The 59,696-nt window shown below is 48.6% G+C and overlaps 3 protein-coding genes across 4 annotated transcripts in view; all 3 read left to right on the top strand.

Annotated features, from left to right (window-relative positions):
* Positions 1 to 7,631, top strand: part of LOC135974959 (zinc finger protein RFP-like) — a 10,167-nt gene extending 2,536 nt beyond the window's left edge. Inside the window, exons 2-7 of the mRNA XM_065564592.1 lie at positions 237 to 332; positions 925 to 1,155; positions 1,298 to 1,320; positions 2,033 to 2,148; positions 4,397 to 4,477; positions 6,265 to 7,631. Coding sequence (XP_065420664.1) covers positions 237 to 332; positions 925 to 1,155; positions 1,298 to 1,320; positions 2,033 to 2,148; positions 4,397 to 4,477; positions 6,265 to 6,779 — 1,062 coding nt within the window. The 3' untranslated portion in view covers positions 6,780 to 7,631. The remainder of the gene's footprint in view (positions 1 to 236; positions 333 to 924; positions 1,156 to 1,297; positions 1,321 to 2,032; positions 2,149 to 4,396; positions 4,478 to 6,264) is intronic.
* An 11,937-nt stretch (positions 7,632 to 19,568) lies between these two features.
* Positions 19,569 to 32,057, top strand: LOC135974961 (zinc finger protein RFP-like). Its single transcript, XM_065564602.1, has 7 exons — positions 19,569 to 20,023; positions 22,271 to 22,366; positions 22,948 to 23,178; positions 24,628 to 24,650; positions 25,364 to 25,479; positions 27,675 to 27,734; positions 29,515 to 32,057. The coding sequence occupies exons 1-7, from the start codon at positions 19,607 to 19,609 to the stop codon at positions 30,027 to 30,029; spliced, it is 1,458 nt and encodes a 485-aa protein (XP_065420674.1). The 5' UTR covers positions 19,569 to 19,606; the 3' UTR covers positions 30,030 to 32,057.
* Positions 32,058 to 38,110: 6,053 nt separating this feature from the next.
* LOC135974957 (zinc finger protein RFP-like) lies at positions 38,111 to 51,335 on the top strand. Of its 2 annotated transcripts, XM_065564589.1 has the most exons (7): positions 38,113 to 38,793; positions 41,213 to 41,308; positions 41,899 to 42,129; positions 42,272 to 42,294; positions 43,007 to 43,122; positions 45,368 to 45,448; positions 47,214 to 51,335. In XM_065564589.1, the coding sequence occupies exons 1-7, from the start codon at positions 38,377 to 38,379 to the stop codon at positions 47,726 to 47,728; spliced, it is 1,479 nt and encodes a 492-aa protein (XP_065420661.1). In that variant the 5' UTR covers positions 38,113 to 38,376; the 3' UTR covers positions 47,729 to 51,335. The 2 variants fall into 2 exon arrangements, with proteins under 2 accessions (XP_065420662.1, XP_065420661.1); XM_065564590.1 differs by lacking the exon at positions 45,368 to 45,448 and having other exon boundaries at positions 38,111 to 38,793.
* The last annotated feature ends 8,361 nt before the right edge of the window (positions 51,336 to 59,696 follow it).

Genomic DNA, 59,696 nt, shown 5'->3' with positions numbered 1-59,696 from the left:
AAGCTTGCTTATAATTGAGATCTCTAATTACTAAAAAAACTGAACCAGAATTGGTAATGAGTCTGAATGTCACATGCTCCCAGTCTCCATTAATGAGGTTTCATCTCCTTGGTGATCCTGATGTCTCAAAGTGATTAGAACCACAGTCATCTTGGGTTTTGGGTGGGAAAACACCCACTTCCAAATACCTCTCAACTATCCAGATGAAACCTCCCAAATCATTTCTGTTTCTTCAGAAAAGAATCCAGGCCCATTTGAAGACTCTGAGGGAAGAGAGAGAAAACCTGCTGGGATTGAAAGTGACTGGAGAAGGGAATAGCCGGGAGTATCTGGTAGGTGCCTGTTGTTATGAACCAGAAGGGACTGGCAGTGGAAGGTCTGTTTGGAGGCAGACTCCTGTGTGGCCTTGGTGAACATGGGCTTATATGTGTGTTTCTCCATTGGATTGCTGAGTTTGATTTATGTGTAGACAAGCCCTAAGCTTCCCTTTCAATTGGTGAGTCTAGCCCTTGTGGCTTGCTCAAAAATCCTCCCCAAGTGAACTGAATGTCCCCGTGAAGTGCTGTCCGGTGTGTCTAGACATTTTGTGCATTTTTAAAACGTTTGTTTCTTTTAACTCCCCTGGTGTCTCTGTCAGTGTAGTGCTGAGTCCTGCCTCCTGCTGCTCTGGGTCTGAATTTCCAGAGACCATAAATAACAGAATATGCTGACCATGACCGACAGAGAAACATCCCTTTCAGAGGGATACAGGGGCCAAAGGGGAAGGTGTGAGAGAATCCCCTGCCTAGTACCCACAGGTAGAATGAAATGTCAGAAATCTTAGTATTTTCAAAGTAAATCAGCCTCCTGCACACTCAGCTCTCCATGAAAGGACCCCAGGCTCCATCCATGTCCCTGACCAGCCCTTTTCCTATTTTCATACAGAAACAAACACAAACCGAGAGGCAGAAGATTGTGACTGAATTTCAGCAGCTGCGGCAGTTCCTGGTGGAACAAGAGCGACTCCTGCTGGCCCAACTGGAGAAGCTGGACGAGGAGATTGTGAGGATCCAGAATGAAAATGTCAGTAAACTCTCCGAGCAGATTTCCCATCTCAGTGAGCTGATCAGTGAGCTGGAGGGGAAGTGTCAGAAGCCAGTGAGTGAATTTCTGCAGGTGAGACTGAATGAAAAACATTAGCACTGGAGCATAGTAGCTGGGGCAGGGCCTTCCTCCCCCATATTTCCTAAATCCCTTCCCTGGCACCCCCTGTTTGTGTCAGATGGGACTGAGATTCTTTTCTCTCTCTCTCCTCTAGGATGTCAGAAGCACCTTGAGCAGGTACATGGCTCTCTCCCTCCCCCTCACACTTCACAACGCTGGGAAAGAGCTTGGTGGTGATGTTAGCACTGCATCTCCAGAGGGCTCTACAGCCAAATGTGTGGGGAAGGTCACATGTTGGATATAAATCTCTCTGATCAACCTCATCCTGAGGTCCTCACACTTGCACAGAAGACTCTGGAATTCTCCGTTCAGTTGGAAAGAGTGACCTCAAGTATTTCCTAGAGATGTCACATCCCCGGGGGGACGGGCTGACTCAGGATTGTGGGGATGGAATATGGGCCTGTCACTGCTGGAGCCCTGGTCACCATTCAGCCCAGGCCAGCAGCCTGAAGGCTGTTTGGAAACCTGTGTGGAATGAGCTGGGGAGAGGGGAGTTGGTGTCTCAGTCTAGTTCCTAGTGGTCAGATTTCTATAGCACTTCACCCAGGAACTTCCTGTCCCTCAGAGCATGGAGGCCAAGGAGTGAATTGGCCAGGGAGACTCAATTCCCACTTTATCCCCAGAGCTGATCTCTCCAGGCCAGAGTTGAAGAATATTAATGGTCCTTTGAGGGGAACATTTCATGGCCATGGGCTGTGTTGCACCTGTTCTGAGGCTGGGAGAAGTTGAGGAATTCTAACTCCAGGCCCATTAGAGCAGCAACTCACTAGCCAGAATTTATAATGAGTCACTAAATGAAATATAATCACGTGAAATTGTTTCTCTCTAGGTGTGAGAAGAGGAAGTTTGAGCAGCCGGAGGAGATTTCTCCTGAACTGGAAGAGCGAGTCAGTGGTTTCTCCCAGAAAACTATTGTGCTATCGGAGACTCTGGAGAAGTTCAAAGGTACCTAAAATAGATCTAGGAATGGTAATTGGGATGAGCCGCTGAGACTGTGGGAAGAGAATGGTGTTGGTCAATTGGGTCACACTTAGATGTTGCTTCTATTTAATTGTTGGGTGAGAATGCCCTGCACTAGGGGTCCAAGACCATCAGATGGACTAATTCAAACCTTTATTTCTACCAAAAGCCTGCCTTGCCATTACAATTACTGTAAAGTAAGAAATGTCTCAAAGACTTTAAGGCCAGAAGCGACTATCACACTCATCCAGTCTGACCTTCTGTACATTGCAGGCCACAGAATCTTGCCCACCCACTCCTGCAATTGACCCCTAACCTCTGGCCTAGTTCCTGAAGTCCTCAAATCATGATTTAAAGACTTCAAGTGTAACAGGTTGAGCACTCACCGGTGCAGCACCTCCTGCTGGTCATCCTGGGAATTAGCTCTTCAGCTCCGAAGCACCCCCTGCTGGCTAGTGTCTCTCCTGCCTCAGGCCCCCTTGTACCTCCTGGACCCCGATGCCTCTTACTTTGAGGTTCTGCCCACAGCAGTACCCCCACACTCTGGGTCTCTCCTCCTAGGGGAAGCCCAACTCTGTATACCCACCTTGCCTCAGTGGCTACTGCCAGTCATCATCTAGCCCCATTTCTCTGGGGCAGCCTGCAGTCCACAATGTCCACTCATCATTGGCAAAAGGGTTGGACCTGCTGCCTTTCTATCCCAGCTGTCTCCCTGCAGCCCTAGTACAATCCCAGGCCCTTTGCAAGGCATCAGCCTGGGACTTGCCAGGCCAGGCTCCCCAGCTCTGCCTGCCCTTCCCCAGCACTGCTCTGTCTGAGGTACCCTGTGCTCCCGGGGCCAGCTGTGACCTACTTGGGAGTGGCCCCCGCTGTGGCTGCCTCCCCAATCAGCCGACCTCAGCTGCTTTTTACCTTTTAACTCCTTTTATCCCAGGTACAGGGTAACTGCCCCGCTACACAAGTTACACAGAGATTCCACTATTGATACTAGTTTAAATCTGCCACTGACCCATGCCCCACGCTGCAGAGGAAGGCAGAAAAAACCCAAAGGCTCTCTGTCCATCTGACGGGGGGGGGGAAATTCCTTCCCCACCCCAAATATGGTGGTCAGTTGAATATGGAGCATTTTGGCAACACGCAACTGCGAGACACGTGGCAAAGAACTCTCTATAGCTCAGAGCCCTCCCCATCTACTGCCCCATCACCAGCCATGGGGCACATTTCTCAAAGGCAGACCCAGCGCATCACTGAGCTCTGGACCCGTATGCAGCTAGTCTGGGCCAAATGGGCTGCAGGGAAGGAGAAAGCCCCTCCCCCACAGTGAGGGATCCCTCCAGCCCAGGCGCCTCTTGTGCCTTCTCCACAGCTGCAGGCACAAGGCGTGTTCTTGAGAGGGCTGGGAATGGGGTGGGTGGGGGGGTGAGGGCGGGTGGAAGAGGGAGGGGGGGTGGACGAGGGACAGAGGGATGTGGGCCGTGTAAAACTGGGCCTCTGACACTCTGCACACTGGGCAAGACACACGGGGGCCGTTGTCATAGGGATGTAACTCTGGCTGGCTTCAGAACTTCCTCAGCCTGTGCCAAGGTCTGCACCGGCCCCTGCAGCCACTGAACAGCGGAGTCACAAATGGCCCCTCCCCTCTCTCCTTTCGCTGGTACAGGGGTGAATCTGGCCCATTGAGCCAACCTTCCCCCGCCTCAATTTCCACATTTATAAAATGGTTTTATTATTATTTCTATTTCTGCCTATGGAGGACAAGGCCCCGTCGCGCTGCTCTCTGTAGAGACGCTGAGTAAACAGACCCAACAGCTCACAATTAGACCAGGATTTCACAAACTCTCAACATCCCGTTAGTGTCAAAGGGAACCAAGTGGGTAAAGTTACTTTTATGCCAAAGTCTTTGTACGATCTGGATCTAGGTTACAACAAAAGGCCGTAAGTGAACAAGACAAACCAACCAGAGTCTGAAAGGTGGGAGGGGATGATGAGGGAAAAGTAAATCTTTCTTACAAAGTGTCTGTCCTGGGATGGTTGTGAGGCTGCAAGGATGCTGGCTCTAGTGCTGGGAGATGTACAAATCAGAGAGGAAAGAGACAGTTTCAGATCTCTTTATCTTAAATAAATGAGTGTGTTTCTGTGCCTCTGTCATAATTATAAAACAGTTTCAGAGTAGGGATGCTGTTATAAATATGAAAGTCTGAAATCTCACCTCTCTTCTCCGTTCTCCGTCCAGACACTCTGCTGTCTGAATTGAAGAGAAAAATCATTTTTCTTTCAATTGAAGAGGGTGAATCATTTGGAGCACACAGACAGGGTGAGTTTGTGGGTGAAAATGTCTTTAAATTATGAGAAAATTCCAGAGAAAACATCTTCATGAGATCGTAGCTAAAGTTACCAACCAAACTGGCAGCGACCATGACACTCATAGTCCTAAAAATAACACATTAAATGGTAAGGAGATCCAAGGGCTGATGTCCCCCTCCCCTCCCCTCCCCCCACACTTTTAAAAGTGGGATGACTAGGACACTTTTCAACATGGGCATAGTTTGGGGGGAGAGGGCCATGTTGCCCCCACAAACTGCAAGTCTTGGGCAGGTGTGAAGCATCGCAGGTAGTGTCTGTGCTCTTTGGGCAGGGAAGCTGATCAGCTCCTCTCTGTGTAGTCAGCCTGTGCCCGTGGCACCAACTTCTTCCTGGTGCTGGCCTCCCTCAGTGGCTCCACCCCTGCTCCTCTTTCCCTGAGGCCCTGCCCCCTTGCCAGGTCAGAAGCCAGAACCGGGACACCACCCAGGGAGCCCAGGCACACCCCAGGGAGCGGGGACATGGGCCGGGGGCTGCTCTCAGAACCCAAGTCCTATGTCCAGGGCAAGTGGAGTGTCAGGGGGTCTTCCTAGTGGGCAAGTCTCCCAGCCTGGCCAGGGGGCAGGGCCAGGGGGCAGGGCCTCGCTCAGGGCCACGGAGGGGGCGGGGCCACACAAACAGTCCTGACACCACCCTTAGTGCTCAGTTCATGCCCATTCTGATGAACAGAAACACTCTTAACTGATCAGAGGGGTAGCCGTGTTAGTCTGAATCTGTAAAAAGCAACAGAGGGTCCTGTAGCACCTTTAAGACTAACAGAAGTGGGCATTCAACCACAAAAGCTTATGCTCCAATACTTCTGTTAGTCTTAAAGGTGCCACAGGACCCTCTGTTACTCTTAACTGAGTTCCACCCGAACAGAGCTCTGTGCCACATCCCTCTGCTTCACCCGGTGCAGGGAGTCTTCTCTTCACTCTTCTCCAACATCCTGCATTTCCTTTGGGCAGGGCTGGACTCTTCCATTGGAGCTGCTCACAGCTTCCTGGATTGGGGAGATGCTCTTCCTGTGATGCCGGCAGCTCTTCCCTTCTCTCTGGGCTGGGGATGGGGCTACCCCACCCAATGCAACCTCCCGCTCTCTGGTCTTAAGCAGCTCTTCCCCAATGCTGCACCTTCCTCTCTGTTCCCTGGCCTGGGCGTGTAGGCTGCATTAGGGGAGGGAGCTTCCCTCGCGGGGGGGGGGGGTGGTTTAAAGCTGGTATCTGCCTGCCTCTTCTGCTCCCTCCTCGATAAAAGCTTCTAGCACCTTCTCGGCTGTGTCTCTGCCCACTATGAATGGGCCAGCACCAGGAGCAGGATCTGGGAGCTGCTGAAGCCTCTGTGATAAATGAAGCAAAGAGTCCTGTGGCACCTTATAGACTGACAGACGTATTGGAGCATGAGCTTTTTTGGGTGAATACCCACTTCTTGGGATGCATGTGGGGATTCACCCACGAAAGCTCATGCTCCAATACATCTGTTAGTCTATAAGGTGCCACAGGACACTCTGCTGCTTTTACAGATCCAGACTAACACGGCTACCCCTCTGATACTGTGATAAATGAGAAACTAATGAAGTGGGACCCATTACAAAGACTGAGGAGCTGCAGTGACATCTCTGCTCAGTCTACCAGAGGCAGCTCCTTGGGATCCAGGCCTGTCCCAGCCAGAACAGAGCTGCTGGAGAGTATGAGAAATGGTCCCAGCCTCCCCCAGGGCCAAACTCTGCCCGTAACGCTCTGATTCTCTCTCTTCCCCCAGCGAATGTGACTCTGGATCCAGACACGGCTCATCCCCAACTCGTCCTGTCTGAGGATCAGAAAAGTGTGAGACGGGGAGACACATGGCAGCAACTGCCCAACAACCCTGAAAGATTTGACACTGATCCCTGTGTGCTGGGCTGTGAGGGATTCACCTCGGGGAGACATTGCTGGGAGGTGGAGGTGGGGGGTGGGGGAGGCTGGGCTGTGGGGGTGGCCAGAGAGTCTGTGAGGAGGAAGGGAGAGATCCGCCGTAGTCCTGAGAGGGGGATCTGGGCTATGGAGTGGTGGCTGGGTCAGTTCCAGGCTCTCACCTCCCCTGTGACCCCCCTGCCCCTGAGCCGGGCCCCCAGCAGGATCTGGGTTTTTCTCGACTGTGACCGGGGGCAGGTGACATTTATCGATGCTGGTGACAAGGCCCCGATCTTCACTTTCCCGCCAGGCTCCGTCTCTGGGGAGAGAATCCGACCCTGGCTCCAGGTGTGGTACAGATCTCGGCTCAGACTGTGTCCCTGAGACACACAGCAGAGGGGCAAATGGGAAATCAGCCTCTCTAGCCTTATGGACCCCAGTCTCTATGACCTTGGAGGACTCCCATCTACTGAGCCCCTGGCTCCTCATCTCTATGATCCCTGGAAGCTCCTCCCCCTCGCTCTCTTCAGCCCCAGGGATGGGAGGGGGAAGGGGAAGGGAGAACCACCCCTGGGGCTGCAGGAGGAGCAGAGGGGCACTGAGGGGCAGAGGTGGGGACTGGGCAGGGGGCCGAACTTACAGCCAGTCTGGGTCAGGCAGAGGTGTGGGTGGTGAGGACACAGCATGAATCAATCAGGTTTGGGAAGGTGGTGATATTAGCTTTCTCTGAAAGACAAAAATAACATTTTTCTACCCATTTTGGGGTGGCATTTATTATTGCTTAAAATATTCCTTTCTTTTACAAATACCCTTGCTGATTGCAGGCAAAACAAGAGGAATTACCTCCATATTTTCCTGTGTTTTTGTTCTATAGGCAGGCCAGGTTTCCATGGCTTCTATCTTTTAAGAGTTATGGGGAAATTATCCCACTGTTCAGTCATTAAATCTATGACGCTCTAATAAATTTGTTAGTCTCTAAGGTGCCACAAGTACTCCTGTTCTTTTTGCGGATACAGACTAACACGGCTGCTACCCTGAAACCTATGAGGTGGTGTACCTCAGTTTTCCCTTTACAGCAGACCAAGTTTACAATGTCTTTCCTGCTGTGTTAAGCTTTAAGTTTGTTTACAGGTAACAGCTGAAAAGCATCATTACCATAAAGGATTTTTCCAAAAATCATACACACTATACATTGTTACAGGGGTACTTATTAACATTAAATGTATTTTAATTAAAGGTATCTTGTTATACCGTGCCTTTTATTTAGACAATTTGTTTGCTGACCAGGTATGTTCTTTATCTGCAACTTCTTTGTGCTGGCAGATTTCTCAGTTCCTTTATCAGTTAGATCATTTGCATCATCACAGGTTTGGCTTTTGGATTCAAAGCCATCAGCAGAGCTCAGAGACTCTGTCTTAAAAGGAACACAATTAACTTTTACCAGAGTTTTGATTACTTTTAACTCTTGCTTCCAAAACACACAGAGAGCTGAAAAAGAAAACACAGTCTATTGTGGCTCCTTTGGAGCCCTTATAGGATTTTAATTAAGTAGAATGTTTCGTTTGCATTTCTTTTACCCCCTCTATAATATACACTGCACATGTCTGCACATTCCTTCTATACTTTAACTTTTAAAACATTAGCCATATTAATTTTTACATAAGGTGTAACTGTTTCTTTTGTTCTTACAGAGTTTTATGTGCCCTTATCAAAGTGACAGTCTGATTACACAGAGCCATTTTAAGGCTCGGTGTTTCTAACATTGCTTCTTTTTGTTTTGTGCACCTCACACCTACTGTTGCTTCAGAGGGTCACTGTCTTTATTCTTTTACTACAGATTTCATCTGCTATTTTGTTACAAAAACAAACAAACAAAAAATAATCCAGAATCTCTCCCTATTCTTCTGATTTTGACTGCCCTGCTGCAGTCATGACTTGGTCTTTATTTGAAAACATTTAAATTTTGTAAAGAATCAAGTTACCCCTTAAGGGTTAAATACCAAATCTCAACGCCAACCAACACTGATTACCTGTGTCTGGCAAAAAGGTCTGTCAGTTTTGCAACTTTTAATTAAAGAGTCAAATGGATTTTTAGTGGCATTATAAACAAAACAAAACCAATTTATCTTAAACCTACAAAACAGGAGTTTTACAAACCTCACATATTCCCACAGACAGACGGATACATACACATTTTCTTTTCCTTAACATCCCTTTTACTCTGCTTTGTTTTTACATAGCTGTACATAGATTACGTTACCTTTATACATTTGGGGCAGTTAAGTTCCAATAGAACCCCCGCCCATGTTCTTTTAGCAAATTTGACTCAATTGTCCATAGTCAAATGATTTTAATTAGATAGTCTCTTTACCTGGATTATTTACAGACATTCTTTTGGAAAAGGGTCCATTTTTCCTTCAGAATCGCTGCAAAGAAACCAAGAATTCTTTTAACAAGGTCCTTTAAAACATTTTTACAAGGTTTAACTGCTTAATTCTTTTCAGCCTCTGTAGAGTTAACTTTTCACTCTCTTTCCTTAAATCACTTGTTAATTTCCCAAAATGACACCTTTATCAACTCAGATTTCACCATTTTAAGTATTGTTCCAGAGGTTCATGCTTGCACTTACTCCTGACACTATGCCCTTAGGGCTTCCAACCTGTTTTTCAGTTTCTTTATCTGTTGCTTTCCTGCTTGTCTGGGCCTGATCCTGCTTTTTCCAATGAACCGTTTTTGTGAGTGATATTGTGGTCATTTCACAATTTTGAAAGAAATGTTTAAGGAAAGGGACCAGGAAGGGGAGTTGAGGAGCCCACCCTCCTTGCTGAATTGGTAGTGGAACACTAAAGAATCAGTTACTGAGGGGGAACAGAACAAGGGCCTTTTTGTCCTTTTTACAATGAGATGGGAGTATGGAGGGGGTTGGGATCGATCCGGGGTTGTTGGGTTTTTTTCCGGAGAATGGGGTAAAGGGGAGTGCTCGGTCTGGTGGTGGGAGAGGAGTTTTTTAATAAAGCTTTTAACTTATTATTTAATATTTGAGAGAGGCGAGTTTTGATTTTGTCCACCTACGATTTGCCTCTTCCCACCACTGCATGAAACAATTAACCTCTCCTTTTCCAATTTAGTTTTAGATTGGCCGAGTTTGTCTTTTAAGATGTCCACTTGGTCCTTGTTCCAAGGTTTTAATAGTGGCCACTGAGTTTTGGGATCTCCCTGAGTTAGCCTAGACCATTTTTCCAGAAATTTACAGGACTCTGGACCCTTCCTAAAACTGAGCCGGCATTCCTTTAGGGAACTGTCCCAACATAGACGTCTGGTTACCAATACAGGAGGACTTTACACACACCAATCACACAAGAAGGAAATTCAGGTTCGTCAGAGCGATGGCCGGTGCACCACACAAAAGGAGACCACAGGCTACTGCCTCAATCGCCCTTGCTTTCACACCAAGGGTTTTACCCAAGGTGCGGTGCGGCTGCGATTGTGCAGATTTCACTCACTCAGACCACGGGGACAGGAACCCCTTGGTCCGCCGATCCCCGGACGGAGATGGCACCCAGACTCAAACACTCCACAGGAGGACGGATAGACACAGAGACAGGACAGTCCTCAGTCCAGACAAAACACAGAAATAATTACCTGACCAGATTCCTGATGTCAGATCCCGGGATCCCTACCAGAACAAAGTGGGAACCAACAGGTTCGATGGCGTAGACCTCACTGTGGTCGTGCGCCCTTCCATTCAGTAGGAGGACCGCTTGGGCCAAATGCCCAGGTGGCGGCTGCCACGGTCATCCTACAATAATGGTCAGGAATCACACGGCCCCGGTGAAGACGGTTGCCATCTCGGTGGAACCTCCAAATTGTCAAAGTTAGACTCAGGACCCATAGTTTGTCAGACCACTCTGTTTTATTAGCACAGCGCTCTGCTAATACATTCAGATAATGTGAGCCTCCATGCAAGATTCAAACAGTCTTATTTATACAGATAAAAGGGTGCGAACTAAACAAAGGGACAGAGAGAGCAAAATTGTAAAATTTGCATAGGGCACAATATGCATATCCTGCTTTCTTATTAACTCTTATCGATCTAAAGTTAATGCTTCACCAATTGCCCTTAAGTGGGGCAATTTATTAAGCAGTTAATGTCTGCTTTCCTGCCCCGTGGCTTGCAGCATTTCTCATTTCTACTTAAAGGTACATACAGCATTCTTTAATTCATTCTATTTCTTTAATATAATTCATTTCACTTTCACACTTCCCAACCTGGTTGTGTCCCCCCAGCCCCATAGGGAATACCGTGCCCAGGAGGAGAGTTTGGGTTTTACTATGATGTGTCATGATCCAGCCTTTGCTCTTTGAACTGTGCACAGCCATGTCAATCAGGAATTGCTCAGCTGTGCTCTGCGGAGAGGTGAATGGTTGCACAGGGGGCAATCCATGAAGGGACTCGGGTGTTGCAATGCTGAGCATCACAGTGAGTATTTTTTAGACAGCAAGAAAATCACAGGAACAGCAGCACTGTGACCCTCAGAGCTGAGTCAGGGGCGTAAAGTCCCTAGACAATGCATGGGCATCACAGGCACCTTATAGTGCGATTCAGAAAAAACAGCTCACGAGGCAGGGAGCCATCTAAGCTAGACAAGGGGAGATGCTGACAAGGGGAGAGCTGTCCTGAGCCCTTCCCCCCTCACAGACAGGTGCCTAAATCAGGTCTGCAGAGGCACATCTATCTCTGCTTAGGAACCCACAGATGGGAACCCAGAACCTGGAGTTTCTTGCTGGACTGAGGTAGGCACCTGCCTCGCTCCACACAAAATGTGTGTGTGTGGGGGGAGGTGGTTTTCGTGATGTCACCCACCTTATAACTTTTACCCTCTCTGTGGTTAGAGCACTCAGCTGGCATGTGGGACAGGAAAGTTCAGTCCTCCCATCACGCTGTCTAGAGTAGCTCACGAATGTGAGTATCAACCTCAGGGAAAACAGTTACAAACAAAGGCACAAACCCCATGCAGGTTGTGAGTTCTGTATTTAGATTTCATGACCAGGTATCAAATGTGAACCCCTCAATCAGTAGAACAGCCTGAACGTGGCATCACAGACAGTCCCCTTGGGTACTCCTGTCTATCTGGCTGTTTTTCTGCCTCCTCCCCTGCTGCATCTCCCTGCCCCTCCTGGTGGGGCTGCCAGATTCCCAACAGCAGAGTCGGGGAAGCTTCTGCCCACAGTTTCTACGGTTAAAGCCACCAGCTGCTCTATCCCAGCCAAAGAGAACGGTGGAAGATGTGGAACAGGACACAGCCTCTCCCCAGACCAGGAAAAACCATGAATAGAAACCTTCCCACCCCAAGCCAAAGGGAGCAGGAGGTGGGAGCACTTATGGGAGAGCCTCTCCCTCATCCAGAGACAGGAAAGAGCCCCCCTCAGCCCAAGGCAAAGGGATGTGGCAGCCCTGATGGGGAGACCTCTCCATTCATGTCTATTAATTTAATATTTCACACATGTAGAAATAGTCACCAGAACCCACCGGGTCAGAGTTAAGGGTGTTTGGATGCTGGGCACTGAGAAGGTTTCTGTCAGGGCCGGCTCTAGGCACCAGCAAAGCAAGCAGGTGCTTGGGGTGGCACATCTGCAGGAAGGGCCAGCTCTAGGTTTTTGCTGCCCCAAGCAAAAAAAAAATTTGGCTGCCCCCCCTGCTTTTTTTTCGCTTTTACACATGTTTGCACTTTGCCATTTTGTTTTGACTGTTTAAAAAATGAAAACAGAGAATTTGTAGTTAGTGAAATAAAACAATTTCCTACTAGTGCAATTTTAACATTTAATTTTAACAAAAAGGGCTGGTCTACACTGCGGGGGGATCGATCCAAGATACGCAACTTCAGCTGAAGTCGAAGTATCTTGGATCGAATTACCTGGGGTCCACATGGCGCGGGATTGACGGCCGTGGCTCCCCCATAGACTGCGCTACTGCCGCTCGCTCTGCTGGAGTTCCGGAGTCGATGGTGAGCGCGTTCGGGGATTGATATATCTCGTCTTAACGAAACGCGATATATTGATCCCGGATAAATCGATTGCTACCCGCTAATACGGCGGGTAGTGAAGACGTACCCAAACACAGTTACAAACAATTTGAGTTCAACTATACACTGTAATGAAAAACGTTAGTGTCTTCCAGTTTCTCATAAATTAAAAGAATGTATATGAACTGAATTTTTCTGGTTTTTATACCTGCGTAGTCTTTTAATAAGTTAGTGAAATCTTAATTTTTTGCAATAGTACTTTCAATTGAAATTAATGCCAGTCCTGACATATGATTTTGAGACATGGTGGACCTCAAATAATTTTTTAGTAATTTCAGTTTTGAGAAACTGCGCTCACCAGAAGCCACTGATACTGGTAATGTTAAAAGAATGCGTAATGCTATAGCAGTGTTTGGAGTGAAAAAATCATTTCTTGCTATACATTCTAATACTTTTAGAGGAGAAGTTTTAGGACTTATTAGCTCAGATAAAGCTATTAATTCATCATACAATTCTACTGCATCAATGTCAGCAGCGTTATCAATACTGAGCGCTAAATGTAGGTCTTGGCACTGCTTCATGAGGTCTTCTTTGGAAAACTGATTTTTAATATTTCCAATATCGTATAAAAATTCGAAAGTTTCACAATGACCATGCAACTGACAAAATCTTTCTTCAGTGGAAGTTATAGCTACATCCAAAATACAATAGAAACATTCAACTTTAAACCTTTCGTGTGGATCGAGAATAGGATCATCATGAGCCTCATAACAAAACTGTCTTGTTTTTTTCCGAGGACGAATGAATTGTTGAGGTGCAAACGTTGGTTCAAAATCAAGATCCTTTGCTATTGTTGTTGCTTCTTTGACAGTTTCTTCAAATCCTTCATCTAAATGGTATTTTTTTAAATATTCCAGCCTTTTATTCAAAATCGTCTATGCCTCAGATATGTCTATGGTTATGTTCTGCATAACTTTGCTGGTCAAATTAATTTGATTTAGAATATAGTGCCAAATAACCGTGCAACATGAAAATTGAAACTGCATCATTTTCTGAGCCAATGTTTCAGCTTCATGTCGAAATGAAGGATCATACGACAAGTCCTGGCTTATTTCAAATAATACATCGTAAATCTCTCCTGATGAATATTGGAATAGTCTAATAGCTTCTATCCTGCTTTCCCATCTGTGACAATGCAGTTCTGGCGGAACCCAACTGAGAGTGCCAACTCAGGACAAATTGCTCAAACAGGGCAGTTACAGCCCAAGGCTGGGGTTTTTCCACCTCTAAGGCAAACCAAACCAGCCAGACTAAGAGGACTTCGGTCTCACCCCCCGGCTAACCGCAAGTCTCACAAGCAATCTCCTTAGACACTCCAGTTTCCCAGTATCACCACCAGTACCACTCGTTATGGGGACAAATGGTTATGAAAACCAATACCCAAATAAAAGAAAAAAGGTTCTCCTGATCTCAAAGGACCAAGCCCCAGACCCAGGTCAATATACAAATCAGATCTTGCCCACAAATCACGCTGTTGCCAATCCTTTAGAATCTAAAATCTAAAGGTTTATTCATAAAAGGGAAAAGATAGAGATGAGAGATAGAATTGGTTAAATGGAATCAATTACATACAGTAATGGCAAAGTTCTTGGTTCAGGCTTGCAGCAGCGATGGAATAAACTGCAGGTTCAAATCAAGTCTCTGGAATACATCCCCCGCTGGGATGGGTCATTCAGTCCTTTGTTCAGAGCTTCCGTGTAGCAAAGTTCCTCCAGAGGTATGAAGCAGGATTGAAGACAAGATGGAGATGAGGCATCCGCCTTATATAGTCTTTTCCAGGTGTAAGAACCCCTCTTTGTCCTTACTGTGGAAAATTACAGCAAAATGGAGTCTGGAGTCACATGGGCAAGTTCCGGCATACTTTGCTGAGTCTGAAGGCATACTTACCTTCTCTCAATGAGCCCATTGTATAGCTGATGGTCCTTAATGGGCCATCAAGCAGGCTAGGCAGAGCTAATCTCAGCTTGTCTGGGATGTCACCCAGAAGCATAGCATAAATTTGCCATACAGACAGTATAGAGCCAATATTCATAACTTCAACTACAAAACTGATACACACATATAGACAGCATAATCATAACCAGTAAACCATAACCTTGTCTTAGACACCCCATTTGACCCCCTCTATACAAGATTTGGGTGCCACTACAGGACCTTGGTTGCAACAACGATCTATATGATCCCAGTTTATGTCAATAACGTCACACCATCTAGTTTGACTCAGAGGTTTAGGTGTGAGTTTTTGTTCAAGATGCTTCTTCAAGACTGCCCAACGGTGTGTGGAAGCACTAAAAAAGTTGTAAATTGCTTGCACTGTGGTAAAATATGAAACGGCATCTTTAGATGATTTGGCGGCATCACTGACAACCAGATTGAGCGAATGCACATGGCAAGGAATGAAAAAAGCTTGATCGTTTAAATTCAATATTCTTTGCTGTACACCTGCATGTCGTCCTCGCATGTTTGAGCCGTTATCGTACCCTTGGTCGCCCATATTTTCTAAAGGTATTCCATAGTGTTCCAGTCTCTGTAGAATTACATCTGTGAGGGCTTTCCCAGTAGTTTCGTTCACTGGTATAAATTCTAGAAAGTGTTCACAAATTTTGACTTCTGCATTTTCATCAATTTTCAGAAATTGTAAACTATTGACATTTGCTCGGTTTTGCTCAGATCTTGAGTACAATCAACTATAATTGAGTAATATTTGGCATGTTTCAAATTCGATAAAATTTCATTACGCACTTCATTAGAAATTAATTCTATTACCTCATTTGGTGTATTTTTACCCAAATAATGGGTGTGAATCTCTCCATCTTTCACTCTTCGTACATGCTCAGCCATAACATTATCAAATTTTGCCAATAATTCAACCAATTTAAAGAAATTTCCATTGTTATTCTCATATAAAATATCCGAGGATCCACGGAATGCGAGGCACTGTTCGGCTAGGATATTAATGATTGCCAGTAAACGTTCCAACACCACTTGCCAACGTAGAATTTCTGAATTTAGTTGACGTTGCTGTACCGAATCGATTGTTGTACCAGTACGTAATCTGTTTGACAGCTCAATCCAATTTGTCAATGAGTGTAAATGATTTTTTGATGTTTCATGTTCTTTCAAATGCTGAAGCAAATTTCACCAGTCATTAAAACCTGCAGTTGCCAGAAGAATGTCCGAGTTACAGAACAGTTTGCAGCAAAAACAAAAAACTACATCTTTGGTCTGTGAATACACTAACCACGATCTATTAATTTGTTCCCCATTTTTCATTTTTTTCTTCATACTGGATGGCATAAATCGACGATTCGACTGATTAAATGGATATTCAAATGTAGGATCTAGTTTTGAAGGACCTTTTTTCACAATAATAATTCGCATTGTATCAGTAATTATTGTCGGCCATATACTTGGATCCGATCCTATGTCAGTCTCTCCTCCTTCCAATAATTGTTCTTCAGTTTTAGATTTGTATAACAGTTCTTCATTGCTGGACTCTTCAGCTGAAGTAGTAAATCTTTGGATGGATTGTGATTGTTTGTCTTTATCAGTTAGCGAAGATAATCTTTGGTCAGATTGTTGTTCATCTTTATCAGTGGATAAAGGTAATCTTTGGTTCGATCGGTCTTCATCAGTTGATGAATAATCACCTTCAATGCATTGCTTACAGCTTTCTCCTTGATTGTCAACTTTTTAAAAATACTTTTTTGAAGTACGAGATAGTTTTTCTGATCTTTTTTGCCATTTCTCTCTTTGTTGCCGGTAAGCAGCACCAGAAAGTTGTTTTCGTTTTTGTCCCGGCATTTTAGCCCTATAACCACTGGCACCGACACGAAACAGAAATTAGCGTGAATGGCGCCGATAGGGCAGCACAGTACACACACGTAATCGTGATTTGAGTGACTGTGTCACAACGTGACATGATATTTTTCACGTCACACTCCTATTGCACTACTGTACTTGCCGTAGGTAAGGCGCTAGTCATTGGGGTGTGAGAGCTCCCCACGAGCTCGAATACACACTGGACCCAGCCCTGCTGGCGTTTTCCCAGCGCTGAGGCCACCCAGCTGGGAGCCTGAGGGGCATGCAATGGAGAGACCTCTGGGGCTGGAGGAGCCAAGGAAGAGGTGCTGGGCTTGCTGGACAGATGCTGCCCCTCTCTGCCAGGTCGCTCTCCCCCTGCAGGGGGGGGGGAGGCAGAAGGAGACTTCAGGCACCGGCACCCTGAGGCCACCCTGCTGGGAGCCCAAGGGGCATGCAATGGAGAGAGCTCTGGGGCTGGAGGAACCAAGGAAGAGGCGCTGGGCTTGCTGGACAGATGCTGCCCCTCTCTGCCAGGTCGCTCCCCCCCTGCAGGAGGAGAGGCAGAAGGAGACACCAGGCACTGGAGTGCTGTGAGGGGCTGGGGAGGGAGGCAGCATCCTCTGGGGCTCCAGCAGGCAGAAGGTCCCCAGGGGTCCCGGGGACCCTCCCGCATGGCCCGACTCTTACCTTGCTGCAGATCTGGCCCGAAGTGGATTCATCTCCGGTCACCGCCGCTCCCAGGGCCAGGGGTTGCGGCTGCTGTTGGATCCTAGCCCTGCTCATCCTTGGTCTTCGCCTTGGCCCCGGCATGTGCTGTGCTCAGCCCAGGTTGCCACTCTGCTCCCCTCTCCCCTCCCCTGGCAGGAGGTGGAGCAGAGGGGAGGAGGAGGAGGAGGCAGAGGCGGGGACAAGCCGAGGAGGAGCGGACCGCCGGGGCGCCCTGTTCCCTAGGGTTACCATTCGTCTGGATTCCCCCGGACATGTCCGGCTTTTTCGGGTTAAAAATAGCGTCCGGGGGGAATTTGTCAATGTCCGGACTTCCCCTCCCCCACCCCCATGCAGAGCGTGCGCGCGGCTTACAGACCAGCCGGGGCTCCGACAGCCAGAGCCAGAGCCAGAGCCAGAGCCCTTCCTGCAACTTCCCCCCCGACTCTCTCCTGAAACTTGACACCGCTCCCCTCCTCTCCCTCCCTACCCCTCCCTGCACTCACAGATCGCGGGCTGTTCGTCTGGAGCTCCGACCCTGCTGCCCTCCCCCGCTGTCGAGCGTGCTGCTCTGCAGCACAGTAAGGGGGGCGGGGGCCAGAGAAGCGGCAGGGAGGTTCTGGGGGAGGGGGTAATCAAGAGACAGGGAGCAGGGGGGAGGGTTGGAAGGGTCAGGGAGTTCGGGGGGAGTGTCTGGGGGTTGGGGGTGTAAGGTTTTGGGCAGTCAGGGTACAGGTGGGGGGGATCTCAGGAGGGGGCAGTTAGGGGACAAGGCACAGGGAGGCTTAGGTAGGGGGTGGGGTTCTGGAGGGCAGTTAGGAGCAGGGGTCCCAGGAGGGGGCAGTCAGGGGACAGGGAGCAGAGGGGTTTAGATGGGTCAGGAGTTCTGGGGGGGGCTGTCAGGGGGTGGGGGTGTGGATAAGGGTTGGGGTAGTCAGGGGACAGGTAGGGGGGTAGGGTCCTAGGGGGCCAGTTAGGATGTGGGGAAGGTCTCAGGAGGAGGCAGTCAGGGGACAAGAGGCAGGGAGGCTTAGGGAGGGGATGGAGTCCTGGGGGGCAGTCAGGGGACAAGGAGTGGGGGGGAGGGTTGGGGGTTCTGAGGGGGCAGGAAGTGGGAGGGAGTGGAAGGGGCAGGGGCGGGGCTAGGACAGGACTGGGGCGGGGCTGGGGCGGGGCTCCTCCCATCCTCTTTTTTGATTGTTGAAATATGGTAACCCTACTGTTCCCCCGTCCTCTGCAGCCGGGGCAGGGCCGTGCTACCGGCTTCCGCCTGGTGGGAGGGGTGGCCGCTGCCTGCAGGAGAGCGGCGTGAACAAGCCAAGGAGCAGCCCGTCCTCTGCAGCCGGGGCAGGGTTGCGCTGCTGGCTCCCACTGCTCTCCTGCTGTCAGCGGCCACCCCCCAGGCGGAGCTGATAGCGCGGCCCTGCCCCGGCTGCAGAGGATGGGCCGCTCCTCCGCTTGCAGGGGCAGGGACGAACTGAGGAGGAGATGTCTGTCCTCTGCAGCCGGGGCAGGGCCGCGCTACCGGCTCCTGCCTGGGGAGGGGGTGACCGCTGCCTGCGGGAGAGCAGTGGGGACACGCTCCCCACTTAGTCGGCTCCCTGCCTCGCCGCACCCTGCGGCAGAATAACAGGCTGGTTACTGCCCCCCGGGGCGGTCAGGATCCAGCCCAGGACGCTGTTTGAGGTGGGGCCCCAGCGTTTTGCCACCCCATACATTTTGCCACCCTAGGCACCTGCTTGTTTAGTTGGTGCCTAGAGCTGCCCCTGGTGGTGGGGGAGGCATTGGGTTATTGCCCTGGGGGAGCTGCTGGGGGAGGGCGGAGATTTACCTGCTCACAAACAATTTTAACAATTCTAAAGCTTCAACTTTTTGAATATCAGTTTCTAGTGTCATTAAATACACCTCTACCCCGATATAACGCTGTCCTTGGGAGCCAAAAAAATCTTACCACGTTATAGGTGAAACCATGTTATATTGAACTTGCTTTGATCCACTGGAGTGCGCAGCCCTGCCCCCCCCCCTCCGGAGCACTGCTTTACCACGTTATATCCAAATTCGTGTTATAGCCGGTGGCGTTATATCGAGGTAGCAGTGCGGTTCTGGTCTGACCAAAATATTGGCTGATCCCCCATAATTTCTCACAATCGTGAAAATTTTAATTGGAATGAAATGCTTAAAACCCAGATTGTTGTGCAACTGTGAAAGTTTAAATCAATAAATATAAAAATTGCTTAAAATAAACATTGTCAAAATTTTATGTTATAAAAAAAAATTCTGCCAAGCCTGACTATTCCGCCTTAAACACACAACTCCTGCAGGCTCATCCTCACAGGAGGATGCCTCAGTGACCCTCCACACCAGCACAGGGGCTGATTGCAGGCAAGGAGCTCCTTTGGGTTTTAATTACAAGCTAATTTCACTGAAAGTTTCCTGTCACAGGTGTGATTGTACATTTTTTCATTAAAGCCTCCGGGGTGAAATTGGTTGGGTCATTCCTGCTCAGCAAACAGCACGAGTCAGTTTCAGAAAAGGAAACACCCCCTTGCTGCTGCAGGCGGGGCATAGTGTGAATTCAGGAAATTGAAACTAACCCTGTTCCACTGCCCAGAGGGAGCCATGGCTGCAGAGAACCCCATGGAAAGTCTCCAGGAGGAAGCGACATGTCCCGTCTGTCTGGAGTATTTCACAGAACCTGTCACTCTGGAGTGTGGGCACAATTTCTGCCGAGCCTGCATCAGCCAGTGCTGGGAGGGATCCGATACAGCCGCCTCCTGCCCTCAGTGCAGAGAAACTGTGCAACAGGGAAACCTCAGGCCCAACAGGCAGCTGGCAAATGTCATAGAAATCGCCAAGCGGCTGAGTTTACAAGCAGCAAAAGGAGCAGGAGGGGACGGGGTGTGTGAGAGACACCAGGAGGCTCTGAAACTGTTCTGTGAAGAGGATGAAACCCCCATCTGTGTGGTGTGTGACAGATCCCGGGCTCACCGCAATCACATGGTGGTTCCCATAGAGGAGGCTGCCCAGGAGTACAAGGTAGGGAATTGCTGTCAAATGTAATGGGTTAACTTTGGGGTTTTAATTACAGGCTAATTTCACTGAAAGTTGCCTGTCACGGGTGTGACTCATCACTCAGCTCTGTAAAGTCTTCATTGTAAGGGAGATGCTGTAAGAAAATTAATGATCTGGCAGTGTGGCAACAGAGGCAAAATATCAAATCTTGAAAGCAGGATCTACACTCCCCCCAGAAGCCCCGCTCACTCCATACCCCCCCTCCATTGCTTGCTCTCCCCCACCCTCACTCACTTTCACCAGTCTGGGGCAGGAGGTTGGGATTCAGGTGGGGCTGTGGGCTCTGGGCTGGGGCCGAGGGGTTTGCAGTCTGGGAGGGGGCTCTGGGCTGATCTTGGGGCAGGGGGTTGGGGTGCAGGAGGGGGCTCTGGGCTGGGGCAGAGTGTTGGGGTGCAGAAAAGGGCACAGGGTGCTGGCTCTGGGAGGAGGGTCAGGGCTGGGGCAGCGGGTTAGGGTGCAGGAGGGGGTATGGGATGCTGGCTCCAGCTGGGTGGCACTGACTTACCTCGGATGGGTCACGGGCAGCAGTTCAGCAGTGCTAAGACAGGCTCCCTGCCTGTCCCAACCCTTTGCCACTCCTGGAAGGGGCCAATGTGCCCCTGTGGCAGGAATGTGGCTCTGCGCACTGCCCCTCTCTGCAGTAACCATTCCTGCAGCTCCCATTGGTCACAGTTCCCCATTTCCGGCCAATGGGAGCTGGGGGGGTGGTGCTTGCAGGCAGGAGCCACGTGACGAGAACCCTGCCCTCACCCCAGGCTGCGGGGGCATGCCAGCCACTTCTCGGAGTGCTGTACGGCTGGGGCAGGCAGGGAGCCTGCCTTAGCTTGAGCGGGCAATCCTGCTGCGCCGCCGGAGATCGCGATCAACTGGGAGACTCTCCAGGATCGACTAGTAGATCGCAATCGACTGGTAGGTGACCACTGGTCTAGCTAGATAAAAGATGGGAAGTGAAACTGAGGCATAAAACAGGGCAGCGAGTTGCCCATAGTTACCCAGCATGTCAGTGACAGAGCTTAGCATAGGACCCAGATCTCCTCAGACCCAGTCCAAGACCCGAACCACTTTGCCATGCTGACAGCTGAGCATCAGTCCCACCCAGTCATGAAGTGTGTACGTTAGGCCACACAAAATGGCTCCAGACGGCTCAGGTCCATGCCAAGTACCACTGGGATTAGACTGGGTTTTAGTAAAACCAGCCACAGGCTGGAGCTGACCCGTGCCAGTTTGACCTGTTCTGTTGTGTACGTGGGCAAGGACCAGCCAAAGTGGTTCCATTAGTCCCACCAGGCAGCCTTTTGAAATCTCCCACAATGCACTGCTTCTGGGATCTCTACCAGGGAATGGAACCGTGGGGCATCTGCCCAGGGGGCATTACCATGGAAAGGGTTTAGGACAACACTGGGGCAAACCCCAACCCGTTCTTTATACAAATCTGCATCATATCTAATTAGGGTGGTCACTGAGGCATCCCCAGAACATTGGACATGACCACGCCTGCCTGCATGGGCCCGTCCTCACCAGTATCAGCCACCCTGTGTGGGCCCACCACTGCTTTTTTCAGTGTGCCACCCACCTGCATCATTCTGTATGAAGGTGCCACGCCCGCCAGTGTCCTCCTGCATCCTCAGTCGCCTCCTCTCCCTTTTGCAGCAGACAAAGCCATGTCCAGTGCTGGGTCCCTACCGGACAGGGACAGGGCTCCACAACACTGGGACTGCGCAGCTTCAAACAAGACGTATGGCCTCTCAGCATCTCATGGGGTTTGCCCTGGTACTTAGACCAGCTCAGCCCAACCAGTGCAGTCCCTGGGGCTTCAGGGTTGAAATCCCAGCCCATATTGAAACCCTGGTGGCTTCTGGGATTTGTATCACTTTGTTTGTTAAACCTCCTATGAAACAGGGTTATTGATTCACCCCCATGTGACTTTGGTGCCCTGTTATGCGCTGTACCACTAATCAGTTCACAAATACCAGTAAAGCTTGGTTATAATTGAAATCTCTAATTACTAAAAACACTGAACCGGAATTGGTAATGAGTCTGTCTGTGACACGCTCCCAGTCTCCATTAATAAGGTTTCATCTCCTTGGTGGTCCTAATGTCACAAAGTGATTAGAACCACAGTCATCTTGGGTTTTGGGTGGAAAAACACCCACTTTCAAGCACCTCTCAACTATCCAGATGAAACCTCCCAAATCATTTCTGTTTCTCCAGGAAAAAATCCAGGCTCATTTGAAGACTCTGAGGGAAGAGAGAGAAAAGCTGCTGGGATTGAAAGTGACTGGAGAGGGGAATAGCCAGGAGTATCTGGTAGGTGCCTGTTGTTATGAACCAGAAGGGACTGGCAGTGGAAGGTCTGTTTGGAGGCAGACTCCTGTGTGGCCTTGGTGAACATGGGCTTATATGTGTGTTTCTCCATTGGATTGCTGAGTTTGATTCATGTGTAGACAAGCCCTAAGCTTCTCTTTCAATTGGTGAGTCTAGCCCTTGTGGCTTGCTCAAAAATCCTCCCCAAGTGAACTGAATGTCCCTGTGAAGTGCTGTCCACTGTGTCTAGACATTTTGTGCATTTTAAAAACATTTGTTTCTTTTAACACCCCTGGTGTCTTTGTCAGTCCTGCCTCCTGCTGCTCTGGGTCTGAATTTCCAGAGACCATAAATAACAGAATATGCTGACCATGACAGGCATGGAAACATCCCTTTCAGAGGGCTACTGGGGCCAAAGGGGAAGGTATGAGAGAATCTCCTGCCTAGTACACACAGGGTAGAGTCAAATGTCAGAAATCTTAGGATTTTCAAAGATGTTGTCCCTCCTGCATACTGAGGTTTCCATGAAAGGACCCCGGGCTCCATCCATGTTCCTGACCAGCCCTTGCCCTATTTTCATACAGAAACAAACACAAACCGAGAGGCAGAAGATTGTGTCTGAATTTCAGCAACTGCGGGAGTTCCTGGAGGAACAAGAGCAACTCCTGCTGGCCCAGCTGGAGAAGCTGGACAAGGAGATTGTGAGGATCCAGAATGAAAATGACAGTCAACTCTCCGAGCAGATTTCCCATCTCAGTGTGCTGATCAGTGAGATGGAGGGGAAGTGTCAGAAGCCAGCAAGTGAATTCCTGCAGGTGAGACTGAATGAGAAACATAGGTGGGTGCTCCAGGACAGCCAGCTCTCCCCCTCAGTGCCACCCACCATCAGCCTGCCGATCAACTCCTCTCCCTTCTTCCAGCACCATCTGCCTGCTGCAATCAGCTGTTCCGCTGTGTGCAGGAGATACTGGGAGGGAGGGGGAGGAGCGGGAAGGGAGTGTGCTCATGTTAGGACTCCCTCCCCACTTTGAACTCTGGGGTTCAGATATGGGGACCCACATGAAAGACCCTCAATCTTATATTCCACCAGCTTAGGTTAAAAACTTCCCCAAGGCACAAATTCCTTTCCTTGTCCTTGGACTGGTATTGCTGCCACCACCAAGTGATTTAAACAAAAATTCAGGGACGGGTCACTTGGAATCCCTATTCCCCCCAAATATCCCCCCAAGCCCCTTCACCCCCTTTCCTGGGGAGGCTTGAGAATAATTACCAACCAATTGCCTTTAATGTAAGTACAGACCAGACCCTTATCTTTAGGACACTAAAATCAATCAGGGTCTTAAAAGAAGAACTTTATTATAAAGAAAAAAAGTACAAGAATCACACCTGCAAAATCAGGATAGAAGGTAACTTTACAGGGTAATAAAAAGATTTAAAACACAGAGGACTCCCCTCTGGACTCAGCTTCACAGTTACAAAAACAGGAATAAAACTACCTCTTAGCATAGGGAAAATTCACAAGCTAAAACAAAAAAATAACCTAACGTATTTCCTTGCCTTAGTTAGAATTTTTGTAATCTTAGATGGATCATTTCAGGTAGATTTTCAGGAGATGTTGTACCTGCTTGGTCTATCTCTCCGTCAGGAGAGGAACAAACAAACAGAGCCCAAACAAAACCTCCCCCAACCCATCACATTTGAAAGTATCTGCTTTCCTTATTGGTCCTTCTGGTCAGGAGCCAACCAAGTTATTTGAGCTTCTTAACCCCTTACAGATAAAGCGATTCAGTACAGCTGCAAGGAGGTATTTTATGTTACTCTTTCCTTTATATTTATGGCAGCTCACAAGAGGCGGCAAAGAAGAGACAGGGTGGGGGTTGAGTGGGAGCAGGAAGTGTTGGGCTGCGGTGTGGAATGGGGAAGGGGTGCGGTGGGGGTGGGGCATGGGGTTGAGCACTCCCAGGGGCAATTGGAAACCAGCACTCATCATTAGAAACATGCCAGACCCCCACACAGGGAGGAGTGGGCTGCTGAATCATAAGCACTGGAGTCCAGCAGTTGGAGATCTCAGTGTAACTCGGCGTGTGCATTGCTGACATCTGAGTGAGTATTATTCTTTGCAGAGTCACAGAGATATGAAAGATGGAAAAGCCCCATTAGCTCAGGCAATCAATGGCCCTGGGGCCAGGGCAGGGTCTCTTCCCTGGAATCCCCTGTGTGTGTGTTAGAGGGGACTGAAATTATTTTGTCTCTCTCTCCTCTAGGATGTCAGAAGCACCTTGAGCAGGTATGTGGCTCTCTCACACTCCACAATGCTTGGAAAGAGCTTGATGATGAGGGTAGCACCACATCTCCCCAGGGCTCTACAGGAAAATGTGTGGGAAGATCACATGTTGGATACAAATCTCTCTGATCAACTTCATCCTGGGGTGCTTACTCTTGTACAGAAGACTCTGGAATTCTCCATTCAGTGGGAAAGACTAACCTCAAGTATTTTGTAGAGATCTCACATCCCTGGGGGACAGACTGCCTCAGGATTGATAGACTATAGGCCTGTCACTGCTGGGGCAATGGTCACTATTCAGCCCAGGGCAGCAGTTTTCAAGAGTCTTTCCCCATCTGAGGACTGTTTGAAGACCTGTGTGGAATGAGCTGGGGAGGGGATAGTTGGTGTCTCAGTCTAGTTCCTAGAGGCAGATTTCTACAGCACTTCACCTGGGAACCTCCTGTTCCTCAGAGCATGGAGGGCAAGGAGTGACTTTGCCATGGAGACTCAATTCCCGTTTTGTCCCCAGAGCTGATCTCTCCAAACCACCATTGAAGAATATTAATGACCTTTGAAGGGAAGGTTGCATGGCCATGGGCTGTGCTGCACCTGCTCTGAGGCTGGGAGAAGTTGAGGAATTCTAACTCCAGGCCCATTAGAGCAGTGACTCCCTAACCAGAATTTATAATGAGTCACACAGTGAAATATAATCCCGTGAAATTGTTTCTCTGCAGGTGTGAGACGGGGAAGTTCCAGCAGCCAGAGGAGATTTCTCCAAAACTGGAAGAGAGAGTCAGTGGTTTCTCCCAGAAAACTATTGCGCTATTGGAGATTCTGGGGAAGTTCAAAGGTACCTAGAAGGGATCTAGGGATGGAAATTGGGATGAGCCTCTGAGAAGAGAATGGTGCTGATCAATTGGTTCATACTTGGATGAGGCTGTTAAATTAAGAAATGACTCAAAGACTTTAAGGCCAGAAGGGACCATCGTGATCATCCAGTCTCACCTCCTGCACATTGCAGGCCACAGAATCTCACCCACTCCTGCAATTGACCCCAACCTCTGACGAAGTTACTGAAGTCCTTAAATCATGATTTTAAAATTTCAAGTATAACAGGTTGAGCACTCACTGGCGAGGCACGTCCTGCTGGTCAGTCCAGGAATTAGCTCTCCAGCTCCAGAGCGCCCACTGCTGGCCAGTGTTTCTCCTGCCTCAGGCCCCCCATGTCCCTCCTGAACCCAAGTGACCCATACCTTGGGGTTCTGCCCACAGCAGTACCCCCACACTCTGGGTCTCCCCTCCCAGGGGAACCCCAACCCTCTATACGCAGCTTGCCTCAGTAGCTAGTGCCAGTCATCATCTAGCCCCCTTTCTCTGGGGCAGCCTGCAGTCCACAATGTCCACTCATCATTGGCAAGGGGGTTGGACTTGCTGCCTTTCTCGCCCCAGCTGCCTCCCTGCAGCCTGAGTACCGTCCCTGACTCTTCAGAAGGCAGCAGCCTGGGGACTTGCCAGGCCAGAACTCCCCATCTCTGCCTGCCCTGCCCTGCCCTGCCCTGCCCCGCCCTGCCCCAGCGCTGCCTTGTGTAAGGTACTCTGTGCTCCCAGGCAGCCCTGCAGTAAGACTCTTGCCTGCCTACCTTCCAGCCCTTTTATCAGGGCCAGCTGTGGCCTAATTGGGTGTGGCCCCAGCTGTGGCTACCTCCCTAATCAGCTGACCTCAGCTGCTTTTCACCTTTTACCTCCTTTTATCCCAGGAACAGGGTAACTGCCCCGCTACACAAGTTACTGAGAATCCACCATTGACTCTAGTTTAAAAGAAACTGACCTGTGCCCCACGCTGCAGAGGAAGGCAGGGAAAAAAGCCCCAGGCTCTCTGTCAATCTGACTTGGGGGGAAATTCCTTCCCCACCCCAAATATGGTGGTCCGTTGGATACCGAGCATTTTGGCAAGACCCAACAGCCAGACACGTGGCAAAGAACTCTCTATAGCTCAGAGCGTCCCCATCTACTGCCCCATCACCGGCCATGGGGCACATTTCTCAAAGGCGGATCCAGCCCATCACTGTGCTCTGGTCCCATTTCCAGCTAGTCTGGGCCAAATGGGCTGTAGGGAAGGAGAAAGCCCCTCCCCCATGATCAGGGATCCCTCCAGCACAGGAGCCTTGCGTGCCTCCTCCCCAGCAGCTGCAGGCACAAGGCGTGTTCCTGAGAGGGCTGGGAATGGGGTGGGGGTGGTGAGGGCGGGTGGAAGAGGGAGGGGGTGGACGAGGGATAGAGGGACATGGGCCGTGTAAAGCTGGGCCTTGGACACTCTGCACAGTGGCCAAAACACACGGGGGCCGTTGTCATAGGGATGTAACTCTGGCTGGCTTCAGAACTTCCTCAGCCTGTGCCAAGGTCTGCACCGGCCCCTGCAGCCACTGAACAGCAGAGTCACAAATGGCCCCTCCCCTCTCTCCTTTTCCCGGTACAGGGGGGAATCGGACTCATTGAGCCAACCTTCCCCTGCCTCAATTTCCACCTTGATAAAATGGTTTTACTATTATTTCTATTTCTGCCTATAGAAGACAAGGCCCCGTCGTGCTTCTCTCTGTAGAGACGCTGAGTAAACAGACCCAACAGCTCACAGTTAGAGCCACGATTTAGGAAACTCTCAACATCCCGTTAGTGTCAAAGGGACCAAAGTGGGTAAAGTTACTTTTATGCCAAAGTCTTTGTACGATCTGGGTCTAGGTTACGACAAAAGGCAGTAAGTGAACGAGACAAACCAACCAGAGTCTGAAGGGTGGGAGGGGATGGTGAGGGAAAAGTAAATCTCACTTACAGATTGTCCTGGGATGGTTGTGAAGCTGCAAGGCTGCTGGCTCCATTGCTGAGAGATGCCTGATTGAGAGGGGGAATGGGTTTCAGACCTTTTTATATTAAATACGTGAGTGTGTCTCTGGGCCTCTCTGTCATAATTATAAAACAGTTTCAGAGTGGGGACACTGTTATAAATATGAAAGTCTGAAATCTCGCCTCTCTTCTCCTTTCTCCCTCCAGACACTCTGCCCTCTGAATTGGAGAGAAAAAGGGGACAATCATTTGGAGCACACAGACAGGGTGAGTTTGCAGGTGAAGATTGTCTTTAAATTATGAGAAAATTCTAGTGAAAACATCTTCATGAGATTGTAACTAAAGTTACCAACCAAACTGACAGCAACAATGACACTCATAGTCCTAAAAATAACACATTAAATGGTAAGGAGATCCAAGGGCCAATGTTTCCCCCCCTCCCCCCCACTTTTAAAAGTGGGATGACTAGGACACTTTTCAACATGGGCATAGTTTGGGGGGAGAGGGCCATGTTGCCCCACAAACTGCAAGTCTTGGGCAGGTGTGGAGCATCGCAGGTAGTGTCTGTGCTCTTTGGGCAGGGAAGCTGATCAGCTCCTCTCTGCGTAGTGCAGCCTGTGCCTGTGGCACCAACCTCTCCCTGGTGCTGGCCTCCCTCAGTGGCTCCACCCGTGCTCCTCTTTCCCTGAGGCCCTGCCCCCTGGCCAGGTCAGAAGCCAGAACCGGGACACCACCCAGGGAGCCCAGACTGCACTAGGGAGCCCTGGCGCACCTCAGGGAGCGGGGACATGGGCCAGGGGCTGCTCTCAGAACCCCAGACCTATGTCCATGGCAAGTGGAGTGTCAGGGGGTCTTCATAGTGGGCAAGTCTCCCAGCCTGGCCAGGGGGCAGGGCCTCGGGCAGAACCACGGAGGGGGCGTGGCCACACAAACAGTCCTGACACCACCCTTAGTGCTCAGTTCATGCCCATTCTGATGAACAGAAACACTCTCAACTGATCAGAGGGGTAGCCCTTTTAGTTTGAATCTGTAAAAAGCAACAGAGGGTCCTGTGGCACCTTTAAGACTAACAGAAGTGGGCATTCAACCACGAAAGCTTATGCTCCAATACTTCTGGTAGTCTTAAAGGTGCCACAGGACCCTCTGTTACTCTTAACTGAGTTGCACCCGAACAGAGCTCTGTGCCACATCCCTCTGCTTCACCCGGTGCCGGGAGTCTCCTCTTCACTCTTCTCCAACATCCTGCGTTTCCTTTGGGCAGGGTTTGACTCTTCCATTGGAGCTGCTCCCTGCTTCCTGGATTGGGGAGATGCTCTTCCTGTGATGCCGGCAGCTCCTCCCTTCTCTCTGGGCTGGGAATGGGGCTACCCCACCCAATGCAACCTCCTGCTCTCTGGTCTTAAGCAGCTCTTCCCCAACGCTGCACCTTCCTCTCTGATCCCTGGCCTGGGAGTGGAGGTTGCATTAGGGGAGGGAGCTTTCCTCGTGGGGGGGAGGTTAAAGCTGGTATCTGCCTGCCTCTTCTGCTCCCTCCTCGCTAAAAGCTTCTAGCACCTTCTTGGCTGTGTCTCTGCCACTATGAATGGGGCAGCACCAGGAGCAGGATCTGGGAGCTGCTGAGGCCTCTGTGATAAATGAAGCAAAGAGTCCTGTGGCACCTTATAGACTGACAGACGTATTGGAGCATGAGCTTTTGTGGGTGAATACCCACTTCTTGGGATGCATGTGGGGATTCACCCATGAAAGCTCATGCTCCAATACATCTGTTAGTCTATAAGGTGCCACAGGACACTCTGCTGCTTTTACAGATCCAGACTAACACGGCTACCCCTCTGATACTGTGATAAATGAGAAACTAATGAAGTGGGACCCATTACAAAGACTGAGGAGCTGCAGTGACATCTCTGCTCAGTCTACCAGAGGCAGCTCCCTGGGATCCAGGCCTGTCCCAGCCAGAACAGGGCTGCTGGGGAGTGTGAGAAATGGTCCCAGCCTCCCCCGGGGCCAAGCTCTGCCTCTCACGCTCTGATTCTCTCTCTTCCCCCAGTGAATGTGACTCTGGATCCAGACACGGCTCATCCCCAACTTGTCCTGTCTGAGGATGGGAAAAGTGTGAGCTGGGGAGACACACGGCAGCAACTGCCCAGCAACCCTGAGAGATTTAACACTATGCTGTATGTGCTGGGCTGTGAGGGATTCACCTCGGGGAGACATTGCTGGGAGGTGGAGGTGGGGGGTTGGGGAGGCTGGGCTGTGGGGGTGGCCAAAGAGTCTGTGAGGAGGAAGGGACAGATCAGCCGTAGCCCTGAGGGGGGGATCTGGGCTGTGCAGTGGTGCTGGGGGGGTCAGTTCCAGGCTCTCACCTCCCCTGTGACCCCCCTGCCCCTGAGCCGGGTCCCCAGCAGGATCCGGGTTTGTCTGGACTGTGACCGGGGGCAGGTGACATTTATCGATGCTGGTGACGAGGCCCCGATCTTCATTTTCCCGCCGGGCTCCGTCCCTGGGGAGAGAATCCGACCCTGGCTCTGGGTGTGGAGATCCCGGCTCAGCCTGTGTCCCTGAGACACACAGCAGAGGGGGGAACAGGAAATCAGCCTCTCTAGCCTCATGGGCCCCAGTCTCTATGACCTTGGAGGACTCCCATCTACCGAGCCCCTGACTCCTCATCTCTATGATCCCTGGAAGCTCATCCCGCTCCCTCTCTTCAGCCCCAGGGATGGGAGGGAGAACAACCCCTGGGGCTGTAGGAGGGGCAGGGGGCAGAACTTACAGCCGGGCTGGGGACAGGCAGAGGTGTGGGTAGTGAGGACACAGCATGAATCAGTCAGGTTTCGGAAGGTGGTGGCGAAGCAGCAGCAACAGCGTTTTGTACATATCTAAAATAACAAGGAGTACTTGTGGCACCTTAGAGACTAACAAATGTATTTGGGCATAAGCTTTCATGGGCTAAAGCCCACTTCATCAGATGCATCGAATGGAACATATATTTCGACCTTTAAAGTCTGTTACTGAGTGGCCACGGAGGTTGAAGTGTTCTCCGACTGGTTTTTAATGCTATAATTCTTGATGTCTGATTTGTGTCCATTTATTCTTTTGCATAGAGACTGTCCAGTTTGTCCAGTGTACATGGCAGAGGGGCATTGCTGGCACATGATGGCATATATCATATTGGTAGATGTGCAGGTGAATGAGCCCGTGATGGAGTAGCTGATGTGGATAGGTCCTATGATGGTGTCCCTAGAATAGATATGTGGACAGAGTTGGCAATGGGGTTTGTTGCAGGGATAGGTTCCTGAGTTAGTGTTTTTGTCATGTGGTGTGTGCTTGCTGGTGAGTATTTGCTTCAGGTTGGGGGGGCTGTCTGTAAGCGAGGACTGGCCTGTCTCCCAAGGTCTGTGAGAGTGAGGGATCATCCTTCAGGATAGGCTGTAGATCTTTGAAGATGCACTGGAGAGGTTTTAATTGGGGGCTGAAAGTGACAGCTAGTGGCTGTAGACTGCATTTGCTCCACTCCCTCAGACAGAGACAAACACCCGTTGCCAACTCTGTCCACATATCTATTCAAGGGACACCATCATAGGACCTAACCACATCATCCACTCCATCAGGAGCTTATTCACCTGTGTATCTACCATGTACATTGGCCAAACCAGACAGTCTCTAAGCAAAAGTGGCAATTTTTCAACAAAAAAATTCAAAAACAGACTCCAGTGAGAAACTGCAGAACTGGAATTAATTTGCAAACTGGACATCATCAAATTAGGCCTCAATAAAGACTGGGAATGGATGGCTCACTACAAGAACTAAAAAAAACTAATTTCCCCATGCTAATTTGCCCCTACTGTGACTCACACCTTCTTGTTAACTGTTTGAAATGAGCCACCCTCATCACCACTACAAAAGTGATTTTTCATCCTGTTGATAAAAGCCCACTTTAATTGATTTGTCTCAGCCTCCCACTGGGTAAGGCAACTCCCATCTTTTCATGTAATGTTATAGATATATCTTCCTACTGTATTTTCCACTCCACATATCTGATGAAGTGGTTTTAGCCCACGAAAAATTTTGTGGGCATAAGCTGTTAGTCTCTAAGGTGCCACAAGGACTCCTTGTTGTTTTTGCTGATACAGACTAACACGGCTACCACTCTGAAACCTTGTACAGATCTGTGTCCTTCGATCTCATTGGGGTCTCCCAGCCTGGGATCAGCAAGAGGGGAAGGGATAAAATCAGGGAAAGAAGAGAGCAGCTAAGGGGGATGATCTGTGACAGGGAGGAGAGACACAGGAAAATAAACAGGGATGGGAAGTGAGGGCTAGAACAATCATGAATAGAAAAGGACAGTATGGAAGGAAAGGGGATATGAGCGGGACGGAGAGATTCATTACATGTTACTGAAAGTGAGACTATAACTCATGAATTCCTGATATTGATTCCAAGGCATTGGTGCTACTGTAGTGCCATAAAGAAAACTGTTCTCAGTAGCTGAGGAATCTCCTTCGCATACGCTGCGGTTATTAAAGCTCCTTCTCTGCTCCTTTTACTTTCCTGCTTTCCACCTACTTACTGTAAATAAAACATTACAAATAATTCTTGTTTCTTCCACTTTAATGTTCCAGCTGCAGTTGTTGTGGGCAGTGTCATGGGATTTGCTTCCCAATCAGGTTGTGTCCCCCCAGCCCCACAGGGAATACCGTGCCCAGGAGGAGAGTTTGGGTTTTACTGTGCTGTGTCACGATCCAGCCTTTGCTCTTTCTCTGAACTGTACACAGCCATGTCAATCAGGAATTGCTCAGCTGTGCTCTGCGGAGAGGTGACTGGTTGCACAGGGGGCAATCCATGAAGGGACTCGGGTGTTGCAATGCTGAGCATCACAGTAAATATTTTTTAGACAGCAAGAAAATAACAGGAACAGCAGCACTGTGACCCTAAGAGCTGAGTCAGGTGCATAAAGTCCCTAGACAATGCATGGGCATCACAGGCACCTTATAGTGCGATTCAGAAAAAACAGCTCACTAGGCAGGGAGCCATCTGAGCTAGACAAGGGGAGATGCTGACAAGGGGAGGGCTGTCCTGAGCCCTTCCCCCCTCACAGACAGGTGCCTAAATCAGGGCTGCAGAGGCACATCTATCTCTGCTTAGGAACCCACAGACGGGAACCCAACACCTGGAGTTTCTTGCTGGACTGAGGTAGGCACCTGCCTCGCTCCACACAAAATGTGTGTGTGTGGGGGGAGGTGGTTTTCGTGATGTCACCCACCTTATAACTTTTACCCTCTCTGTGGTTAGAGCACTCAGCTGGTATGTGGGACAGGAAACTTCAGTCCTCCCATCACGCTGTCTGGAGTAGCTCACGAATGTGAGTACCAACCTCAGGGCAAACAGTTACAAACCAAGGCACAAACCCCATGCAGGTTGTGAGTTCTGTATTTAGATTTCAATACCAGGTATCAAATGTGAACCCCTCGATCAGTAGAACAGCCTGAACGTGGCGTCACAGACCGTCCCCTTGAGTACTCCTGTCTATCTGGCTGTTTTTCTGCCTCCTCCCCTGCTGCATCTCCCTGCCCCTGCTGGTGGGGCTGCCACATTCCCAGCAGCAGAGTCGGGGAAGCTTCTGCACACAGTTTCTATGGATAAAGCCACCAGCTGCTCTACCCTGGCCAAACAGAACGGTGGAAGACGTGGAACAGGAGACAGCCTCTCCCCATACCCGGAAAAGCCATGAACAGAAACTTTCCCATCCAAAGCCAAAGGAAGCAGGAGGTGGGACCAGTTATGGGAGAGCCTCTCCCTCACCCAGAGACAGGAAAGAACCCCCCTCAGCCCAAGGCAAAGGGATGTGGCAGCTCTGATGGGGAGACCTCTCCATTCATGTCTCTGAATTTAATATTTCACACATGTAGAAATAGTCACCAGAACCCACATGGTCAGAGTTAAGGGTGTTTGGATGCTGGGCACTGAGAAGGTTTCTGTCAGGGCCAGCTCTAGGCACCAGCAAAGCAAGCAGATGTTTGGGGCGGCACATTTGCAGGCAGGGCCGGCTCTAGGTTTTTTGCTGCCCCAGCAAAAAAAAATTTGGCTGCCCCCCCTGCTTTTTTAGGCTTTTACACATGTTTGCGTAATGCTATAGCAGTGTTTGGAGTGAAAAAATCATTTCTTGCTATAAATTCTAATACTTTTAGAGGAGAAGTTTTAGGACTTATTAGCTCAGATAAAGCTATTAATTCATCATACAATTCTACTGCATCAATGTCAGTAGCGTTATCAGTACGGAGCGCTAAATGTAGGTCTTGGCACTGCTTCATGAGGTCTTCTTTGGAAAACTGATTTTTAATATTTCCAATATTGTATAAAAATTCAAAAGTTTCACAGTGACCATGCAACTGACAAAATCTTTCTTCAGTGGAAGTTATAGCTACATCCAAAATAAAATAGAAACATTCAACTTTAAACCTTTCGTGTGGATCGAGAATAGGATCATCATGAGCCTCATAACAAAACTGTCTTGTTTTTTTCCCGAGGACGAATGAATTGTTGAGATGCAAACGTTGGTTCAAAATCAAGATCCTCTGCTATTGTTGTTGCTTCTTTGACAGTTCTTCAAATCCTTCATCTGAACGGTATTTTTTTAAATATTCCAGCGTTTTATTCAAAATCGTCTTTGCCTCAGATATGTCTATGGTTACGTTCTGCATAACTTTGCTGGTCAAATTAATTTGATTTAGAATATTGTGCCAAATAACCGTGTAACATGAAAATTGAAACTGCATCATTTTCTGAGCCAATGTTTCAGCTTCATGTCGAAATGAAGGATCATACGACAAGTCCTGGCTTATTTTGAATAATGCATCGTAAATCTCTCCTGATGAATATCGGAGTGGTCTAATAGCTTCTATCCTTCTTTCCCATCTAGTTTGACTCAGAGGTTTAGGTGTGAGTTTTTGTTCAAGATGCTTCTTCAAGACTGCCCAACGGTGTGTGGAAGCACTAAAAAAGTTGTAAATTGCTTGCACTGTGGTAAAATATGAAATGCATCTTTAGATGATTTGGCGGCATCACTGACAACCAGATTGAGCGAATGCACATGGCAAGGAATGAAAAAAGCTCGATCGTTTAAATTCAATATTCTTTGCTGTACACCTGCATGTCGTCCTCGCATGTTTGAGCCGTTATCGTACCCTTGGTCGCCCATATTTTCTAAAGGTATTCCATAGTGTTCCAATCTTTGTAGAATTACATCTGTGAGGGCTTTCCCAGTAGTTTCGTTCACTGGTATAAATTCTAGAAAGTGTTCACAAATTTTGACTTCTGCATTTTCATCAATTTTCAGAAATCGTAAACTATTGACATTTGCTCGGTTTTGCTCAATTCTTGAGTACTAACAACTATAATTGAGTAATATTTGGCATGTTTCAAATTTGATAAAATTTCATTATGCACTCCATTAGAAATTAATTCTACTATCTCATTTTGTGTATTTTTACCCAAATAATGGGTGTGAATCTCTCCATCTTTCACTCTTTGTACATGCTCAGCCATAACATTGTCAAATTTTGACAATAATTCAACTAATTTAAATAAATTTCCATTTTTATTCTCATATAAAATATCCGAGGATCCACGGAATGCGAGGCACTGTTCGGCTAGGAAATTAATGATTGCCAGTAAACGTTCCAACACCACTTGCCAACGTAGAATTTCTGAATTTAGTTGACATTGCTGTACCGAATCGATTGTTGTACCAGTACTTAATCTGTTTGACAGCTCAATCCAATTTGTCAATGAGCGTAAATGATTTTTTGATGTTTCATGTTCTTTCAAATGCTGAAGCAAATTTCACCAGTCATTAAAACCTGCAGTTGCCAGAAGAATGTCCGAGTTACAGAACAGTTTGCAGCAAAAACAAAAAACTACGTCTTTGGTCTGTGAATACACTAACCACGATCTATTAATTTGTTCCCCATTTTTCATTTTTTTCTTCATACTGGATGGCATAAATTGATGATTCGACTGATTAAGTGGATATTCAAATGTAGGATCTAGTTTTGAAGGACCTTTTTTCACAATAATAATTCGCATTGTATCAGTAATTATTGTCGGCCATATACTTGGATCCGATCCTATGTCAGTCTCTCCTCCTCCCAATAATTGTTCTTCAGTTTTAGATTTGTATAACAGTTCTTCATTGCTGGACTCTTCAGCTGAAGTAGTAAATCTTTGGATGGATTGTGATTGTTCGTCTTTATCAGTTAGCGAAGATAATCTTTGGTCAGATTGTTGTTCATCTTTATCAGTGGTTCGATCGGTCTTCATCAGTTGATGAATAATCACCTTCAATGCGTTGCTTACAGCTTTCTCCTTGATTGTCAACTTTTTTAAAATACTTTTTAGAAGTACGAGATAGTTTTTCTGATCCTTTTTGCCATTTCTCTCTTTGTTGCCGGTAAGCAGCACCCGAAAGTCGTTTTCGTTTTTGTCCCGACATTTTAGCCCTATAACCACTGGCACCGACGTGAAACGGAAATTAGCGTGAATGGCGCCAATAGGGCAGCACAGTACACACACGTAATCGTGATTTGAGTGACTGTGTCACAACGTGACATGATATTTTTCACGTCACATTCCTATTGCACTACTGTACTTGCCGTAGGTAAGGCGCTAGTCATTGGGATGTGAGAGCTCCCCAAGAGCTCGAATACACACTGGACCCAGCCCTGCTGGCGTTTTCCCAGCGCTGAGGCCGCCCAGCTGGGAGCCCGAGGGGCATGCAATGGAGAGAGCTCTGGGGCTGGAGGAGCCAAGGAAGAGGTGCTGGGCTTGCTGGACAGATGTTGCCCCTCTCTGCCAGGTCGCTCTCCCCCTGCAGGGGGGGAGGCAGAAGGAGACTCCAGGCACCGGCACCCTGAGGCCACTCTGCAGGGAGCCCGAGGGGCATGCAATGGAGAGAGTTCTGGGACTGGAGGAACCAAGGAAGAGGCGCTGGGCTTGCTGGACAGATGCTGCCCCTCTCTGCCAGGTCGCTCACCCCCTGCAGGAGGAGAGGCAGAAGGAGACTCCAGGCACTGGAGTGCTGTGAGGGGCTGGGGAGGGAGGAAGCATCCTCTGGGGCTCCAGCAGGCAGAAGCTCCCCAGGGGTCCAGGGGACCCTCCCGCCTGGCCCGACTCTTACCTTGCTGTGGATCTGGCCCGTGGTCGATTCATCTCCGGTCACCGCTGCTCCCAGGACCAAGGGTTGGGGCTGCTGCTGGATCCTAGCCCTGCTCATCCTTGGTCTTCGCCTTGGCCCCGGAACGTGCTGGGCTCAGCCCAGGTTGCACTCTGCTCCCCTCCCCTGGCAGGAGGTGGAGCAGAGGGGAGGAGGAGGAGGAGGCAGAGGTGGGGACAAGCCGAGGAGAAGCGGACCGGCAGAGCGCCTTGTTCCCCCTTCCTCTGCAGCCGGGGCAGGGCCGTGCTACCGGCTTCCGCCTGGGGGGCGTGGCCGCTGCCTGCAGGAGAGCGGCGCGAACAAGGCAAGGAACAGCCCGTCCTCTGCAGCCGGGGCAAGGTTGCGCTACTGGCTCCCACTGCTCTCCTGCTGTCAGCGGGCACCCCGCAGGCGGAGCTCATAGCGCGGCCCTGCCCCGGCTGCAGAGGATGGGCTGCTCCTTGGCTTGTTCGCGCCGCTCTCCCGTGGGCAGCGGCCACCCCTCCCCCCAGGCGGGAGCCGGTAGCACGGCCCTGCCCCAGCTGCAGAGGACGGGCTGCTCCTTGGCTTGCAGGGGCAGGGACGAGCTGAGGAGGAGATGTCTGTCCTCTGCAGCCAGGGCAGGGCCGTGCTACCAGCTCCCGCCTGGGGGGGTGACCGCTGCCTGCGGGAGAGCAGCGGGGACACGCTCCCCTCTTAGTCGGCTCCCTGCCTTGCCGCACCCTGCGGCAGAACAACAGCCTGGTTACCGCCCCCCCGGGCGGTCAGGATCCAGCCCAGGACGCTGCTTGAGGTGGGGCCCCAGCGTTTTGCTGCCTCATACCTTTTGCCACCCTAGGCACCTGCTTGTTTAGCTGGTGCCTAGAGCTGCCCCTGGTGGTGGGGGAGGCATTGGGTTCTTGCCCTGGGGGAGCTGCTGGGGGAGGGAGGAGATTTACCTGCTCACAAACAATTTTAACAATTGTAAAGCTTCAACTTTTTGAATATCAGTGTCTAGTGTCATTAAATACACCTCTACCCCGATATAACGCTGTCCTTGGGAGCCAAAAAATCTTACCGTGTTATAGGTGAAACCGTGTTATATTGAACTTGCTTCGATCCACTGGAGTGCGCAGCCCTGTCCCCCCCCGGAGCACTGCTTTACCGCATTATATCCAAATTCGTGTTATAGCCGGTGGCGTTATATCGAGGTAGCGGTGCAGTTCTGGTCTGACCAAAATATTGGCTGATCCCCCATAATTTCCCACAACCGTGAAAATTTTAATTGGAATGAAATGCTTAAAACCCAGATTGTTGTCCAACTGTGAAAGTTTAAATCAATAAATATAAAAACTGCTTAAAATAAACATTGTCAAAATTATATGTTATAAAAAAAACTTCTGCCAAGACTGACTATTCCGCCTTAAACACTCAGCTCCTGCAGGCTCATCCTCACAGGAGGATGCCTCAGTGACCCTCCACACCAGCACAGGGGCTGATTGCAGGCAAGGAGCTCCTTTAGGTTTTAATTACAAGCTAATTTCACTGAAAGTTACCTGTCACAGGTGTGATTGTACATTTTTTCATTAAAGCCTCCAGGGGTGAAATTGGTTGGGTCATTCCTGCTCAGCAAACAGCACAAGTCAGTTTCAGGAAAGGAAACACCCTCTTGCTGCTGCAGGCGGGGCATAGTGTGAATTCAGGAAATTGAAACTAACCCTGTTCCACTGCCCAGAGGGAGCCATGGCTGCAGAGATCCCCGTGGAAAGTCTCCAGGAGGAAGCTACATGTCCCGTCTGTCTGGAGTATTTCACAGAACCTGTCACTCTGGAGTGTGGGCACAATTTCTGCCGAGCCTGCATCAGCCAGTGCTGGGAGGGATCCGATACAGCCGCCTCCTGCCCTCAGTGCAGAGAAACTGTGCAGCAGAGAAACCTCAGGCCCAACAGGCAGCTGGCAAACGTCATAGAAATCGCCAAGCGCCTGAGTTTACAAGCAGCAAAGGGAGCAGGAGGGGACGGGGTGTGTGAGAGACACCAGGAGCCTCTGAAACTGTTCTGTGAAGAGGATGAAACCCCCATCTGTGTGGTGTGTGACAGATCCCGGGCTCACCGCGCTCACTCGGTGGTTCCCATAGAGGAGGCTGCCCAAGAGTACAAGGTAGGGAATTGCTGTCAAATGTAATGGGTTAACTTTTGGGTTTTAATTACAGGCTAATTTCACTGAAAGTTGCCTGTCACGGGTGTGACTCATCACTCAGCTCTGTAAAGTCTTCATTGTAAGGGAGATGCTGTAAGAAAATTAATGATCTGGCAGTGTGGCAACAGAGGCAAAATATCAAATCTTGAAAGCAGGATCTACACCCCCCCAGAAACCCCGCTCACTCCATACCCCCCCCTCCATTGCTTGCTCTCCCCCACCCTCACTCACTTTCACCAGTCTGGGGCAGGAGGTTGGGATTCAGGTGGGGGTGTGGGCTCTGGTCTGGGGCCGAGGGGTTTGCAGTCTGGGAGGGGGCTCTGGGCTGATCTTCGGGCAGGGGGTTGGGGTGCAGGAGGGGGCTCTGGGCTGGGGCAGAGTGTTGGGGTGCAAAAAAGGGTACAGGGTGCTGGCTCTGGGAGGAGGGTTAGGGCTGGGGCAGTGGGTTAGGGTGCAGGAGGGGTATGGGATGCTGGCTCCAGCTGGGCGGCACTGACTTACCTCGGGCGGGTCACAGGCGGCAGTGCAGCGGTGCTAAGGCAGGCTCCCTCCCTGTCCCAACCCTATGCCACTCCTGGAAGGGGCCAATGAGCCCCTGTGGTGGCCATGTGGCTCTGCGCATTGCCCCTCTCTGCAGGAACCACTCTTGCAGCTCCCACTGGCCACAGTTCCCAATTTCCGGCCAATGGGAGCTGCGGGGGCGGTGCTTGCAGGCAGGAGCAACGTGAAGAGAACCCTGGCCTCACCCCAGGCTGAGGGGGCATGTTGGCCACTTCTGGGAGTGCCATATGGCTGGGGCAGGCAGGGAGCCTCTCTTAGCAGCAGCGGGCAACCCTGCTGCACCGCCGAAGATCGCGATCGACTGGGAGACTCTCCAGGATCGACTAGTAGATCGCAATCAACTGGTAGGTGACCACTGGTCTAGCTAGATAAAAGATGGGAAGGGAAACTAAGGCATAAAACAGGGCAGCAAGTTGCCCACAGTCACCCAGCATGTCAGTGACAGAGCTTAGCATAGAACCCAGATCTCCTCAGACCCAGTCCAAGACCCGAACCACTTTACCATGCTGACAGCTGAGCATCAGTCCCACCCAGTGATGAAGTGTGTCCGTTAGGAGGGAGAGACACCTTTAATCCCAGGCCCAGTAGAGAGAGGAGGTTTGTCGCTGGGATTCTGAACGCTCGTGTCGCTCCATGAGGGATTAAACTCAGATGCTGCCGGCCTGCACTAGAGGAGATCACTGGGCTAAACACTGTGTGGGATCCTGAGCACCTTCAGTACTCACAAAACGGCTCCAGAAAGCTCAGGTCCATGCCAAGTACCACTGGGATTACACTGGGTTGTAGCAAAACCAACCACAGGCTGGAGCTGACCGGTGCCAGTTTGACCTGTTCTGTTGTGTATGTGGGCAAGGACCAGCCAAAGTGGTTCCATTAGTCCCACCAGGCAGCCTTTTGAAATCTCCCAGAATGCATTGCTTCCGGGATCTTTACCAGGGAATGGAACTGTGGGGAATCTGTCCAGGGGGCATTTCCAGAGAAAGGCTTTAGGACAGTAGTAGGGCAAACCCCAACCCGTTCTTTATACAAATCTGAATCATGTCTAATTAGGGTGGTCACTGAGGCATCCCCAGAACATCAGACATGCCCACGCCTGCCTGCATGGGCCCGTCCTCACCAGTATCAGTCACCCTGTGTGGGCCCCATCACTGCTTTTTTCAGTGTGCCACCCACGTGCATCATTCTGTATGAAGTTGTCACCCCCACTCCCACCGGTTTACCCTCCTGCATCTTCAGTCCCCTCCTCTCCCTTTTGCACCAGACAAAGCCACGTCCAGTGCTGGGTCCCTACCGGACAGGGATAGTGCTCCACAACCCAGGGACTGTGCAGCTTCAAACCAGAATTATGGCCTCCAGGCATCTCAGGGGGTTTGCCCTGGTGCTTAGACTAGCTCTGCCCAACCAGTGCAGTCCTCAGGGCTTCAGGGCTGAAATCCCAGCCCATATTGAAACCCTGGTGGCTTCTGGGATTTGTATCACTTTGTTTGTTAAACCTTCTACAAAACAGGTTTATTGATTCACCCCCATGTGACTTTGGTGCCCTGTTATGCTCTTTACCACTAATCAATTTACAAATAAGAGTAAAGCTTGCTTATAATTGAGATCTCTAATTACTAAAAAAACTGAACCAGAATTGGTAATGAGTCTGAATGTCACATGCTCCCAGTCTCCATTAATGAGGTTTCATCTCCTTGGTGATCCTGATGTCTCAAAGTGATTAGAACCACAGTCATCTTGGGTTTTGGGTGGAAAAACACCCACTTCCAAATACCTCTCAACTATCCAGATGAAACCTCCCAAATCATTTTTGTTTCTTCAGGAAAGAATCCGGGCCCATTTGAAGACTCTGAGGGAAGAGAGAGAAAAGCTGCTGGGATTGAAAGTGACTGGAGAAGGGAATAGCCGGGAGTATCTGGTAGGTGCCTGTTGTTATGAACCAGAAAGGACTGGCAGTGGAAGATCTGTTTGGAGGCAGACTCCTGGTGGCCTTGGTGAACATGGGCTTATATGTGTGTTTCTCCATTGGATTGCTGAGTTTGATTCATGTGTAGACAAGCCCTAGGCTTCCCTTTCAATTGGTGAGTCTAGCCCTTGTGGCTTGCTCAAAAATCCTCCCCAAGTGAACTGAATGTCCCCGTGAAGTGCTGTCCACTGTGTCTAGACATTTTGTGCATTTTTTAAAAGTTTGTTTCTTTTAACTCCCCTGGTGTCTCTGTCAGGATAGTGCTGAGTCCTGCCTCCTGCTGCTCTGGGTCTGAATTTCCACAAACCATAAAGAACAATATGCTGACCATGACCGACAGAGAAACATCACTTTCTGAGGGATACAGGGGCCAAAGGGGAAGGTATGAGGGAATCCCCTGCCTAGTACCCACAGGGTAGAATGAAATGTCAGAAATCTTAGTATTTTCAAAGAAAATCAGCCTCCTGCACACTCAACTCTCCATGAAAGGACCCCAGGCTCCATCCACGTCCCTGACCAGCCATTGCCCTATTTTCATACAGAAACAAACACAAACCGAGAGGCAGAAGATTGTGACTGAATTTCAGCAGCTGTGGCAGTTCCTGGTGGAACAAGAGCGACTCCTGCTGGCCCAGCTGGAGAAGCTGGACGAGGAGATTGTGAGGATCCAGAATGAAAATGTCAGTCAACTCTCCGAGCAGATTTCCCATCTCAGTGAGCTGATCAGTGAGCTGGAGGGGAAGTGTCAGAAGCCAGTGAGTGAATTTCTGCAGGTGAGACTGAATGAAAAACATTAGCACTGGAGCATAGTAGCTGGGGCAGGGCCTTCCTCCCCCATGTTTCCTAAATCCCTTCCCTGGCACCCCCTGTTTGTGTCAGATGGGACTGAGATTCTTTTCTCTGTCTCTCCTCTAGGATGTCAGAAGCACCTTGGGCAGGTACATGGCTCTCTCACTCCCCCTCACACTTCACAACGCTGGGAAAGAGCTTGGTGGTGATGTTAGCACTGCATCTCCAGAGGGCTCTACAGCCAAATGTGTGGGGAAGGTCACATGTTGGATAAAAATCTCTCTGATCAACTTCATCCTGCGGTCCTCACACTTGCACAGAAGACTCTGGAATTCTCCGTTCAGTGGGAAAGACTGACCTCAAGTATTTCCTAGAGATGTCACATCCCCGGGGGGACGGGCTGACTCAGGATTGTGGGGATGGAATATGGGCCTGTCACTGCTGGAGCCCTGGTCACCATTCAGCCCAGGCCAGCAGCCTGAAGGCTGTTTGGAAACCTGTGTGGAATGAGCTGGGGAGAGGGGAGTTGGTGTCTCAGTCTAGTTCCTAGTGGTCAGATTTCTATAGCACTTCACCCAGGAACTTCCTGTCCCTCAGAGCATGGAGGCCAAGGAGTGAATTGGCCAGGGAGACTCAATTCCCCCTTAATCCCCAGATTTGATCTCTCGAGGCCAGAGTTGAAGAATATTAATGGTCCTTTGAGGGGAACATTTCATGGCCATGGCCTGTGTTGCACCTGTTCTGAGGCTGGGAGAAGTCGAGGAATTCTAACTCCAGGCCCATTAGAGCAGCAACTCACTAGCCAGAATTTATAATGAGTCACTAAATGAAATAAAATCACATGAAATTGTTTCTCTCCAGGTGGGAGAAGAGGAAGTTTGAGCAGCCAGAGGAGATTTCTCCTGAACTGGAAGAGCGAGTCAGTGGTTTCTCCCAGAAAACTATTGTGCTATCGGAGACTCTGGAGAAGTTCAAAGGTACCTAAAATAGATCTAGGAATGGTAATTGGGATGAGCCGCTGAGACTGTGGGAAGAGAATGGTGTTGGTCAATTGGGTCACACTTAGATGATGCTTCTATTTAATTGTTGGGTGAGAATGCCCTGCACTTGGGGTCCAAGACAATCAGATGGATTAAGTCAAACCTTTATTTCTACCAAAAGCCTGCCTTGCCATTACAATTACTGTAAAGTAAGAAATGTCTCAAAGACTTTAAGGCCAGAAGCGACTATCACACTCATCCAGTCTGACCTTCTGTACATTGCAGGCCACAGAATCTTGCCCACCCACTCCTGCAATTGACCCCTAACCTCTGGCCAAGTTCCTGAAGTCCTCAAATCATGATTTAAAGACTTCAAGTGTAACAGGTTGAGCACTCACCGGTGCAGCACCTCCTGCTGGTCATCCTGGGAATTAGCTCTTCAGCTCCGAAGCACCCCCTGCTAGCTAGTGTCTCTCCTGCCTCAGGCCCCCTTGTACCTCCTGGACCCCGATGCCTCTTACTTTGAGGTTCTGCCCACAGCAGTACCCCCACACTCTGGGTCTCCCCTCCTAGGGGAAGCCCAACCCTGTATACCCACCTTGCCTCAGTGGCTACTGCCAGTCATCATCTAGCCCCATTTCTTTGGGGCAGCCTGCAGTCCACAATGTCCACTCATCATTGGCAAAAGGTTGGACCTGCTGCCTTTCTATCCCAGCTGTCTCCCTGCAGCCCTAGTACAATCCCAGGCCCTTTGCAATGCCTCAGCCTGGGACTTGCCAGGCCAGAGCTCCCCAGCTCTGCCTGCTCTTCCCCAGCACTGCTCTGTCGGAGGTACCCTGTGCTCCCAGGGCCAGCTGTGGCCTACTTGGGAGTGGACCCTGCTGTGGCTACTTCCCCAATCAGCCGACCTCAGCTGCTTTTCACCTTTTAACTCCTTTTATCCCAGGTACAGGGTAACTGCCACGCTACACAAGTTACAGAGATTCCACTGTTGATACTAGTTTAAATCTGCCACTGACCCATGCCCCACGCTGCAGAGAAAGGCAGAAAAAACCCAAAGGCTCTCTGTCCATCGGATGGCAGGTGGGGGAAATTCCTTCCCCACCTCAAATATGGTGGTCAGTTGAATACGGAGCATTTTGGCAACACGCAACACCGAGACACGTGGCAAAGAACTCTCTATAGCTCAGAGCCCTCCCAGTCTACTGCCCCATCACCAGCCATGGGGCACATTTCTCACAGGCAGATCCAGCGCATCACTGAGCTCTGGTCCCGTTTGCAGCTAGTCTGGGCCAAATAGGCTGCAGGGAAGGAGAAAGCTCCTCCACCACGGTGAGGAATCCCTCCAGCCCAGGCGCCTCTTGTGCCTCCTCCACAGCTGCAGGCACAAGGCGTGTTCCTGAGAGGGCTGGGAATGGGGTGGGGCTGGTGAGGGCGGTTGGAAGAGGGAGGGGGGGTGGACGACGTACAGAGGGATGTGGGCAATGTAAAACTGGGCCTCTGACACTCTACACACTGGGCAAGACACACGGGGGCCATTGTCAACGGGATGTAACTCTGTCTGGCTTCAGAACTTCCTCAGCCTGTGCCAAGGTCTGCACTGGCCCCTGCAGCCACTGAGCAGCAGAGTCACAAATGGCCCCTCCCCTCTCTCCTTTCGCCGGTACAGGGGTGAATCTGGCCCATTGAGCCAACCTTCCCCTGACTCAATTTCCACATTTATAAAATGATTTTATTATTATTTCTATTTCTCCCTAAGGAGGACAAGGCCCCGTCGTGCTGCTCTCTGTAGAGACGCTGAGTAAACAAACCCAACAGCTCATAATTAGACCAGGATTTCACAAACTCTAAACATCCCATTAGTGTCAAAGGGAACCAAGTGGGTAAAGTTACTTTTATGCCAAAGTCTTTGTACGATCTCGATCTAGGTTACGACAAAAGGCAGTAAATGAACAAGACAAACCAACCAGAGTCTGAAAGGTGGGAGGGGATGATGAGGGAAAAGTAAATCTTTCTTACAAAGTGTCTGTTCTGGGATGGTTGTGAGGCTGCAAGGATGCTGGCTCTAGTGCTGGGAGATGTACAAATCAGAGAGGAAAGAGAGAGTTTCAGATCTCTTTATATTAAATAAATGAGTGTGTTTCTGTGCCTCTGTCATAATTATAAAACAGTTTCAGAGTAGGGACGCTGTTATAAATATGAAAGTCTGAAATCTCGCCTCTCTTCTCCGTTCTCCCTCCAGACACTCTGCTGTCTGAATTGAAGAGAAAAATCATTTTTCTTTCAATTGAAGAGGGTGAATCATTTGGAGCACACAGACAGGGTGAGTTTGCGGGTGAAAATGTCTTTAAATTATGAGAAAATTCCAGAGAAAACATCTTCATGAGATCGTAGCTAAAGTTACCAACCAAACTGACAGCGACCATGACACTCATAGTCCAGAAATAACACATTAAATGGTAAGGAGATCCAAGGGCCGATGTTCCCCTCCCCTCCCCCCACACACTTTTAAAAGTGGGATGACTAGGACACTTTTCAACATGGGCATAGTTTGGGGGAAGAGGTCTATGTTGCCCCCACAAACTGCAAGTCTTGGGCAGGTGTGAAGCATCGCAGGTAGTGTCTGTGCTCTTTGGGCAGGGAAGCTGATCAGCTCCTCTCTGTGTAGTGCAGCCTGTGCCCGTGGCACCAACCTCTCCCTGGTGCTGGCCTCCCTCAGTGGCTCCACCCCTGCTCCTCTATCCCTGAGGCCCTGCCCCCTGACCAGGTCAGAAGCCAGAACCGGGACACCACCCAGGGAGCCCAGGCACACCCCAGGGAGTGTGGACATGGGCCGGGGGCTGCTCTCAGATCCCCAGACCTATGTCCAGGGCAAGTGGAGTGTCAGGGGGTCTTCATAGTGGGCAAGTCTCCCAGCCTGGCCAGGGGGCAGGGCTTCGGTCAGGGCCACGGAGGGGGCGGGGCCACACAAACAGTCCTGACACCACCCTTACTGCTCAGTTCATACCCATTCTGATGAACAGAAACTCTCTTAACTGATCAGAGGGGTAGCCGTGTTAGTCTGAATCTGTAAAAAGCAACAGAGGGTCCTGTAGCACCTTTAAGACTAACAGAAGTGGGCATTCAACCACAAAAGCTTATGCTCCAATACTTCTGTTAGTCTTAAAGGTGCCACAGGACCCTCTGTTACTCTTAACTGAGTTCCACCCGAACAGAGCTCTGTGCCACATCCCTCTGCTTCACCCGGTGCAGGGAGTCTCCTCTTCACTCTTCTCCAACATCCTGCGTTTCCTTTGGGCAGGGCTGGACTCTTCCATTGGAGCTGCTCACAGGTTCCTGGATTGGGGAGATGCTCTTCCTGTGATGCCGGCAGCTCCTCCCTTCTCTCTGGGCTGGGGATGGGGCTACCCCACCCAATGCAACCTCCCGCTCTCTGGTCTTAAGCAGCTCTTCCCCAACGCTGCACCTTCCTCTCTGTTCCCTGGCCTGGGAGTGGAGGCTGCATTAGGGGAGGGAGCTTCCCACGGGGGGGGGGGGGGCGATTAAAGCTGGTATCTGCCTGCCTCTTCTGCTCCCTCCTCGATAAAAGCTTCTAGCACCTTCTCGGCTGTGTCTCTGCCACTATGAATGGGGCAGCACCAGGAGCGGGATCTGGGAGCTGCTGAAGCCTCTGTGATAAATGAAGCAAAGAGTCCTGTGGCACCTTAGAGACTGACAGACGTATTGGAGCATGAGCTTTCGTGGGTGAATACCCACTTCTTTGGCTGCATGTGGGTATTCACCCATGAAAGCTCATGCTCCAATACATCTGTTAGTCTATAAGATGCCACAGGACGCTTTGCTGCTTTTACAGATCCAGACTAACACGGCTACCCCTTTGATACTGTGATAAATGAGAAACTAAGTGGGACCCATTACAAAGACTGAGGAGCTGCAGTGACATCTCTGCTCAGTCTACCAGAGGCAGCTCCCTAGGATACAGGCCTGTCCCAGCCAGAACAGGGTTGCTGGGGAGTGTGAGAAATGGTCCCAGCCTCCCCCAGGGCTGAGCTCTGCCCTTAACGCTCTGATTCTCTCTCTTCTCCCAGCGAATGTGACTCTGGATCCAGATACGGCTCATCCCCAACTCATCCTGTCTGAGGATCAGAAAAATGTGAGATGGGGAGACACACAGCAGGATCTGCCCGACAACCCTGAGAGATTTGACACTTGGGAATGTGTGTTGGGCTGTGAGGGATTCACCTCGGGGAGACATTGCTGGGAGGTGGAGGTGGGGGGTGCGGAATACTGGGCTGTGGGGGTGGCCAGAGAGTCTTTGGGGAGGAAGGAAGGGATCATCCCTAGCCCTGAGGAGGGGATCTGGGCTGTGGAGCGATGGGGGGATCAGTTCCAGGCTCTCACCTCCCCGGTGACCCCCCTGCCCCTGAGCCGGAACCCCAGCAGGATCCGGGTTTGTCTGGACTGTGACCGGGGGCAGGTGACATTTACCGATGCTGATGGTGAGGCCCCGATCTTCACTTTCCCACCGGGCTCCATCCCTGTGGAGAGAATCCGAACCTGGCTCTGGGTGGGGCTGGGATCCCGGCTCAGACTGTGTCCCTGAGACACGCAGCAGAGGGGGGAATGGGAAATCAGCCTCTCTAGCCTTATGGACCCCAGTCTCTATGATCTTGGAGGACTCCCATCTACCGAGCCCCTGGCTCCTCATCTCTATGATCCCTGGAAACTCCTCCACCTCCCTCTCTTCAGCCCCAGGGATGGGAGGGGGAAGGGGAAGGGAGAACAACCCCTGGGGCTGTAGGAGGGGCAGAGGGGCCCTGAGGGGCAGAGGTGGGGGCAGAACTAACAGCCGGGCTCGGGACAGGCAGAGGTGTGGGTGGCGAGGACACAGCATGAATCAATCAGGTTTGGGAAAGTGGTGGCGAAGCAGCAGCAACAACAGCGTTTTGTACAGATCTAAAACAACAAGGAGTACTTGTGGCAACTTAGAGACTAACAAATGTATTTGGGCATAAGCTTTCATGGGCTAAAGCCCACTTCATCAGATGCATCTAATGGAACATATATTTCGACGTTTAAAGTCTGTTACTGAGTGTCCACGGAGGTTGAAGTGTTCTCCGACTGGTTTTTAATGCTATAATTCTTGAAGTCTGATTTGTGTCCATTTATTCTTTTGCGTAGAGACTGTCCGTTTTGTCCAATGTACATGGCAGAGGGGCATTGCTGGCACATGATGGCATATATCACATTGGTAGATGTGCAGGTGAATGAGCCCCTGATGTAGTGGCAGATAGGGATAGGTCCTATGATGGTGTCCCTTGAATAGATATGTGGACAGAGTTGGCAATGGGGTTGTTGCAGGGATAGGTTCCTGGGTTAGTGTTTTTGTTGTGTGATGTGTAGTTGCTGGTGAGTATTTGCTTCAGGTTGGGGGGGCTGTCTGTAAGCGAGGACTGGCCTGTCTCCCAAGGTCTGTGAGAGTGAGGGATCAACCTTCAGGATAGGTTGTAGAATTCTGAAGATGCACGGGAGAGGTTTGAATTGGGGGCTGAAAGTGACAGCTAGTGGCTGTAGACTGCATTTGCTCCACTCCTCAGACAGAGACAAACACCCGTTGCCAACTCTGTCCACATATCTATTCAAGTGACGCCATCATAGGACCTAACCACATCATCCACTCCATCAGGGGCTAATTCACCTGCGTATCTACCATGTACATTGGCCAAACCAGACAGTCTCTAAGCAAAAGTGGCAATTTTTCACCAAAAATTTCAAAAACAGACTCCAATGAGAAACTGCAGAACTGGAATTAATTTGCAAACTGGACACCATCAAATTAGGTCTCAATAAAGACTGGGAATGGAAGGCTTACTACAAGAACTAAAAAAAACTAATTTCCCCATGCTAATTTGCCCCTACTGTGACTCACACCTTCTTGTTAACTGTTTGAAATGAGCCACCCTTATTACCACTACAAAAGTGATTTTTCATCCTGTTGATAATAGCCCACTTTAATTGCACAGGGGGCAATCCATGCAGCCCAAGGCAAAGGGATGTGGCAGTCCTGATGGGGAGACCTCTCCATTCATGTCTATGAATTTAATATTTCACACATGTAGAAATAGTCACCAGAACCCACCGGGTCCGAGTTAAGGGTGTTTGGATGCTGGGCACTGAGAAGGTTTCTGTCAGGGCCGGCTCTAGGCACCAGCAAAGCAAGCGGGTGCTTGGGGCGGCACATTTGCAGGCAGGGCCAGCTCTAGGTTTTTGCTGCCCCAAGCAAAAAAAAATTTGGCTGCCCCCCCTGCTTTTTTTTCGCTTTTACACATGTTTGCACTTTGCCATTTTGTTTTGACTGTTTAAAATTTTTAAAAAATGAAAACAGAGAATTTGTAGTTAGTGAAATAAAACAATTTCCTACTAGTGCAATTTTAACATTTAATTTTAACAAAAAGGGCTGGTCTACGGGGGGGGGTTGGGGGGTCGATCCAAGATACGCAACTTCAGCTACACGAATAGCATAGCTGAAGTCAAAGTATCTTGGATCGAATTACCTGGGGTCCACACGGCACGGGATTGATGGCCGCGGCTCCCCCGTTGACTGCACTACTAGGCCGGGGTAGGCAACCTATGGCACGCGTGCCAAAGGCAGCTCGCGAGCTGATTTTCAGTGGCACTCACACTGCCCAGGTCCTGGCCAGCGGTCCGGGGGGCTCTGCATTTTAATTTAATTTTAAATGAAGCTTCTTAAACATTTTTAAAACCTTATTTACTTTACATACAACAATAGTTTAGTTATATATTATAGACTTATAGAAAGACCTTCTAAAAACATTAAAATGTATTACTGGTACACGAAACCTTAAATTAGAGTGAATAAATGAAGACTCGGCATACCACTTCTGAAAGGTTGCCGACCCCTGCTCCAGCCTCACCACACAGGGGAAGGGCAGCATTGCTGATCTCTGGTGGCTGGCATGTCATGGCTGCATTTGGATTTCTTTACACTCAAGAGCTGGGATCAGTGTGGGAGCCCCTAAATCCAATTCTAGTGTCCTCCTTCGGGGAGCTGTGGAATTGTTGCCTCCTAAAGTGAAGGGGGACCTTGGGACCCTGGCATTTTACAGCCTTCATCCCCTCATGCCATGGATATCTGGAATTCTGACTAGTGGGGGGGCAGGGTCTGCAGAGGAAGGGGAGATCTGGACCCCCTTTAAAAGTACAAATCCATGAGCATTGGAGGTGATGACCCCCTCCATGGGCTCCCAGCATCCTCTCCCCCTACTTCCTATCTCCCTACAACTCTGCTGAAATGAGCCCATTCCACTGGATTTGGATCCTACAGCTGCTTGTGAACTGAGAACTAAATTGTTCACTGCACTGATGTGTGACAGTTTACCCCATAAGGCTTTATGGGGGGGGGTGCTTATAAATGTATGTATGACATAACTGGAATATGTTTTGTGCTGCCTGTGCCATGTAATATATCTCCGTAAAGGTTATGGTCTACTATATCTATTCATCCTATTAGTACACATATATCATTTTCTACTTGAGGTTAAGAATATGGGCTGTATGCTGGCTTGGTTTCTAAGTAAGCTTTGTGAGGCATTTAGTCAGCTTCTTTAGGAAGGAATTCGCCAGGTTAAGTACCTGATCAGGAAACACTTGGGGAACAATGCATCTTGGAATGCTCCAATCCACATAAGTCTTCCTGGAGACATGCAAGATACCATGTGGACAATGGCTTCGGCCTGTAAAGGCTGAGTCATTCAGGGACATGTGACTTGCCCAGGTGACTCCAGAACTCCATCTTGGAGCTGGACTTTGCATAGGAGGAAGGAGGGGGGGTCTCCACCCACAAGAGAGAGTCTATTTAAACCTGTGGGAGACCCCTCCATTTTGTCTTCAGATGGCTAAAGAAGGAGCCTCTCCACCCCCCCAGGATACTTGAAGGAAACTGAAGCAAAGGACAGTAACTACAAAGGTTGTGAGTGATTGCTGGACCCAGGCTAAAAGGAGATCAGCCTGTAAAAAGGAGCATTCTGGAACTAGTGAGGAACTTATCTGTATCTAGTTTGATTAGACATAGATTTGTGCATTTTATTTTGTTTTGCTTGGTGACTTACTGTGTTCTGTCTGTTACTACCTGGAACCACTTAGATCCTACTGTCTGTATTTAATAAAATCACTTTTTATTTAGTAATTTACTCAGAGTATGTATTAATACCTGGGGGAGCAAACAACTGTGCATATCTCTATCAGTGTTATAGAGGGCGAACAATTTGAGTTTGCCCTGCATAAGCTTTATGCAGGGTAAAATGGATTTATCTGGGTTTAGATCCCATTGGGAGTTGGGCATCTGAGTGCTAGAGACAAACACACTTCTGTAAGCTGTTGTTAGGTAAACTTGCCTCTTTGGGACAAGTGAGTCAGACCCTGGGTCTGTGTTGCAGCAGACTGGAGTCTCTGGCTCAACAAGACAGGGTGCTGGAGTCCTGAGCTGGCAGGGAAAACAGGAGCAGGGGTAGTCTTTGCACATCAGCTGAGTCAACAGTGTGCTCTTGTTGCCAAGAAGGCTAACGGCATTTTGGGCTGTATAAGTAGGGGCATTGCCAGCAGATCGAGGGACGTGATCGTTCCCCTTTATTCGACATTGGTGAGGCCTCATCTGGAATACTGTGTCCAGTTTTGGGCCCCACACTACAAGAAGGATGTGGAAAAATTGGAAAGAGTCCAGCGGAGGGCAACAAAAATGATTAGGGTTCTGGAGCACATGACTTATGAGGAGAGGCTGAGGGAACTGGGATTGTTTAGTCTCCAGAAGAGAAGAATGAGGGGGGATTTGATAGCAGCCTTCAACTACCTGAAGGGGGGTTCCAAAGAGGATGGAGCTCAGCTGTTCTCAGTGGTGGCAGATGACAGAACAAGGAGCAATGGTCTCAAGTTGCAGTGGGAGAGGTCCAGGTTGGATATCAGGAAAAACTATTTCACTAGGAGGGTGGTGAAACACTGGAATGCGTTACCTAGGGAGGTGGTGGAGTCTCCTTCCTTGGAGGTTTTTAAGGCCCGGCTTGACAAAGCCCTGGCTGGGATGATTTAGCTGGGAATTGGTCCTTCTTTGAGCAGGGGGTTGGACTAGATGACCTCTTGAGGTCCCTTCCAACTCTGATATTCTATGATTCTATGATTATGCTGTTATGTCTTTCTGCAGTGGCAATTCTTAACATGTTCCCATTTGCGTGTATATTGGTTGGTTTCCCACATTGCCTTTTTGTTTGTTTTAGAAACTATGTTACCTTTTTACCTTTTGTAAACACAGTACTTACATTACATTTACATTTGTCTATTGGAAGGTTGCTAACACTTCCATTCTTTTAAAACACATTTCCCCCAAGAATTAACACATAGACATAGCCCATTATACAGTACTTTGGTCTCATTATTCATTTTATCCCACATACAGGATCCTAGTGAGATGTCTTTACTACAGGGCTTTGGAGCAACAGGCATGGATAAGCATACCCACTTTTATTTGTTTTTTTATTAGGTTGTCCTGTAGCTGATATTAGCTTTTTCTGAAAGACAAAAATAACATTTTTCTACCCCTTTTGGGGTGGCATTTATTATTGCTTAAAATATTCCTTTCTTTTACAAATACCCTTGCTGATTGCAGGCAAAACAAGAGGAATTACCTCCATATTTTCCTGTGTTTTTGTTCTATAGGCAGGCCAGGTTTCAATGGCTTCTATCTTTTAAGAGTTATGGGGAAATTATCCCACTGTTCAGTCATTAAATCTATGATGCTCTAATAAATTTGTTAGTCTCTAAGGTGCCACAAGTACTCCTGTTCTTTTTGCTGATACAGACTAACACGGCTGCTACTCTGATACCTGTCTTTATTCTTTTACTACAGCTTTCATCTGCTATTTTGTTACAAAAACAAACAAACAAAAAATAATCCAGAATCTCTCCCTATTCTTCTGATTTTGACTGCCCTGCTGCAGTCATGACTTGGTCTTTATTTGAAAACATTTAAATTTTGTAAAGAATCAAGTTACCCCTTAAGGGTTAAATACCAAATCTCAACGCCAACCAACACTGATTACCTGTGTCTGGCAAAAAGATCTGTCAGTTTTGCAACTTTTAATTAAAGAATCAAATGGATTTTTAATGGCATTATAAACAAAACAAACCCAATTTATCTTAAACCTACAAAACAGGAGTTTTACAAACCTCACATATTCCCACAGACAGACGAATACATACACATTTTCTTTTCCTTAACATCCCTTTTACTCTGCTTTGTTTTTACATAGCTGTACATAGATGACATTACCTTTATACATTTGGGGCAGTTAAGTTCCAATAGACCCCCCCCCCCCCCCATGTTCTTTTAGCAAATTTGACTCAATTGTCCATAGTCAAATGATTTTAATTAGATAGTCTCTTTACCTGGATTATTTACAGACATTCTTTTGGAAAAGGGTCCATTTTTCCTTCAGAATGGCTGCAAAGAAACCAAGAATTCTTTTAACAAGGTCCTTTAAAACATTTTTACAAGGTTTAACTGCTTAATTCTTTTCAGCCTCTGTAGAGTTAACTTTTCACTCTCTTTCCTTAAATCACTTGTTTATTTCCCAAAATGACACCTTTATCAACTCAGATTTCACCATTTTAAGTATTGTTCCAGAGGTTCATGCTTGCACTTACTCCTGACACTATGCCCTTTGGGCTTCCAACCTGTTTTTCAGTTTCTTTATCTGTTGCTTTCCTGCTTGTCTGGGCCTGATCCTGCTTTTTCCAATGAACCGTTTTTGTGAGTGATATTGTGGTCATTTCACAATTTTGAAAGAAATGTTTAAGGAAAGGGACCAGGAAGGGGAGTTGAGGAGCCCACCCTCCTTGCTGAATTGGTAGTGGAACACTAAAGAATCAGTTACTGAGGGGGAACAGAACAAGGGCCTTTTTGTCCTTTTTACAATGAGATGGGAGTATGGAGGGGGTTGGGATCGATCCGGGGTTGTTGGGTTTTTTTTCGGAGAATGGGGTAAAGGGGAGTGCTCAGTCTGGTGGTGGGAGAGGAGGCTTTTAATAAAGCTTTTAACTTATTATTTAATATTTGAGAGAGGCGAGTTTTGATTTTGTCCACCTACGATTTGCCTCTTCCCACCACTGCATGAAACAATTAACCTCTCCTTTTCCAATTTAGTTTTAGATTGGCCGAGTTTGTCTTTTAAGATGTCCACGGGGTCCTTGTTCCAAGATTTTAATAGTGGCCACTGAGTTTTGGGATCTCCCTGAGTTAGCCTAGATCATTTTTCCAGAAATTTACAGGAGTCCGGACCCTTCCTAAAACTGAGCCGGCGTTCCTTTAGGGAACTGTCCCAACATAGACGTCTGGTTACCAATACAGGAGGACTTTACACACACCAATCACACAAGAAGGAAATTCGGGTTCGTCAGAGCGATGCCCGGTGCACCACACAAAAGGAGCCCACAGGCTACTGCCTCAATCGCCCTTGCTTTCACACCAAGGGTTTTACCCAAGGTGCGGTGCGGTTGCGATTGTGCAGATTTCACTCACTCAGACCACGGGGACAGGAACCCCTTGGTCGGCCGATCCCCGGACGGAGATGGCATCCAGACTCAAACACTCCACAGGAGGACGGATAGACACAGAGACAGGACAGTCCTCAGTCCAGACAAAACACAGAAATAATTACCTGACCAGATTCCTGATGTCAGATCCCGGGATCCCTACCAGAACAGAGTGGGAACCAACAGGTTCGATGGCGTAGACCTCACTGTGGTCGTGCGCCCTTCCATTCAGTAGGAGGACCGCTCTGGCCAAATGCCCAGGTGCCGGCTGCCACGGTCATCCTACAATAATGGTCAGGAATCACACGGCCCCGGTGAAGACGGTTGCCATCTCGGTGGAACCTCCAAATTGTCAAAGTTAGACTCAGGACTCATAGTTTGTCAGACCACTCTGTTTTATTAGCACAGCGCTCTGCTAATACATTCAGTTAATGTGAGCCCCCATGCAAGATTCAAACAGTCTTATTTATACAGATAAAAGGGTGCGAACTAAACAAAGGGACAGAGAGAGCAAAATTGTAAAATTTGCATAGGGCACAATATGCATATCCTGCTTTCTTATTAACTCTTATGATCTAAAGTTAATGCTTCACCAATTGCCCTTAAGTGGGGCAATTCATTAAGCAGTTAATGTCTGCTTTCCTGCCCCCTGGCTTGCAGCATTTCTCATTTCTACTTAAAGGTACATACAGCATTCTTTAATTCATTCTATTTCTTTAATATAATTCATTTCACTTTCACACTTCCCAACCAGGTTGTGTCCCCCCAGCCCCATAGGGAATACCGTGCCCAGGAGGAGAGTTTGGGTTTTACTGTGATGTGTCACGATCCAGCCTTTGCTCTTTGAACTGTACACAGCCATGTCAATCAGGAGTTGCTCAGCTGTGCTCTGCGGAGAGGTGACTGGTTGCACAGGGGGCAATCCATGAAGGGACTCGGGTGTTGCAATGCTGAGCATCACAGTGAGTATTTTTTAGACAGCAAGAAAATAACAGGAACAGCAGCACTGTGATCCTCAGAGCTGAGTCAGGGGCGTAAAGTCCCTAGACAATGCATGGGCATCACAGGCACCTTATAGTGCGATTCAGAAAAAACAGCTCACTAGGCAGGGAGCCATCTGAGCTAGACAAGGGGAGATGCTGACAAGGGGAGGGCTGTCCTGAGCCCTTCCCCCCTCACAGACAGGTGCCTAAATCAGGGCTGCAGAGGCACATCTATCTCTGCTTAGGAACCCACAGATGGGAACCCAGCACCTGGCGTTTCTTGCTGGACTGAGGTAGGCACCTGCCTCGCTCCACACAAAATGTGTGTGGGGGGGAGGAGGAGGTTTTCATGATGTCACCCACCTTATAACTTTTACTCTCTCTGTGGTTAGAGCACTCAGCTGGCATGTGGGACAGCCAAGTTCAGTCCTCCCATCACACTGTCTAGAGTAGCTCACGAATGTGAGTACCAACCTCAGGGCAAACAGTTACAAACCAAGGCACAAACCCCATGCTGGTTGTGAGTTCTGTATTTAGATTTCATGACCAGGTATCAAATGTGAACCCCTCGATCAGTGAAATAAAACAATTTCCTACTAGTGTAATTTTAACATTTAATTTTAACCAAAAGGGCTGGTCTACACAGGGGGGGATCGATCCAAGATACGCAACTTCAGCTGAAGTCGAAGTATCTTGGATCGAATTACCTGGGGTCCACATGGCGCGGGATTGACGGCCGTGGTTCCCCCATCGACTGCGCTACTGCCGCTCGCTCTGCTGGAGTTCCGGAGTCGATGGTGAGCGCGTTCGGGGATTGATATATCGCGTCTTAACGAGACGCGATATATCGATCCCGGATAAATCGATTGCTACCTGCCAATACGGCGGGTAGTGAAGACATACCCAAACACAGTTACAAACAATTTGAGTTCAACTATACACTGTAATGAAAAACGTTAGTGTCTTCCAGTTTCTCATAAATTAAAAGAATGTATATGAACTGAATTTTTCTGGTTTTTATACTTGCACAGTCTTTTAATAAGTCGGTGAAATCTAAATTTTTTTCAATAGTACTTTCAATTGGAATTAATGCCAGTCCTGACATAGGATTTTGAGACATGGTGGACCTCAAATAATTTTTTAGTAATTTCAGTTTTGAGAAATTGCGCTCACCAGAAGCCACCGATACTGGTAATGTTAAAAGAATGTGTAATGCTATAGCAGTGTTTGGAGTGAAAAAATCATTTCTTGCTATAAATTCTAATACTTTTAGAGGAGAAGTTTTAGGACTTATTAGCTCAGATAAAGCTATTAATTCATCATACAATTCTACTGCATCCATGTCAGCAGCGTTATCAGTACTGAGCGCTAAATGTAGGTCTTGGCACTGCTTCATGAGGTCTTCTTTAGAAAACTGATTTTCAATATTTCCAATATTGTATAAAAATTCAAAAGTTTCACAATGACCATGCAACTGACAAAATCTTTCTTCAGTGGAAGTTATAGCTACATCCAAAATACAATAGAAACATTCAACTTTAAACCATTTGTGTGGATCGAGAATAGGATCATCATGAGCCTCATAACAAAACTGTCTTGTTTTTTTCCGAGGACGAATGAATTGTTGAGGTGCAAACGTTGGTTCAAAATCAAGATCCTCTGCTATTGTTGTTGCTTCTTTGACAGTTCTTCAAATCCTTCATCTGAACGGTATTTTTTTAAATATTCCAGCGTTTTATTCAAAATCGTCTTTGCCTCAGATATGTCTATGGTTATGTTCTGCATAACTTTGCTGGTCAAATTAATTTGATTTAGAATATTGTGCTAAATAACCGTGTAACATGAAAATTGAAACTGCATCATTTTCTGAGCCAATGTTTCAGCTTCATGTCGAAATGAAGGATCATACGACAAGTCCTGGCTTATTTCGAATAATGCATCGTAAATCTCTCCTGATGAATATCGGAATGGTCTAATAGCTTCTATCCTGCTTTCCCATCTAGTTTGACTCAGAGGTTTAGGTGTGAGTTTTTGTTCAAGATGCTTCTTCAAGACTGCCCAACGGTGTGTGGAAGCACTAAAAAAGTTGTAAATTGCTTGCACTGTGGTAAAATATGAAATGCATCTTTAGATGATTTGGCGGCATCACTGACAACCAGATTGAGCGAATGCACATGGCAAGGAATGAAAAAAGCTCGATCGTTTAAATTCAATATTCTTTGCTGTACACCTGGATGTTGTCCTCGCATGTTTGAGCCTTTATCGTACCCTTGGTCGCCCATATTTTCTAAAGGTATTCCATAGTGTTCCAATCTTTGTAGAATTACATCTGTGAGGGCTTTCCCAGTAGTTTCGTTCACTGGTATAAATTCTGCATTTTCATCAATTTTCAGAAATCGTAAACTATTGACATTTGCTCGGTTTTGCTCAATTCTTGAGTACTATCAACTATAATTGAGTAATATTTGGCATGTTTCAAATGTGATAAAATTTCATTACGCACTCCATTAGAAATTAATTCTATTATCTCATTTGTGTATTTTTACCCAAATAATAGGTGTGAATCTCTCCATCTTTCACTCTTTGTACATGCTCAGCCATAACATTATCAAATTTTGCCAATAATTCAACTAATTTAAAGAAATTTCCATTGTTATTCTCATATAAAATATCCGAGGATCCACGGAATGCGAGGCACTCTTCGGCTAGGAAATTAATGATTGCCAGTAAACGTTCCAACACCACTTGCCAACGTAGAATTTCTGAATTTAGTTGACGTTGCTGTACCGAATCGATTGTTGTACCAGTACGTAATCTGTTTGACAGCTCAATGCAATTTGTCAATGAGCGTAAATGATTTTTTGATGTTTCATGTTCTTTCAAATGCTGAAGCAAATTTCACCAGTCATTGAAACCTGCAGTTGCCAGAAGAATGTCAGAGTTACAGAACAGTTTGCAGCAAAAACAAAAAACTGCATCTTTGGTCTGTGAATACACTAACCACGATCTATTAATTTGCTCCCCATTTTTCATTTTTCTTCATACTGGATGGCATAAATCGACGATTCGACTGATTAAATGGATATTCAAATGTAGGATCTAGTTTTGAAGGACCTTTTTTCACAATAATAATTCGCATTGTATCAGTAATTATTGTCGGCCATATACTTGGATCCGATCCTATGTCAGTCTCTCCACCTTCCAATAATTGTTCTTCAGTTTTAGATTTGTATAACAGTTCTTCATTGCTGGACTCTTCAGCTGAAGTAGTAAATCTTTGGATGGATTGTGATTGTTCGTCTTTATCAGTTAGCGAAGATAATCTTTGGTCAGATTGTTGTTCATCTTTATCAGTTGATAAAGGTAATCTTTGGTTCGATCGGTCTTCATCAGTTGATGAATAATCACCTTCAATGCATTGCTCAGATCTTTCTCCTTGATTGTCAACTTTTTTAAAATACTTTTTTGAAGTACGAGATAGTTTTTCTGATCTTTTTTGCCATTTCTCCCGGCATTTTAGCCCTATAACCACTGCAACCAACACGAAACGGAAATTAGAGTGAATGGCGCCGATAGGGCAGCACACTACACACATGTAATCGTGATTTGAGTGACTGTCACAACGTGACATGATATTTTTCACGTCACACTCCTATTGCACTACTGTACTTGCCGTAGGTAAGGTGCTAGTCATTGGGGTGTGAAAGCTCCCCATGAGCTCGAATACACACTGGACCCAGCCCTGCTGGTGTTTTCCCAGCGCTGAGGCCACCCAGCTGGGAGCCTGAGGGGCATGCAATGGAGAGAGCTCTGGGGCTGGAGGAGCCAAGGAAGAGGTGCTGGGCTTGCTGGACAGATGCTGCCCCTCTCTGCCAGGTCACTCTCCCCCTGCAGGGGGGGAGGCAGAAGGAGACTCCAGGCACTGGAGTGCTGTGAGGGGCTGGGGAGGGAGGCAGCATGCTCTGGGGCTCCAGCAGGCAGAAGCTC

The sequence above is a fragment of the Chrysemys picta genome, chromosome 12, assembly GCF_011386835.1.
Source record: "Chrysemys picta bellii isolate R12L10 chromosome 12, ASM1138683v2, whole genome shotgun sequence".
NCBI lineage: Eukaryota > Metazoa > Chordata > Testudines > Emydidae > Chrysemys > Chrysemys picta.
Note: the sequence above shows the minus strand (reverse complement) of the source record. Positions and strands in the feature narration are given on the sequence as shown.

What these genes read in the sequence shown, in the direction of transcription:
- LOC135974957 (XM_065564589.1), top strand. Translation starts at nt 38,377, where the DNA reads ATGGCTGCAGAGATCCCCGTGGAAAGTCTCCAGGAGGAAGCTACATGT. An exon ending in GGAATAGCCGGGAGTATCTG is followed by an intron (nt 41,309 to 41,898) that starts GTAGGTGCCTGT and finishes ATTTTCATACAG; the next exon opens with AAACAAACACAAACCGAGAG. An exon ending in CAGTGAGTGAATTTCTGCAG is followed by an intron (nt 42,130 to 42,271) that starts GTGAGACTGAAT and finishes TCTCTCCTCTAG; the next exon opens with GATGTCAGAAGCACCTTGGG.
- LOC135974961 (XM_065564602.1), top strand. Translation starts at nt 19,607, where the DNA reads ATGGCTGCAGAGAACCCCATGGAAAGTCTCCAGGAGGAAGCGACATGT. An exon ending in AGGCTGCCCAGGAGTACAAG is followed by an intron (nt 20,024 to 22,270) that starts GTAGGGAATTGC and finishes CTGTTTCTCCAG; the next exon opens with GAAAAAATCCAGGCTCATTT. An exon ending in GGAATAGCCAGGAGTATCTG is followed by an intron (nt 22,367 to 22,947) that starts GTAGGTGCCTGT and finishes ATTTTCATACAG; the next exon opens with AAACAAACACAAACCGAGAG.